This window comes from Castor canadensis, chromosome 4 (genome assembly GCF_047511655.1).
Source record: "Castor canadensis chromosome 4, mCasCan1.hap1v2, whole genome shotgun sequence".
In the NCBI taxonomy this organism is placed as follows: domain Eukaryota; kingdom Metazoa; phylum Chordata; class Mammalia; order Rodentia; family Castoridae; genus Castor; species Castor canadensis.
In genome coordinates, this window is record NC_133389.1 from 75561259 (window position 1) to 75616042 (window position 54784).

General features: G+C 44.1%; 2 protein-coding genes across 5 annotated transcripts; both read left to right on the forward strand.

Annotated features, from left to right (window-relative positions):
- The first annotated feature begins 16356 nt into the window (after positions 1 to 16356).
- Ammecr1l (AMMECR1 like) lies at positions 16357 to 36397 on the forward strand. 4 transcript variants are annotated; one of them, XM_074070454.1, is made up of 10 exons: positions 16357 to 16494; positions 17997 to 18105; positions 23309 to 23393; positions 25155 to 25599; positions 27781 to 27891; positions 28201 to 28315; positions 29362 to 29452; positions 31313 to 31409; positions 32401 to 32454; positions 33158 to 36397. In XM_074070454.1, exons 3-9 carry the CDS (start codon positions 23354 to 23356, stop codon positions 32426 to 32428), a joined length of 927 nt encoding a protein of 308 aa, XP_073926555.1. In that variant the 5' UTR covers positions 16357 to 16494; positions 17997 to 18105; positions 23309 to 23353; the 3' UTR covers positions 32429 to 32454; positions 33158 to 36397. The 4 variants fall into 4 exon arrangements, with proteins under 4 accessions (XP_073926555.1, XP_073926557.1, XP_073926554.1 ...); XM_074070456.1 differs by having other exon boundaries at positions 32379 to 32454; positions 33158 to 33216; XM_074070453.1 differs by lacking the exon at positions 32401 to 32454.
- A 7405-nt stretch (positions 36398 to 43802) lies between these two features.
- Polr2d (RNA polymerase II subunit D) lies at positions 43803 to 51155 on the forward strand. Its single transcript, XM_020168362.2, has 4 exons — positions 43803 to 43926; positions 47470 to 47650; positions 48994 to 49089; positions 50745 to 51155. The coding sequence occupies exons 1-4, from the start codon at positions 43854 to 43856 to the stop codon at positions 50821 to 50823; spliced, it is 429 nt and encodes a 142-aa protein (XP_020023951.1). The 5' UTR covers positions 43803 to 43853; the 3' UTR covers positions 50824 to 51155.
- The last annotated feature ends 3629 nt before the right edge of the window (positions 51156 to 54784 follow it).

A 54784-nucleotide genomic window follows, 5' to 3' on the forward strand; every position in this document is an offset into this window, starting at 1 on the left:
TTAAGCTGAAACTTTTTGAGAAGTTTCAGGTCTTCTATTGACTAGCAGGAGTAAGTGTCTCCAGGCTGCTCTTGAAGAATGGTCCCCTGTCACACACTTTCCCTAGAAAGATGAATCCAAATATCCATTTGTTGCACTTTTATGGCCACAGGAGTGGCTAGGATCACTAGAGAGGGACCCTTCCCTTTGGGCTAGAGATAGTTAGCTGGGTTCCTTCCTTCCAGGAATTGACCAACACCCTTCCTCCCGGTTCAATTCTGAGTTCTCTCCCTTTTGTCAGGTTGTTAGAACTTTATTTCCCAATTTCCCGATTGCTTGTTGAAATGCCCCTAGATTTATTATATATCTTAGGAGACTGCCAGTCTCAGAATCCCTCACTAAATCTTTGGAGAGGAATGGCCACCCATAGAACATTTCAAAGGAGCTTAGATGGATCTTAGCCCATGAGGTAGTTCTTTCTTTTTTCTAAGTGGTACTGGGGTTTGAATTCAGGGCCCCATGATTGCTAGGCAGGCTCTCTACTACTTGAGCTCCTCTGCCAGCCCCGTTTTATGTTGAGTATTTTCAAGAATTCTAATTCTCAGTAGAGCAATAGGTAGAAGCTGCGTCCATTTTCTGGAGGTCTCTTGACAAAACTTGGCCAAGGTACATTTGACTGACCGGCCCTTTCCATCTTACCAGAGGATTGGGGTCTCCAAGGTAAAAGGAGCTGATGTTTAATTCCCAAGGCCTGAGCAGCCTCTGGGTGGTCTAATAGACAAAGGCTAACCCATTATTGCTCTGGAGTGTCCCAGTAAGCCAAATGTAGGAATAATCTCTTTTAGAAGAGCCTTTGCTATCTCAGAGGCTTTTTCTGTCCAGGTGGGGGAAAGCCTCAATCCATCCTGGAAAGGTATCTATGAGAACTAGTAATTGCTTGTATTCTTGGCAAGGGGCCATGTGAATAAAATTTACCTGCCCATCCTCTCCCAGGTAAATACCCCTTCTTTGGATTGGGTCAACCAGTGGGGGGATCTTGGAACCAGAATTGTTGTAAGAGCACAAGGAACAGCCTCAGCAGAACTGCCTCACTGTAGATTTTATTCTGGTCCTAACAACTGATTGATTAGTCCCTGGCTTGCACCTCAGCCAGGTGGAAGTGTCATGTATGCGTGTCATCACCTTACATTGGGTTGCTTGGGACAAGATTAATTTATCATCCATGTCACCAAGCTCCATCTTCCTGTCCTCTGATCAGGACAGCCTCCTTTTCCTTGTCAGAAGAATGTCTGGGATCTTTAGGCTCCTGTGGAGGGAAGAGTGCAAAAGTGGCACTCAGACCACATCTAGAGGCCATAGACCTGCTTGGTTGTTTAGCCTCTCAATCTGCCTGGTTGTTTCACGGCGATACAAGAGTTAAAACATTCTGATGTCCCCAACAGTGGATCATTGTCACCTCCTTCAATAGGTGAATAGCCTCCAATAGCTGAAAAGGTTTTCCTTTCCATCTTTTATTGGCAATCAACTTTCTGAGAGAAGTTCCTTTTCCTTCCATATGGTTGCAAAAATATGTAGCACCAGGAAGGCAGATTTTAAAGAAATCTATGCATGCCCAAAACAGCAGGCAAGATGGGGTGAACTCTCTAATCCTATTTTTCCATCGACCCCCACTACAATTGCGGTTTGGAAGGAAGGCTTTCCCACATAGGTGGGGAGAATGGAACAAGTTGCCTTTGTGCAATAGGATATGAGTTTGCTTACCCAAGACATGGGAGGCTACCCGAGGTTCCTCATGCAAATCTTGTGAAGGGGCTGCAGAGAGCACGTTGGACCTCAGTTGCATTCAGCTTCCGCCAATGCAGAGTCTTAACCAGCTGGGCCTCTCTCTGGGAGCGGGAACAGGCAAACCTCCGGTGCCAAGAATCCTCTCCTTTCTTGGAGCAGTTGCAACAAGGGCTGGGAGGTGACTCTGGGTAATCCCTGGCAAAATAGCCCAGCTTCTTGCATTTGTAAGAGGAGGGCTTCTCAGGATTGTCATCTTTCTCTCATGAGAATGCCTTGTTGGTTGTGAGGGCATCTGCAGACATTGTGTCCATGACTTTGACCCTTCTCCTTACTCTTTCCCTTCATTCCCTCTCCCAGATTGTGGTTGTTATAGAGCAGAAAAGCAGCATCCAGGAGCTGGGTCTTATTAGTCTGAGGTCCCAGCTGTAGCTTCTGAAGTTTCCCCAGTGTCTAGGGCAGATCAGATAATAAAATGCTGACCCCAGGAGCACTGCTCCCTCTCTGGAGGAGGGATCAATTGTGGTATATTTTTAAAGGCTTCCTCCAACATGTCATAAAAATGATACAGGATCTTCTTTCTCTTCCTGAGTAATTCCTCTAACCTTATCATAATTAACGGGTTGAGTAATTCCCTATTTCTTTCCCCAGGGGATTGCCTCCACTTTGGTAGCTCTCCTTTACATCCCCTCCAATCCAACCCTGGACTGTTGCAACCCCCGTTAGGCACATTTTCAGGGGCAGTATCAGTCCCCTGCTGGTGATCTGAGGCTCCCTGGCAAAGGTTTCATTTGCTTCCCTTATGGGCAGCAGTGAGACTTTTTTCTATCGAGGTGCAACAATTGGCCAACAGGAACTGAATCTCTCTCCAGGACAAATAGATAGCCAATGTCAGGGTCTCGAGCCCATCTACAGTGTATTTTCGTCCTCAGAATTTCTCCCTAGTTTCTCTTTGCATTGTCGGTATCAGCCATGGAAAAAGGCACTAGCACCTGCCCTGGCACCTCTCGAAATGTGAGCAAGTTTTGAGACGCCACTAAATAAGGTGTTCCACTTCAAGTATGTGAGGGCTTGTGAACAGCTGGCGTACAGAGGTGGTTTGTAGTCGGGGGGGGAATGGGGACTATCCCCAGTTTTTCCCCCCAAACGACCGCCAGACATCTCTGACTCTGGGTGTGTGTTTTTGGCACTAATTTCTTGTGGCTGCCTCCAAAGGCAGAGTCCAGTCTCAGCTCCAGGCATCCAGTGAGTCTGACATCAGGTATGCTCAGTAGTGCAGGGTCAGATGTGCCAGCTGGCCCAGACAAACGAGGAACGTGAAAGTGGAAAGTCTCAGTGAAAGTGGGCAGCAGAGATGGCATTTTGGGTAGGGGAATTTACCTCCTGGCTGGCTTGCCAAAAATGTTACCAATGGGACTAGAGTTGTAGTTCAAATGGTAGAGTGCCTCCCTAGCAAGTGTGAGACACTGAGTTCAAACCCCAGTTACCCCCCCTCCTAAAAAAAGTTACTGAAGGGTGGTCTCAGAAGATCCTGGTTGACACTCTTGGGGATATACCCAAAAGACTGTGACACAAGTTACTCCAGAGGCACCTGCACACTCATGTTTATTGCGGCACTATTCACAATAGCCAAGTTATGGAAACAGCCAAGATGCCCCACCACTGACGAATGGATTAAGAAAATATGGTATCTATACACAATGGAATTTTATGCAGCGATGAAGAAGAACGAAATGTTATCATTCGCTGGTAAATGGATGGAATTGGAGAACATCATTCTGAGTGAGGTTAGCCTGGCCCAAAAGACCAAAAATCGTATGTTCTCCCTCATATGTGGACATTAGATCAAGGGCAAACACAACAATGGGATTGGACTATGAGCACATGATAAAAGCGAGAGCACACAAGGGAGGGGTGAGGATAGGTAAGACACCTAAAAAATTAGCTAGCATTTGTTGCCCTTAACGCAGAGAAACTAAAGCAGATACCTTGAAAGCAACTGAGGCCAATAGGAAAAGGGGACCAGGAACTAGAGAAAAGGTTAGATCAAAAAGAATTAACCTAGAAGGTAACACCCATGCACAGGAAATCAATGTGAGTCAATGCCCTGTATAGCTATCCTTATCTCAACCAGCAAAAACCCTTGTTCCTTCCTATTATTGCTTATACTCTCTCTACAACAAAATTAGAAATAAGGGCAAAATAATTTCTACTGGGTATTAAGGGGGTGGGGGGGAGAGGGAGGGGGCGGAGTGGGTGGTAAGGGAGGGGGTGGGGGCAGGGGGAGAAATGACCCAAGCCTTGTATGCACATATGAATAATAAAAGAAAAAAAAAAGAAGATTCTGGTTGAGAAGATCTCGGGGCCTTAGCATCTCGAACGAAGAATTGAGTGGAGACACACAGATTGCAAAGCAGAGCAGTTTTATTGAGAGTGAAACAGAGTGAAAGCTGCACCTGCAGCTCAGCATGGAGACTTGGTTTGGATGGGTATTTACACAGCAAGGGGAGGAGATCTGGGTGGTACTTAGTTGTGGCTTTTAGTGATTGCACATGTGAATTCAGTAAGGCACAATTAGGGGCCCAGTTTGGGTCCAGATGAAAATGCTACTTCAAAAAGGGTATTTTGGGATGGTTCTAGATGGAGCCAGATTACCTGTTCCCCATAAGATGATCTGTGAGGAGGCCACCAGTTCCCCATGACCTGGTTGGGGTATTTTCCCTAAATTTCCTGCCTTTGTTCCAGCTCTAGCACTGTAAGAAAAAAGAAAAGAAAAAAGATACTTAGGTCATTCTTTAATGAGACTGATAAGAAAACGGGCAACTGATGCTGCAAAAATCTCCTTGGGAGAGCCTACTTTTGTGAGAATGGAAGATGGGGTTGGGTAACAGAAACAATCCTTTCTCCAGGATGGTGGGGGTTAGGTAACACAGAATAATTTTTCTCTAACACACTCCCTCTCTGTCAGACTTTGGAAGCTCAACAACTCCTTCATTTGAAGCAGAGATGCTTTTGCTGTCCATTTGCCTTTGAATTGTTCTAGGACACTTTACAGTTTAATGAAAGCCATAATTTTAGCTGGGTGTTACACACCTGTAATCCCAGCACTGGAGAGGTCGTATCAGGAGCATGGCAAGTTTGAGGCCACCGGGTCTACATAGCAAAACCCTGACTCAAAAATTCAAAGACAGAGAGAGCGGGGAAGAATGGGGGTGGGAAAAAGGGAGAGGCGGGGAGAGAGAGAGAGAGAGAGAGAGAGAGAGAGAGAGAGAGAGAGGAGAGAGATTTTCATTGCATTGCCCAGACTGGTCTCAAACTCCAGGGCTAAAGGACCCTCCTGCCTCAGTCTCTCAAGTACCTGAGATTATACGTGTGTGTCATTGCATCTGGCTCGTAGACATAATTATAATTTATTGACTTATATAAGCGACGAGTCTGGAAGTCATCTTATCTGCAGGCGTGAATTGTTTCAGAGGCCCCAACCATGTAATCAGCCCATTTTCTTCCCAGCTCCTCTGGGTCTTATGCCACACCACCAGTGGTGCCAGGGGAAAGGTAGCTGCCACCTTTGCTCAGCAGCTTTCTTTGTCCTAAATTTGGATTACAAGGTCATGTCTAAGCTACCTCCCCACTGGGACTGAGGCTCATGTGTGCCTCTCAGTGCAGTGAGCAGAGCCCACCTGAAGCACCGGAGGGAGGGAGCAGAGCTGTGCTCTCCCCAGGCTTGGCTATGGCACTCACAGACAGAATGGCAGCCCTTTCTACTGTTTGGGATAATTCTGAGGATTTTTTTTTTTTGGCAGTAGTGGGCCTCGAACTCAGGGCCTCATGCTTACTAGGCAGGAACTCTACCACCGAGCCACTCTGCCAGCTCTTTTTGTGTTGGGTATTTTTGAGATAAGGTCTTGTGCATTATTTGCCCAGCCTGGCTTTGAACTGAGATCCTCTTGATTTCTGCCTTCTGAGTAGCTAGGATTACAGATGTAAACCATGGGCACCCAGTTTATGAGGATTTTTTTTTTTTTACAGTGAACCCAGGGTTTTGGGCCTGCTAGGCAAGCACTCTACTGCTAGCTACTCCTGCAGCATAGAATAACTTTTCTATGTCTACAGGAAAATGGAAGAATTTGGATGCAAATTGCATTGAAACTGCATGTCGATGAATTGGAGGAGGCCTAACTAACATCCTTATCATATTGTATTATGCTTGCAATCCCTGAACTAGACTCTCCAGGCTGTCCATCTTTTTCCATTTCTTTCATCAGCATTTTATAGTTTTCCTTCTGCAAATCATTCCATGTTTTGTTAGATTCACATCTGGCTTTTTTGTAACTGTTAGATATTTTTAGCTTCACATGCTACTACTGTGTAGACATGCAATTATTTTTGTTGATCTCTTGTATCTTACAGTCTTGCTGAACTCACTTATTAGTGCCAAGAGTATTTTTAGACTACCTTGAGCTATTCTACATAGATAATTGGCTTTATTTACTGCTTTCTAATCTGTATTCCTTTTATTTCCTTGTTTCTCTCTATTGCACTGGATAGAATTTCCACTATGTAGAACTGGGGGAACTGGGAACTAAACTCAGGTCTTTGCACTTTCTAAGCAAGTGCTCTACCACCTGAGCACAACCCAGCCCTTTGACTCTTTACTTTTTCAGATAGGTCTCATGCTTTTGCCTGAGCTAGCCTCAGACTGTGATCCCCTGACCTCTGCCTCCAGAATAGTTGAAATTTCAGCATGAACCATCATGTCAAGCTTGGTTTTGAGATAAGGTCTCTCTAACCTCAATTATTTTGTCTGTGCTTCCCAAGTAGCTAGGATTATAGGCTTGCACCATCACGTCTGGCTCTTTTTTTGTTTTGTTTTGTTTTTTCTGTTTTGTTTTGTTTTAGACAGGCTCTTGCTGTGACCTCAGATTTGTGATCTCCCCACCTCACTCTCCCAAGTGCTGGAATCATAGGCATGTATCACTACGCCCACCTTGCAGCATGATTTTTAAGTAATTTTCTATCAATCATTTATGAAGAATGCACTATGTTCACACCTTCAGGCTGAGAGGTAGGGGGATAGAGGTAAATGATGGCCAGTTCTGTTTGGACCAACTGTCATTCTAGAGGGAGAAACAGACAAGGAAGCAAATACTGGCCCTCCTTGGGAAGGACTGGCCCCCAAGTAGGTGGATCCAGGCTTTGGGTGCACGCACAGGGCAACTCACAGAGCCCTGCTCCCTCTGCTGTTCCTCCCTGGTGGGCTGGGCAAGGAAACTTGCAAGTAGAGTGTCTAAAACATTCCTTGGCATCTCTGTGGGAACAGCTCTTCCATACAAGCACAATGTATTACATGGCCCTGGGGATCGCAAAGCTTCATTTGAGGTCCACATGAAATAATTAAAAAAAAAAAAAAAGATAGCCAGGCATGGTGGCACATTTCTATAGTCCCAGCTACTTGGAAGGCTGAGGCCAGGAGTCTAAGGCCAACCTGGGCAAAAAAGAGAGACACTGACACAAACAAAATCATTGAATGATTAATTAATGAACATAAACAATTTTAGAAAATAGAGGAAAATTCAGTTAGCTTTTGCCCCCCCCCCCCGGGCTTTAGGGTGTTTTTGAGACCGGTCTGGCTATGCAGCTCACCCTGGTCTCAAACATGCAGACTTCTTGCCTTGACCTCCTGAGCGCGGTGTGCAGCACCATGCCTGCCACTTAGAGGGGTTTGTGTTCAATGCTCTCTCTGAGTAAGTAAAAGCTAGTGGCATGGAGCAGGGTCTCATGTGTAAATTGGACAGCTGGCAGAGGCTGATGAACCAGCCCACCATGCAGCCGAGCCTACAGGTGAGAAAGGACATGTTGATGCCTGGCCACAATGGGAAATAGTGGGTCCAGGGGCGCATCCTTACTCACACAGGCTGCCCTCCTGCCCCGGCTGAGCAGACTCTGTAGCCATCCACTCCTGGGACCTCCACAGCCCTTTCTCCCTGAACACTCCTTTCTACAATTTTGCGTAGGTCAGAAAAAAGATGGGCACCAGACTGGGACGACTGGTCCGTCCAGGTGTCAGAAGTCATGTGTGATAGTGCATGCCTGCAGTCCCAGCTACTCAGGTGAGGTGGGAGGGATCCCTCGGGTTCAGGAATTCAACACCAACCTGAGCGACACAGCAAGACCCCATGTCAGGAAAAAAAAAACCCTGTCCTCAGAAATAACAAAATATTCATGACACATATTTGTTTGCTTGTTTTTGAGGTAGGGTCTTGCTATATTTCCCAAGAAAGCCTTGAACTCTTAGGCTCAAGGAATCCTCCTACTCAGCCTCCTAAGAAGCTAGAATTATAGCACCTGCCACTGCTCCCTGCCTTGTAGTCACAAAATGTTTAGCCCTTGGAATTCACTCATTTCTTCACTCTTAGTCAAACAGCTGTGTGCTTAGTTCTATAACTCCACCGGCCTTCTTCAGTATGCCAGCCACATTGCTTTGGCAGGAAGGCCTTTATGGGTTCCATTGTGCAGAGGGGAAACCATGGGGTTCCTGAGCAAGGACTCCTGATACTATCAGGCAAACTCAGCTTCTTCTCCTTCGTCTTGGTGTCATTTCTATTGCTTTATGTGTGTTCAGTGACATCCACTCAAATGGTTATTTTTTGTTGACCCTAAGAAGCTCCCAGACTGACTGCAGTCTTCCTCTGTGAGCACCAGTGTCTGAGGTTATAGCTTGTAGCTTCTTCCCTCTGGTGCTCAGGTTGTGTGTGTGTGTGTGTGTGTGTGTGTGTGTGTGTGTGTCTGGGGATCCAATTCAGAGCCTCACACTTGCTGGCCAGTGCCCAACAATTTAGCTGTGCCCTAGCCCCTGCCTTTTGTGGTTAGGTGGAATTGTTTACTCAGCCTCTTGGTTGCCCATCATATCTGCTCATCAACATCTCCAGCTCAACAGCCAGAAAAAAAGTAGTGTTTTGTTCTCCTGTGTTTCCATCTCTAAAAAACTTAAATCACTGTCCTAAGAGAGTCCTTGGAACAGCTGTACTGCATTAACTCTTGGCCTGTGGACCACTCACCTCAGAAAGGGCTAAGAAGGGAAAGCATAACTGACCATGGCTCTTTCTTCTCCACAGATGTCACCTGAAAGCTTCAGGACCCAGAAGTCCAGCAGCTCAGAAAGCCCCAAGCTGCCAGGAAATCCAGGGACAGTGACAGCTTTCAGAATTATTGGGAGAAGGCCCAGAACTTCTAAGATTTCAACCAAGTCCAGGAAGAGGTGTTCCTGGCACATTCCCAGAGCCAAAGGAAATCTCACCTCAGTTAAACCTGGCAGTGATGGCTGGGCCCTTTTTGACCCAGGCTCGCTCAGGCATAGCCCATGGTTCTCAGTTGTTTGGCATTGTGGGACCAGGTCCAAGAATCTGTAGCTGCGTTTCTCACACACGCTCAAGCCCCTGAGGTCCTTTTAGCTTCTACCAAAGGGAGGCTCTGGGGGCAAGTAGAAGGCAAGAGGAGAGAAGTAGGGCGTCTTCCCATTTTCAGCAACAATGGCCAACTCCCCACTGTTCAGGTTCTTCAAGCATGGGCTGAAGGCACTTGTCAGAGGTCCCAGCACTTACCTGTACTGGCTGTTTCCAACAGTTGTTCATTTTGGGGCGATCTACACATCTCCTTTGTCCTTTAGATTTCTAACATCTGTCTGACTACTTTCTAGAGTCAAATGCCTTTTTACTGAAATGCCTAAGGTGTTTTTCTCCAGGATCCTAATGGACATAGCACTTGGCACCAGGACTAGGGTTTATTTCCCACCTTCTGGAACACGTGACCCCCACTCTATACTGGGGACTGAACCCAGGGTCTTGCACACACTGTCTTTTTCTAAAAGACAGAGTCTTGCTTTCTTGCCCAGGCTGGCCTTGAACTCTCAATTCTCCTGACTCAGCCTCCTGAGGAGCAACATGTGATTTTCTAGTGCATCTAATATACTTTCCATGTCTGGCTCATTGGGTTTACTCAGCAAGATGACAATGATGTAATAGATTGGTGTGCTGCTCTGCAGAAAGCCAGAAAGATTATAGTCAAGAGAAGGGTAGGTGTCTTAGACCTTGAGGTTAGATAAGCATCTCTGAAATCCCTTTCTGCAGCCTGGCTCCTGATATTAGCAGCATTCCAAACTATGGCAATTTCAGAGTGAACTGCATGCAGTGTATATAAAGAACCCTATCTGTCCTGCCTCCCATCCCAATCCCCTCACTAACCTTCTCCCCTACCCTAAGCACCCCCCCAAAAAAAATGGCATGAGGATCACAAGTTTGAGGTCAGCTTGGGCTACACAGCAAGACTGGTCCCAGAAAAAGACAAAAAAAACCCCAAATCCTTAAATCCCTAGATTCAGATAAGGTAACAGGATAGTTCTAAAGTATGTTGGACAGCCAGGTGCAGCAGTGTACACAGGAAGGTGAGGCTAGAGGATCAAGTCTGAGGCTGGCCCGTGCAAAAAAAGCACAAATTCCTACCTAAAAAAAGGACTGGGACTCAAGTAGTAGAGAGCTTGCCTAAGCAAGCATAAGGACCTGAGTTCAAACCCCAGTATGCAGAAGAAAGAAAATAAATAAATAAATGCTGGATGAACAGATTGTGGCACATTTGTTCCGTGTGTGTTAAATGTATAGCAGATAGCATAGTGCTCTATGCAGAAAAGTAAAAGAATGAACTATAGCTGATTTTTTTTTGAGACATGGACTCTTTATGTAGCCCTTCCTCAGCCTCTGACTTGCTGGAATTACAGGTGTGACCACTACACTTAGCCACAGGGATGAATTTCTTAGACATAATGTTAAGCAAAAGAAACCAGATAGAAAAGAGCACATACTGTGACTCTATTTGCCCACAGCATTTAATAACAATTAAAACTAGGCCAGACACAGTGGCTTATGACTATAATACTAGCTACTGGGGAGGCTAAGATTGGGAGGATCATAGTTCGAGGCCAGCCCAACGAAAAAGCTCACAAAGACCTTATCTCAAGCAATAAAAGCTAGTTGTGGTGGTGCACACCTGTCATCTCAGCTACACAGGAAACATAAAGAGGGTTGCAGTCCAGACTGACCAGGGTATAAATGCAAGACCTTATTTCAAAAACAGCAAAAGCAAAAATGGCTGGGGGGTATGACTCAAGTGATAGAGCACCTGCCTAGCAAGCTCAAAGCACCAAGCTCAAGCCCTAGTATTGCCAAAAACAAACAAACAAAAAACCTACAGGCTAAACTATTCTACCACAATAGAAATCAGAATAATAATTATCTTTTTTTTTTTTTCCGTAGTGCTGTGGATCAAACCAAAGGCTTTACATATGCTAGGCAGGCGCTCTTCCACTGAGCTATACCCCAGCCCATGATTTATCTCTGCAGGAGGATATCAGTAACTGAGACAAGGCACAAGGAGTCGTCCAAGCTGCTGGAAATATAATAAATCAGATGTTACATGGATGGATACCAATGTAAGACTTTCTCAAACTGTATACTTAAGATATATGAAATCTACACATGTATTTATAGCTCAACAAAAAGCAATACAAAATGTTCACTGCAGAGTAGCAAAACAAGAGAACATTTATAGAAAAAAAAAATGAACGGGAAGCTGGGCATGGTGGTACATGCCTATAATCCCAGCATTTGGGAGGCTGAGGCAGGAGGTTCTCAAGATTTAAGCCAGCCAAGCTACATAGGAGGACTCTGTCTCAAAAAAAAAATGAGACAGAAAGGCCCTTGAAAACTTCCATTACCACCTCCCTGTGGCCTTAAGGGGTGGAAAAAGGAAAAGCAGGATGGACTAGAATAAGGACAGTATGGGGATTAGGATACCACCAATCAGAACGTTGCAGGCACAGCCAACCAGAATGCTGCTTTCAGCACACCTAATTAGCATAAAGATTAAGCAATACCCTGGAAAAATGCTTAAAAAAACCTCAGACCAGGTCATTTTTCCGCAACCTCTCTTGGGACCCCTTCAACTCTGGCAGCTCTACTCTCCCACTTTACACTTTTCCATCTCAGTAAACTCTCCTGCTTTACTCACTCTTGTCTGTGAAGTTCATTCTTCAGCTTCGTGAGACAAGAAACCAGAATGCTGGCCCTCCCTCTGCTTAAACACCTATGCCAGCAAGGTTGAGTGGAGGCTCTCCCATCCTACATGACTCTCCCATTTCAAAATGAAACAAACAAAAATACATTTTTTTTTTTTTGGCAGTGTTGGGGTTTGAACTCAGGGCCTACAGCTTGCTAGGCAGTGCTCTACCACTTGAGTCACTCCACCAGCCCTGTTTTGTGCTGGGTTTTTTCAAGATACGGTTTTGAAACTATTTTCCCAGGCTGGCTTTGAACTGGATCCTCTTGATCTCTGCCTCCTTAATAGCTAGATGACAGGCATGGGCCACTGGCATCCAGCGCAAAAATACATTTTAAAAATGAATGGGGGACTTGAGCTCTTGAACTCTGTTTCATTTATTTCATTAGTAAAACTAGTAGAAGATGGGCCAGGGTTATGGCTCAAATGTAGAGTGCCTACCTAGCAAGCATGAGGCCCTGAGTTCAAACTCCAGTACTGCAAACAACAAAAAAACCCCAAGAAGTTTAGAAACTTTTTGGCATTAATCTGTGTACTCAAGTGACACCCGAAGTTTGAGAATATGTCTACTCAGAGTAATGTGATTTAACTCACCCAGAAACCAAGCACTGTGGTCTTCTTGGTGTACTTGAACTACTTCTTGTTTCCAAAACACTCAAATCACGTAAACATCTGTATTCAAAGATTTCTTTTAATCAGCTAAGTCTTGATCACCCCTTTGAAGTACCCAAGTGTACGCCATAATAGAGGACACAGGCAAGACAGGTACCACCTCTGGAGGAAGTTACAATCTCTCCAGGCCTCCTTTTGTGAAGGGCACAAGGCCATATTCAAGTCAACCTGGAAGTGGGACAGATAAAATATACATCACCCATCAGTATCACCTATGAAATTTTATTGCATTACTACTGGTTGGCACTTTCTTTAGCCCATCAATGCAGTGCTCACACGAGGTGCAAATCCAAGCCAGGCAGTGGTAATCTTAGCTACTCAGGAGGTAGAGATAGAAGATCGAGGTTCGAAACCAGCCCCAGCAAACAGTTTACGAGACCCTATCTTGAAAACACACAACACAAAAAAGGGCTGGCAGAGTGGCTCAAGCAGTAGAGTGCCTAAGTAGCAAGTGTGAGGCTGTCCAAACTCCAGTACCACCAAAATTTTTCTTAAAATGTGCAAATCCAAGAGAATGAGTATGACTGGGGTGAAAGTACTTCATACTAATCTCAATTCCTAATACAAAACTCAGCTATTGAACATTTTAACATGCTAATCCTAAACTGTTTTATTATGTATAGCATTATTTAAATCTCATAACCATCCCCATTTTACAAATGATAAGCCTAGCCACTAACATATCATTTGGTGACAGGACTGGAATTTGAACCCATGCAGTCTGATTTCACAGTGAACTCTTTTTTTTCTTTCAGTAGTACTGGGGTTTGAACACAGGGTCTCATGCTTGCTAGGCAGGTGCTCTACTACTTGAGCCACTCTCCCCTAGCCATTTTTGGCGTTCGGTAATTTCAAGATAGGGTCTTGTGAACTATTTGCCAAGGCTGGCTTCAAACATTGATCCTCCGGAGTAACTAGGATTATAGGCATGAGCCACCAGCACCTGGCCATGAACTTTCTCTCTCTCTCTCTCTTTGGTGGTACTAAGGTATGAACTCAGGGCCTCAAACTTGCTGGGCAGACATTCTTATAACTTGAAGCCACTCCACCAGCCCAACCCAAGAGAGTGCACTCTCATAATCATTGGAAACGATGGAAAGTTGTGCAGCACGGAGGCAGATAACTTGAGTGAAGATTCTGATGAGCAGCACAGTCGTCACAGCAGACTGAGGTGACATTTCAGGTTCACGAAAAGGGCTTGAGCTACCCAATTCCTCAGTAGTTCCCCTTTCCCAGCTATTTTACCCATCCGTTGTATGTATGCCTACAACATATTAGGTTCCTATCTTATACACAGGAAAAGATAAAATCAGTAAGTCGTAGCCTCTTTCACATTGATGCCAAGTACTCCCTTGTTGCTTCCTCCTGCTAACACATACTTGCATTGTTTATTTTTTAATCAGTTCAGACCATTGCTTGCTGACATGAGGTGACCTCAAACTGACTTTTTCCTGTCCTGACTTTTGCCTTTTAGCATCAGTTACAAACAGCAGCAGCCTCTGGATCCTACTTCTCAGTAAAATGCCTTTGGGCAGCTCAAAGCAGGTTTTGTTTTGTTTTAATTTGGGAGTGTTTCAAGTCCAACTTCGTTCCATTATTTACCTCCTGGCAGCTTGATAACCAGGGAGCAATAACTCCCCTGTCTGTGGGCTGTTTAATGACTGTATAGTAACCACCCTGGGAGCAATAGACTAAGGCCTCTTTCCAGATGCTGTGTTTTAAGGCTTTCAGCTGGAAAGACCTTCACTATGTGAAATTTATTTTGATTATTTTGAGTCAGGATTTGGCCTTCTTATTCAGAAAAAAAAAAAAAAAAAGGTCTCTGGCTTTCTGCCTCCTGAACTTCTGGCTCTAGGCCATATGATCATTTAATATGTAGTTTTTTTAGACAGGCAGAGGTTAGAAACTGGCAAATGTGGCCTTGACAGTGATAAGCACATCAAGTCTGTGACAGGAATTATGAAAACTGCTACGGAAATCTTTGGTTTTAATAGTCACCTTTCGTTTCATAAAGCACAGGTGTGTCTTTCTTCCTTCTCTGCCATCCTTTGCTGGGTCTGCTCCTGTCCAAAGACACTTAATACTCTTTTTGCCTTGAGCTTAGTTGCCTACCAGTAACCCACATGTAGTTATGCTAAAAGTCTGCAGCAGGAGATCTTATTATGCTTTCATACATTATGAATTCAAAAGCAGGTTTTGCTGGGAAGCTTTACTGTTAGACACGATTTGTACTTTTTTACTAGATATTTTGGTCTCTGAGGACAAACATGTTAAGGGTGCCTTGGACATCAGCAGAAAAGCAAAACAGTACACAGTTTTCTTTGTCCTGGAGTCACTTTACTTGACAAAGCAGAAACTGCTTTAAAACATGGCTTGCCTTTGCTGCAGAGCCTGGGCAAGTAAGGTTTGGAGCTGTTAGGGTAAGAAAGCAGGACAGAAATAAGACTTCATTCAATCCCCTTCTGCAATTTTTTTTTTTCGGTGCTGCAGTTTGAACTCAGGGCCTACACCTTGAGCTACTCCACCAGTCCTTTTTTTGATGGGTTTTTCTAGATAGGGTCTTCTCGTACTATTTGACCAGGTTGGCTTCGGACCACGATCCTCCTGATCTCTGCCTCCCAAGTAGCTAGGATTACAGGTGTGAGCCACCAGCACCCCGCCTGCCCGCGTCTGTAATTTTTTAAATGCTGGGGAGGGGGGGAGAGGGGAGGTATAGATCAATAGAAGACATGCTTAGCATGTTCGAGGCTGTAGGTTTAATCCTCAGCCCCCTCCCACACACACAAAGTAGAATAAGCAAAAACTGTCGCCGTAAGATCAAATGTTGTCAAAAGCAAACATCTGGAATTAAAACTATTTACTTCTAATTTTGGGGGGGGGATTTTTTTTTTTTTTTTTGCATGTTCTTTTGAGGCCCTTGCTCTGCTGATGCTGAAGAACGTGCATGGTCTGTCTATGGAATAATTCTGTGCAGTGGGTATTCCGCTGAGGTCATCGCCAGCTGGGCTTCGGCGGTGACGAGTGGCCTCCTACACGAGCTGCCCGCCATTCTCCAGGACATCAAGAGGTTGGGGAGGCCAGGTACCGGCGCTCTCCGAGGGCCTGGACCCTGGCCGGCGTCTGCTTCGTCCCTGGCTGGTCTCAGCTCCCCTTCTAGCCTGCTTCCGATGGCTGCAAGCCCGTGGGGCGAGATGACATGAGCGTGGGCGCTTGACGGGCAAAGTTGTTGGCAGCTCCGCGTTGGGTAGTTAACGTGGAGAATGGCCGGACCGCGAGGCTGGGGCTCCCTAGTCCGCAGCGCGAAGCGGCACATGCAGCAGCGCCGACGATACGGCCACCCGGCCCAGACAACAGCTCCCGGCGTGCCCTGCGCGGGCCGGCCAGGCAGCCGAGGCGGCGCAAGGGACGCTGGCCTTATCTCGGTCTTGCCCGTCTGCCCCTATTTTGCCCAACTGCCTAGAGTTCGGCCCCACAAATGCAACCTCTCAAATTCAATCTCGTAAAGTCGGCTCCAGCCAATAAAGTGCGCGGACCTAGGCCACATGACAGTAGTGGGGGGCGGTGCTCCCACGCTCCGGCATCTCTATGGTTCTCCGCGGCTCGCTAGAGGGCGTGTGGTCCACTGGAGGACTCCCTACATTCTTCCTCCATTACCTCACTGCCTCCGGTGGATGCTGGGATACCGGAGGACTCGGGTCCCGGGTCGACTCAGTCCTCCAGCCGCCCGGGGAATACCTCTAGTTCTTCCCGGCTGCCGCCGCCGCCCGGCCGCTTCCTCCTCCGCTTTCCCGCCGGCCTCCTTCGCCCCGCCCGGCCAGCGCCGCGCGTCCGGCCCGCCTGCGGGCCCGCTTCTCTCGGAGCCCCCACCCAGGCGCATGGCTCCATGAAGCAAAAGGAGAAGGCAGAGCGCGAGAAGTCCCGTCCGTCCCGGCCGCGTCTGGGCCAGGAGAAAAGGTGGGAAACTCGGACTGCGCCGCGCCCGCCCCATCCCTCGCCGCCGGGCCGGGCCTCCCTCGGTTCACCGCCGGCGGCTCCCCGGGCCTGCTCACGCCGGGGCGGGCGTGGGAACCCAGGAGTGCATCCCTGGGGTGCCGGGCAAGGGTCCCGGGGCGGCTTGGGGGAGGGGCTCCGGCCAGCGGCGAAGGAGGCGGGCGGGGCCTTGGGCCGCGCGTCCCAGCGGAGGGCCGGGGGTCGTGGAGCAGGGAGGGCAGGCAGGGCAGGCAGGACAGGGGAAGGGTGGACGGCCGCCCCTGGCCCGGGCCGCGAGACCAGGCTGTGCTCGGCTCTCTCCGCAGCCCGGCGCCTGCACTCGCTCCAGGAAGCAGCGTCGGGTCCGGGTAAAGTTTGGTGGTCTCCGGCGCCTCCTGGTGGCCCCCCACTCACGGTCCTGCCGCCCCCTCCCCCGCCCGGCGTCTGGATTCCACCCCCGCGGCTCGGCCCCAGCTGCTGTACCCGTCGCTCTGTGGTGTCCCCGCTCCCCCGGCTCCCGCACTCTCCTGCCCCTCTCACCCTTCACCTTTTCTTTTGCGTGCTTCGCCCCTCCCCGTCCTCGCCTCTCTCCACTCAAGTCTCGTCCTTCCCTTGCTTAACTCTTCACGCGCGCGCTTTCTCCTCTTCCTCTTTTTTTTTTTTTCCAACCCCACCCTGAGTCCCTCCTTCCTCATCCATCCACCCCTGGCCTCCCGTATCTAATGTCCCTCCATCCTACACTCTTGAGTTCATGCCTGTGCTTCTTGGGTGGGTTTTGCCCTTCATTTCTTGCTCTCCTCCATTCCCTGTCCTGATCTGACTCCTCTAGGTGCTAAGCTTCCTCACCCTTGTTCCTTTGGGCCTATCCTCTTTCGCTCCCCTCTCCTGGGATAGAGTGGGTGGGGCCTGGACTCCTGTTTACATCTTTGGGAATAGCGTATTCTCTAGGACTGGGGAATGAGGAGAGTTGGTAAGATTTATGAAGAGGTTTGTGCGAGACCGGGAGTAAGGATGGATGATGATACCAATGCTTATCGTCCCTCCTGGCTTAACAAGCCTGTCCTCAGGGCCCTGGCATGCTGTCTACTAACTCTTCCCTGCTATTTTTGCAGAGGATTTAGGAGTATGTTTGTAATCTGAAACCAGAGGAGAGCCTCAAAATGATCCGGCCTGACCTGAGAGCAAATTTTGACCTAAATTGGTGGTTTGGGGAAGTTTTTATATGTGTCTCATGTTCAAGTTCAGTACAACCCTTGATCTTCAGTGTCCTCCCTTAGTGATGACGCTAAGGATGAGGTGATTCGGGGCAGGGACTGCTGTTTCTGCCTCTTATTTAGTGTTGGAAATGTTTTGAAGTAAGGAGAATCCTCTTCTGTAGCTGTTTTCTTTTTCTAGAAGTTGTTCTGTTGTAACTTTTCAAAAAACCAGATCTGACCTTTGTACTGCCTGGGTTTTCTTAGTTCACCGTACCTGCATTTCCATCTTAGGTACAAGAAGAAGGAATGGAACTGGAAGGAAGAAAACCCATTCCAGAAACAAAATAGCTTCTGTCCTCTGTTGTAGCAGTTCCTCTGGCAATACAGCTTTCTGCTTTCAGTGAGTATTATGGACATTCAGAATGAAATGCTGTTGCTTTTTCTGGTTTTTAGGCTTGTGTTCGGATTTTAAGATGTAGGTGTACTTTTTTCATTTGTATTCTCTACTTTCATGAGAGGCTGGAAGAGTAGCTCAGTTGTAGAGCAATTGCAAAGCCCTGGGTTTGCGCCTCAGTACTGCAAGAAAATAAACTTCCTGTCCACTTCCGTGAGGTGGTCGTAATGCTGGTGAAGTTCTTCTACTTGCTTGTTTTAAAAATAAATATTTGAAGACAAGTTTGTTTTCCATAAATGCATTAGAGTAGCAAGGCATAGTGGAGCACACCTGTAATCTTAGCACTTGGGAGGCTGAGGCAGAGGATCTCCAGTTGGGTGCCAGCCTGGACTACATACAGAGACCCTGTCTTTGGGGGAAAAAAAAAAAAAAAATAGGGCTGGTGGAGTGGCTCAAGTGGTAGAGTGCCAGCCTAGCAAGTACCCTAGTACTTCCAAATATTCAAAACAAAAACCATTAGAGTGACCTAGTTGATGGTATGTATAGCACTGTATTTCTTTTATATTTCTAGCCTGTAAGGTCTGGCTCCCCACCCTTCCTAAGTTGCTCTATTAATTATTAGTGGTAGTGGGTTTCAAACCCAAAGCCTCATGCATGCTAGGTATACACTAAACCACTGAGCTACATCCCTAGACCTAAATTACTCACTTTTTTAAGACACCCTAAAAGATTGTCTTGATTCTTAACTAACTCAGAGGTTAATGCAATTCCTTATCGATTGTTAGTTCTCATTCATATGGTTTTAGTCTTCACGTAGTTTTAGAACATTTTGCCCTGTCTTCTTTGGTGATATTATTAAATCCTTTCACAGACTTGAAAATAGCTATAATTCTACATGCAAACTTTAAGCAAAGTTCTAGGGGGAAACTGCTCTTTGGGTTTATTAATGATAGCATGCTGATGCTGGGTATATAGCTCAGCGGTAGAGCACTTGCCTAACATGCTTGAGGCCCTTTGTTCTATCCCCAGTATGCTACCAGAAATGTTTTTTTCTACTTGTAAGAGTTTTTCAGGTGCTTTGTATCTTGTCAGAGCCCCCCAGCCCCCTGTGAGGAAGGCAGGTGACAAATACTTTCATTTTACAAATAAAACAACAGACCCAGAAAGATCTGGTACCTTGCTATAAGTCACATAGAAAGGGGAGAAGAGTCTAAAAAGTTTTAACTCCTGTATTCCAGTGTGTGTTACATATATCTGTTTTTTGCTCGGAAAATGTTCATGTATCAAGTGTTGTACATGTATATACATGACAGTTTCAAGAATATAGAAGTAATTGTTTGGGATGGTTAGCAGAATGTTTGTGGGGTTTTCATCTGTTTCCTGGAATAGTTCCATAAGTAGGCCAGAATTACAGCTCAGGTGCCATTTCAGTGCCCATAATATAATTATTAAATTGAATTTCAGCTCAACTCACAAAGGAAACAATTGCCTGTTCCCTCTAGGAAGGCTTCATTTGAGCAGACATCTGGACAGTAAATGATAACAGAAGAAACATGCAGAGACCTCCTTTCAAATCCTTTGCCTCTTTCCCACTTCCCAAATCTTTATAAGGTTTTATCTTCCAATAAACTATTTTGAGACTTGTTTTCAAAGGGTGAATCTAAAGTTTTTTCCACTTTTAGATATTTTAATCTATAGTAGTTCCTTTAGTCTTCAGTGTATATCAAGATGTGCACAACAATAGCATATTTAACAAGTTTGGTTTCTTTTTTATCTGCAAGCTTAAATGAGGGCTAGTAGAATAAAATTCTTATACGTCTCGGATAACCCCATATTTTTTCATTACGTCTTTCGGCATTTCAAAATGAAGCAGTAGGTGGTTTATTAGAAGTGATTGCTTTCCAAAGAGGAATAATGAGGTCATTGAATTAATTTTATTTATTTACTGTAGTATTGGGGTTTGAATTTAGGGCCTTGTGCTTGTCCTGCCCCCAGCCCAATAACACATTCTTTAAGATTGCAAGGTAGCTGTTAATAGAACTGTATTATGAGAGTGTTTATTTCTCTAGAAATAATAATGCTGTGTTATTTTTATAACCAACTGTACTTTTATTGGTTGGGGTACAAATAGTATTAGAACTAATAGACACTTAACTAGTTATGTGCAAAAAATACATAGTTTGTGGCAAGGCTCTTTTTTCGTACTCATTGAATAACTCACAGATAACCTTTTGTGGTGGCAGGTTCACAGAAATGTTATGACTTGCTAGGTTTGCACTCAGATTTTGCACATCAGAGTTGGGATTTGAGCCAGAGCCAGCAGTTAAGACTATGGTCCCAAAGCCTAGGCTCTGCCCTCTGCAGATGGGAACTGCTCTGGAAAGACATCAGCATACTGTATTTTCAATGGACTGAGTAGCCTTGGAAGGGACCCTTAAATGCAGTTTAGGTTGTATCATCTAGTCAAAGGCCAACTATGGCCAAGACTGACCAGTTACTGGTATGTTTTTGTTTGTTTTGTTCTTTTCTCTTCAGTGTATTTTCCTGCCTATATATGGGTATGTTTTAGGAAAGACCACAGCTTCCCAGTATAAATTGGGCCAAAAAGTGAATTTAGGTGATAATTGACCTACTTTTTATAAGTATCCATATTTTCTACCCATTTTGGCTTAATTATTAAACCATTGGTTTGGGCTGAATAATTGAGTTGGCATTGTTGATAAGAATAGGTACTTAGACTTACCTATTTAATCTGACTGTGTTATTCACTCACCCTCACATTCTGAGACACTCCATGGTCAGCTCACCATGGAGCCAAGGAGCTACAGATTGGGTGGTCTATATTTTTTTTAAAGGGCAAACTTAATACAGTAACTGGAAGATCTGTAGATAAGATTATTGGTGACAGCAGTTTTATTGTGGTCGTGCACATCATACATGGGGCACAATGGTGGGTGCTGTGAGAGGTAAAGCACAGGTACAACCCAGCCAAGCACTGCTCAGTTTCCTCACAGAGCCTGAGGAGTGATGGCCAGGTGGCCTCTGTCATGGCCCTGTCATGAATAACCTGAGTGTTATATGTCTGGTAAGGGGAAAGTGTACCCTGTTAGGAGAGGGAAGCTGAGGCCTCAGCAGCATACTGAGGAAGGGGCAGTGACTTTGAATACTGGGGGCAGACTTAGCTTTACTTGACACTTGCAAGGTTAAGAGGTCTTGGGAGGAAAAATAGTGGTCCCTAATACTACATTTTACCCAGCTTTTGTTGTTGTAAGGATATTTTTCCCATCTGGTGGAAATCAGCTTTTACTATTGTGTTCTCATTGATTATTACAAGGTGGATATCCCATAGGAAGAGGAGATCACTGCTGCTGACTCTTGATGTGACCCTGGAGTGTAACCTTGCGAGTCACCAGCCAAGGCTTTAAAGGGTCACAGTGGTGCATGCTTTAATCAAGCAAGGATTTCTATGCCTGGGTCCACTTAACTGCAGAGGAGCTACCTTCATTGTAATTTGTACTGTGGTCAGTGTGCTATCTCAGGGTTTTTATGAAGTTTGGGGATGGGTGAGAACAAATTCAGTTTTAGAAGAGGTAGACTATGTCATTTGATAGAGGGCTTTTGGGTTTTTTTTGTTTTGCAGTGTTGGGGTCTTATGCATGCTAAGCAAGTGCTATCTCATTGAGTTACACCCCGAGTACCTTTTTTTTTTTCTTGGCGGTACAGGGAGTTGAACTCAGGGCCTTGTGTTTACTAGACACTCTGTCAGCTCACTCTGAAGTGTCTTAAACTGGTATTTTCAGAATTCTCCAACTGAGCTGCTGGAGCACAGAGTGTGACTTGATCATTGTAGAGCAGTCCTAGGGGCTGAGTCTGGAGCTACTTTGTTGTAATGAGATGCCTACTTTGTTTTAGGGTTAGAAAAGTCACAGACCAAAGATTAAGTGTTTTGGGTTTTTTTTTGTTTTGTGGGACTGGAATTTTAACGCAGGGCTTCATGCTTGCTAGGCAGGCACTCTACTGTTTGAACTACACTTCAGTCCATTTTGCTCTGGTTATTTTAGAGATGGGAGTCTTGAGAACTCTTTGCCCCGGATGGCCTCTAACCTCAGTCCTCCTGATCACAACCTCCCAAGTAGCTAGGATTACAAGTGTGAGCCACTGGCACCCAGCCCAAAGAGAAAGTTTTGATAAAATGGTAGATGATAGGTGATATTGATAACAGTTAATGACTGGGATGTTTACTGTCAGCACCCCAGTTCACTTTATGTTCTTTACCTGTCGATTAGTTAACATGTTTTACGTTGGCAGATAAGTAAAATATCAGCTCTGTTAAAAGTTGCCTTCAAAATAATTCAGTAAAAGTAGAGAAGGTAGAGAGAGTAGGTGTTGCATACTAAGCATAAGTGAAAAAGAGTGACCATATATTAAACCTAGTTAAAGCCAGGAATTGGATTTAGTAGAATTGTTTGTCAAATTGTTTGCTTAGGAGCCTCCTGGAGAAATTCCTGAGTATAAAGAGCCTCAAGATTTTGGTTGGGTCTAGCCATGTGAAATCATAGTTTGAAAGGATGTGAGGGAACTGGTAAACGTAAAACAATAGGTGTTATTTGTGATCTTGTTCCACGGCAGATAAGTGAGTGTGTTACGTGTCAGTCTTCTAGACTGGAGTTCATAGGTACTTGATATGCTTTGAAATCCTCTCTTGTTCTGTTGCAGGGACTTTTACCTGTTAGTAACTATCACTTGCTTAGGAACCACTGAGTTGTTGCCACTGTATCATAACGTTGGCCTTTTTCCTACAGGTATGGTTTGGTGTAATGAGAATGATGAAAGGTTTAAAAAAAAAAACTTAATGTTTCATCCCCTTTCTTTGATCCTTTGAATTCTGGGACTCTAGAGACAGAGCCTCAAGGCTCTGTTGGCCTTGTTGAAATACCAGCTCTCTGGAGATAGTCCTACTACTTCATCTGGCATGTCTCCTAAGCCCACAGTATACAAGGTAGAGTCAAATGAGAGCATAGGCCAGTGACATCCATTGTGGACTCAAATGATGGTCAGGGGGTGGGTACTTTAGCTAAGGTGTTGGCTTTAGACTTTAGGTTTTGATTATTTTTTTCCCTGGTGCCTTTTTGTTGGCAAACTTTGTAAACTATTAGATTAGTTTTTAGTATACCCTAGAATGTAATTTGTTTTCTTATCATGTTCTTAGGAAAGGGACTGAATCCAATGACTATATTGGCAGGTCTTATCTTCCATGTGGCTTAATGAGAAGACCCAACCTTGGAATCTGACAGGTAGATTGTAGTTCAAATCCTAGTCTGCCACGTAGTGGCATCGTGGTCCCAGGCACGTTCTCTTGCTTATTAATCCTGAGGTTCTTCTTCCTCTGTAAAATGATGTAACATTTTCTGCCTTGCTGAAGATTTTGAGGATTCAGTGAAATCCTGATTGAAACCTTTGCTCTGTACAAACACTGATCTAAGCCTGAGTGCACAGCTAAATCCTGGCCATCCTTGAGTTGCCCTACTAGTGGGGAGCAGTGGAGCAAGAACCTAGATGATAGCCACACCTGTATTCTCAAGCTGTGGGAGGAAGAATGCAAGTTCAAGATCAGGCTGGGCCATATAGCCAGACACTGTCTCAAAAAAGGAAAAAAAAAATAGCTCAGATGATAAGAGCAGCTAAATGTAGTGACTGTTTTATGACCTTTACAAATGAATATTAAGTTCATTTAATTCCCCTAGCAACTCCAGGCAACAGTTACTATTGCTATCCTTATTTTGAGGAAACTGAGTCCAAGAGAGATTAAAACCAGGATTTGAACTCAAGCCATCTGGCTCTGGAGGCAGCATTTTTAACAAGACATTCTGCTCCCTCTCTTAGCAATCTAAATAAGACAATGATATCCATGCTCAGAAACAACCTAATCTCTGAGGGCAGTATTAATGTATCAAGTTCATAAGTCTTTCTCAAAAATAGGCCCCCTTTTTAAGCCAGAATTTGAAGTGTGCCAGCTATTGTTCCTTGGCTATTACAACTTTCCTCTTGCTTAGAATTGTCCTAGATGTGCATTTTGTCACAGGTTAACATATATGAACAATAGAAATAACATTTGTAAAATTTTTATATTTCATTCAACCTAAAGTGACAAATTGTGTACAAATAATTACATTGCAAATGGATATGTAATTATCTAAGGTTGTAGAATTTACAATCAAAATACTATGTTGTATAGAGCAATGCTTAAAAAACAATTATAGCGGGGTGAGGGGGGGGGTGTATTTTCCTGATTCTATTAAGGGCTGGTAACCTTTCAAGGGAAAAAAATAAATCATATATCCCTTCCTCCCCTTGACATCATGATTTGGGATACTGTGCCCCTTGGCCCATGTCATATGCTGCATTTTGTTAAGCTAGGTGTCTTTGTGTCTCTGCCTGGCTGTGACAGAGCAGAAATGGCTACCTCACAAAAGGACTTTGAAGCTTGAGTCATTCGTGTGAATAAAGGCTTCCAGTAAATTGCAGACATTTTTGGAAAGGGTCTTGAAAGAATAGAAATGTATAGAAATTGAAGTGAGTTCAAAGGGGAGCCAAAGAAAATGAGGGAGGGGTTGGAAGAAGACAGACAGATGGGAGCTTTATGTTACAGGATCCTGCCTTTTTCTGAATGACATCTGCTTTTCATCCTCATTCTTGTCCAGGGCTGAAACTGCACAGATAGATTTATGTTAGTGGTGAGGAAAATGCTCAAAGGATGTGGTTAACAAGGAAAAGCCTAAAACATTCCTCTGGAGTTCTTTAAAAAATAGTATGGCTCAATTTAGAGCCTCATTTTAGGTAGAGAAAGGAATATGAGCTGGGCGCAGTGGTTTATACCTGTAATCCCAGCATTTGGGATGCTGAAGCAGGCTGTTGTGAGTTTGAGGCCAGCCTGGGCTACATAGTGAGACCCTGTCTCAGAGAGAGAGAGGATTATAGGCATGAGCCACCAGTACCCAGCTTGTTTTCTCCTTTTAACCATTCAAATCAGTGTTTAACTGTTCTCTTTGGGTTAGGGTTCTGCAGTATTCCAGACCACGAGCACCAAATCAGGATGGGAAAAAGACGTTGTGTTCCTCCACTCGAGCCCAAGTTGGCAGCAGGCTGTTGTGGGGTCAAGAAGCCCAAGTTATCTGGAAGTGGAACACACAGTCACGGGAACCAGTCCACAACTGTCCCCTGCTCCAGTTCAGGACCTCTTCAAAACCACCAGCATGTGGACAGCAGCAGTGGACGGGAGAATGTGTCGGACTTGACCCTGGGACCTGGAAACTCTCCTATCACACGGATGAATCCCGCATCGGGAGCGCTGAGCCCTCTCCCTCGGCCCAATGGACCTGCCAACACCACTAAGAACCTGGTGGTGACTGCAGAGATGTGCTGCTACTGCTTCGATGTGCTCTACTGTCACCTCTATGGCTTCCCGCAGCCACGACTTCCTAGGTTCACCAATGACCCCTAGTGAGTAAATCAGGCACTGGGACCACGCAATGGGCACATTGGCATCTTTCAGAGGCCACTCTGTTGACAGGGCCTGTACTTAAAAAGCGATAACATCATTTGAGCAAAGGGTAATAGGAAGAGCAGGATGGGAAATCTCCAGATAGTACGTAGAACATTCAGTGGATTCAGTTGATTGAAAGTCCTGCGTGAGGAAGTACACACTTGAGTGAAAGCTGACCCGTCAGTGGATTCATTAAAGGAAGGGGGATAAGTTTGTTGTTAAAGAAATGTTCCAGAAATGGGCACTTTGTTCTTTGCTCTTCTGTTTGCTCACATGGCAATGAGTAAGTCATTTAACTTGCCCTATGGAGAAGTCACATCACACCATTGGGGACCCCGGTAGTGTTGAAAGTCCAAGTGAACTGGTAGTGTCTGAGGGTCAGGCTGGAGACGAGAGCGCTCATTCATTGGGAGCTGATGTTCTTAACAAGAGTCACCTCCATTGTGTTCATCAGCGATCCCATGATGATCCCAGAGGGCCATTGACACCCCATCAAGAAAGTCAGAATCAGTTTTCTTGCTTTTATTTCAGGGCTCCACCATTTGTCCTAGGACCTCTATAGAGATTTAGTCAGTGACATCAATAAGAAATATCTATAAAGCAGAATGTAAAGTGAAGAAGCCCTTGCCAGTGTCGTCGTCAGAATTGGAGGCAGCTCTGAGCTGGCTTTGAAGACCACAGATGCTTTTGGTGTTTTGTTTTTAAGGCAGTGCTTTTGGAGCACTCATTTATCTGAGATCATTCGCTCCTCAGCTATTGATGCCACACTGAAGCTATGCAAAACCCTGGGCAAGGAGTTGGTGGGCATAAAGAAAAAGTTCTTGCCCTGAGGAGCCTTACTGTTCAGTTGGCACATCACTCATACATACATACACACACACACACACACACACACACAAAACAACAACAACAAAAAACCAGAGAAGTTACTCTGAATGTGTGTGTCCAAGGAGAGGAAATGTGGAAAAGAATAGGTTGACTTAGGGGATCCTTGCTGTGGGTACTGTGATCAGAAAACTCCCAACTGAGCAGGTGGACATTCTGAGCCTGGATAAGATGTATTCAAGACTGTTATATTTAGGGCTTTGTATTTTCATCCCATGGGTAAGAGATCTTGTGGGGTTTTTGAGTAAATTTGGAACAGTAGCTTTGGCTGACACTGCAAGTGCATTATCAGAAGGAAATGATGGGTAGGTGGAGTGTCTTCTGAGACCAAAGATGTAGATAACTTAGAACATTTCAGTTGTCTTTGATGATACTATTTTCTTTTGTTGGTACTGGGGTTTGAACTCAGGCCCTCACACTTGTTAAGCAGGTACTTTACCACTTGAGCCATTCTCCCAACTTTAATTTGTCTTTGAGAAGTCATTAACTCAAGAGTCTTAACAGGTAAGGGTGTTAGGAGTATGGAGAGATCTCAGGAAAAGGGAAAGTCCTGATAGTCACCATCAGTCTGATATAATTTAGTGAAGCATGCCTTTGGCCTAGGAACAGAAATGGCAACTTGTGCTAATAAAACACTTTCTTGAGAAGGCATTGTTTTTCTTTTCTGAAAATCCATGAGTAGGAAATATTTGTAGTTTGCCAGGGGTGGTTAAAATTATGGGAACAGTGTGGGGCTTGCAGATGGGTGGGTGCAGAGCTATACAGGCAAGGTGTGTTGTCATGAAAAATGGAGCTAAGTAACATGGATACTCATAAAAACAGAGTAAGGACAGGAAAATATGGAGAATTAGAAGGAAGACTTGAGTATGGTGGCATGCCTATAACCCCAGCACTTGGGGGCAAAAGTAGAAAGGTCTTTTGAGTTGAAAGCCAGCCTGGGCTACATAAGAGAGACCCTGTCTCCAAAAAAAAAAAAAAAGGAAGAAAAAGGGGAAATTGAGTCCCAGGCGAGGGAGATACCATAATGAGGTTTCAAAGTAAATTAAAGTTGTTAAGGATGGAGCACAGGAAAGGCTACACTGAGAGCCTTTCTTCCTGCTGTCTTGTAAAGGTTTCCTGTGTTTTCAGAAAGGCTGAGTTCTTCAGGTAGCTGGCAATTCAGAAAATCTCCTTGGGGAATAACAGAAATGAACAGGAACATTATCCATGATTAATCTGGGGCTGGAGAATGTTTTGTGTTTTGCTTTGTTTAGTCCACTCTTTGTGACCTGGAAGACAGGGCGGGACAAGCGGCTTCGTGGCTGCATTGGGACCTTCTCAGCCATGAATCTTCATTCAGGACTCAGGGAATACACGTTAACCAGGTAATGACAAAAACATTAAAAACATACATAAATTGGCTAGAATTGGAAACAACTGCCTAACCTCATTTCTTCTAAGTAATACATTTTGAGCAGTCCCTTTTTGGTAGTCAGGAAATAGAAGGACTTTAATCTGATGAGTCACTTATCAGTTCCTACGTAAGCAGTTAATATTCATATTAGTGTTGATGGATGGTAGATGGTCTCTTGAGTATCTCAGGACTTAGACTCATAGCTATGTGGGCTCTGTGGCATGCAGTGTTGGCTTCCAACTCTGGAGCAGCCTCACTTATGTTTTCTGTCCCCCTCTAGCGCACTTAAGGACAGCCGATTTCCCCCCCTGACCCGAGAGGAGCTGCCTAAACTTTTCTGCTCTGTCTCCCTCCTTACTAACTTTGAGGATGCCAGTGATTACCTGGACTGGGAGGTGAGAACAGCTGCATTTGGAACTCTGCATCTCTCGTTGCATTTGGGTTCGGGTTAGTACATGGTAATGTATCTCCTTCATTGAGAGAGGGTCTAAGATTGAAAGCTGAGTTTGGAATCAATTGTGGGCAACATAGGTGTGACAGAAATGGTGCTGCTCTGTTAGAAATAGTAAGAAATATAATGTAAAGACTCTGCTCCCATTTCTTCCCAGTCCACTTTGTTCTACATCTTCCTCACATATCTAGCAAAAAAATAATGGGATAACCGACTGGGTACAGGGGCTTATGCCTGTAATCTCAACTATTCGGGAGACACAAAGATCAGGAGAATTGCAGTTTGAGGCTGGCCAACCCAGGTGAAAAGTTAGTGATACCCTAATAAGCCAGGCATAGTGGTGCACACTTTTATCCCAGCTATGCAGGAAATACAAACAGGAGGATTACAGTCCAGGCCAGCCCAGGCAAAAGCACAAGAGCCTATTCAAAAAATACCTACAGCAAAAAGGGGTGGGGCATGATCCTGAGTTCAAACCCCAGTGCTTCCAAAAAATAAATAATGGGATAACAAAATATTCCAGATCCTCCTTGGCAAGCCCTTGAGGAAAACATATTAGGAATCAGATATGAAGGAAGGCATGGAGGCAGAGCCTAAAGTTGCAGGCCAGCCTGGACTACATAGGCCCTGTCTTAAAAAGCAAAAGAACCAAAGGCATCAGGATAATGAACTGAGGTATTAACCTTGTGACATGTTCATTTAGAACAGGTTAAATGTAAAATGTTCAAAATTATTGGGTGAGGTGTTTAAAGAATTAATTTTTACAAGCTTCATATTCTCAGAGAGCTGGCTACACATGCATTTGACTTTTCCCTTAAACTGAGCTTTAGTTGCCCTCTATACTTGAGAGAGTTAGTCATGGGAAACAAGAAATTCTCCTTCTCCCAAATCTGGGTCAAGCAGGTCAGAGGACAGTGTCAATTTATATGTGGTGACTGGAGTCCCTTTAGAATAAGTAAATGCCATTTACTTGATTGTATTTTCCCATAGGTAGGGGTCCATGGGATTCGTATTGAATTCATCAATGAAAAAGGTGTCAAACGCACAGCCACATATTTACCTGAGGTTGCTAAGGAACAAGGTGAGTTGGACAAATGGCATTTAAGAAAACTGTACCTCTTACAGCTGTGCCAGTTAAAGGGCAAGGGAGTGCAGTGTGTCACTAAGAATGAATGTTTCTTAATACCTGTCAAATTCTTACAGGTCAAGGATAAACTCTCAGAAGAACCTAGGAGCTGGGAAGAAATAAGGAAAAACACTTCCTTGCTTGCTTGCTTGCTTGCTTAATGCATACACTTCTCAATGAATAGTTTTACTTCCTGGCCCTTTAAGCTACTGTGGTAATAGCAGCAAAATTCCAGCCATCAGCCTAACTGCATTGTAGTGTTCATATTATAAAGGCAAGCCTCCTGTTTCAGTGAGTGCTGGACTTTTGATCACGAATCATTAGACAGTGTTACACTTGGCAAAGGGCAGAACATTCTCCTACTATTTTTAATGAACTCGGTAGTTAATGAGTTCTTAAAATGGAGACATTAAAGGTAGGAAGTAGTCTGGGCAGGGTTTATCTTCAAAAGAACATCTAGAATACCCTTAAATGTTTATTTTTGCTTTCTGTGGTATGTAACCCCATTTTCTTTCTTTCTTGGAATAAGTCTCTTGAAAATACTATGTGAAACACAGTATTTGTTGGGTGTAAACCTGGAACAGAGAAAAATACCCAGTTAAGTATATTAATGAACTAATTATGTGGAAAGCAGTTGCCTTATTGGCTTCCAATGTGGTTGTGTGTAAGTTCTTTCAAAAGCAACGGGAATGGTAGAGCTCCTGCTTTGCAAGTGCAAAGCCCTGAGTTCAAAACCCCAGCCCCTCCAAAAAAAAAAAGGGAGCCACTTCTGTGTGATCATAAATCTAGTAAACTTCCATTCCAGGAACAAAAATGCTTTCTTCAGAGTGAGATGTTAATGATATCTTACATGGGCAGGTGTGGTGGCTCACGCTTATATTTGTAAGTACTCTGGAGGATCTTGGTTCAAGAGAAAAAAGTTAATGAGACCCCATCTCAATCAGTAAAACCTGGAATGATCAGAGTGGTGAGACACTCCTGTATTCCCAGCTATGCAGGAAGCATAAATAGGAGAATTGTTGTTCAGGCTGGCCTGGACGTAAATGCTAGACCTTGTTAGAAAAATACTACAGCAAAAAGGGCTGGGGGTTTGGCTCAAGTGGTAGAGCACCTGCTTGGCAAGTGCAAGGCCCTGAGTTCAAACTCCAGAAGCACAAAACATAAAGGGGGTAGGGATCTCATACAGTAATCTAGGTGGGGGGGGGGAGTTGTTTTTTCCTTTTGATGAACTTAACTTTATCTGTTAAAAATGTATAAGACTGACTCTTATACATTTTTCCATCCTTCTAAGGTAACAGTTTCCTTCCCGCTCTCAGTCCTCTAGCGTAGAGAACAGGACTTAGAGAAGTCATCAGGCTGAAGGAGGGCCACTCAAAGGAGTAAAAGCTGCAGAGGTTAACATCCACTTTGTCCTCCCTGGGCACAGTGGAGCATACCTATTATCTCAGCTACTCGGGAGGCTGAGGCAGCTCAGGGCAGCCTGATGACATAATGAGCCCACGCTTCCCACGGCGCATCCCGGGTGAACTCGGAACCATAATTATACCGGGGTAATACCCACAAGGAAGGATGCAGGAGCAGGGAACCTGCAGACAACCATCATAGCACATACTGGGCCATGTCACATCTTAGAGTCTCCACTTGACTGTGAGGCAAATGTGCGTATGTAGGGCCAGTGCTCAAGGACTCTGCTCCAGCACAGTTGGCTGCTCTGCTTCTTAAATCCCATTTGTTGACCTATACTAGCTGTATTCAAGTATGCCCCTATCTTACTTGATTGTGTGCTGATGTAAGTGTGGCCTCTGTTCTCCTTAGATTGGGATCAGATCCAAACAATAGACTCCCTGCTCAGGAAAGGTGGCTTTAAGGCTCCAATTACCAGTGAATTCAGAAAATCAATCAAACTCACCAGGTAAGCCACTGTCTCCTTGTTATTTTCATTTTAGTGGGCAGTTGGATAGAAGGTACTTTTGATGGGAAGGGAAAGAAAAAAGTTTTCTCTGCTAATGTCCCTAAGCTAAATATATATATATATATATATATATATATATGTATGTATATATGTATATATGGGTAACATTTAAGGCTGAGAAAGAAAGAAACAGCAGCAAAGGCAGAGGCTCCCCAGCAACCTGAGCTGACAGTGGGGTCAGAGCAGGAGGAGTAAGCCTGCTGAGTGAGGCAAGGATGCTAAGGTCGAAGTTAGGAGGGAAGGCTCCCAGTGTGGAGACCCAGGGTCAGTTGAGGAGCTTCTCCTGACCTCAGGGCAGTCAGAGATGGTTTTTATAAGAAGTTAAAAGGATACACCTCCCGTTTTGGGGCTAGTACTTCTGTGGGAAGACTACTTAGTTTCATAGAATTCACATGGACTTGGAGTCTGATTCCCAGCTCAACCACATTCTAGCTGTGTGACCTGGGCCAGCTATTCCACCTCTCTGAACTGTTTCCTGTCTGTAAGATGTGAGTGGTAATTCCTTCAGGTTGTTGTAGGATGTGGTAAGGTAATGTATGGAGAGTTTCCAGCCCCAGGGCCAGGCAGCATCAGAGGTGATCATAGATGTCAGTGCCCTTCCCATCCCTACTGACATTGAAAGCACTGACAGGTTAGTTTTTGTGGGCCCTCTATCGGGCCCCTCATCTGCAAAGTGCTGAATCATCTTATACTAGCTGCACAGGTCTGTTTGGAAGATTAACCCAGTGTTTTTTAAATGCTTTCGATTCCAAAAATTAAGGGGCTTGGGGGTGTAGCTCAGTGGTAGAGCACATGCTTAGCATGCATGAGGCCCTGAATACCATCCCCAGCATCAAAAAATAATTTTAAAAAAGACACTCTTCAAATACAAAGCATTATTACTATTATTATTACAATTTATTTGAACAGCCATTTCCCTGTCAAAATTCAGGAATAATCACCTTGCAGTGGAGGAGTGATTACAGTGGGAAAGAGATGGCTCTGGGTAAGGATTGTCACACCCAGCTCCTGTGGTCTGTAGTAGGCTCCATAGGTTTGTAACACCCCATGCTTCGCATCCTGACTCATGGCTCTTTCCAGAGCAAAGCCAAAGTGCTATGAATTCTGTTTTTATGACCCTGTAATATGGCATACTCATCTGGGGATTAAGACCTGTTCTATATAGCCCAAGGATCTTGTAACCTGCTTCATCAGAATTTGACCCAGAATTAGGTATCTGTGCCCCCTTTTAGTTATAATAACTCATTTGTTGGTCTTCTAAAATTGAGGTTGCATTTTTGTCAAATTTATCTTATTTTAACCTGAAAGTAGATGTGCAGTTTACACTGGGTTTTGGCGTAGCCATCTTCCAATCTGTCACCCTTAATTTGACCTTGAAATACTTCATCCAGACCCAGTAGCAGATTGCTTACGAGCAGCCTGATGATAAGCATATGTAGTGTTTAAAGGTGGGATGTGCTGAAATACATTCTCAGGGGTGAATTGTGATTGTGCTTTTTCATCTTGTTCATTTGTAATAACAGCATTGTTTTCTTGTGCTGTCTTTCATTTTCTGTAAGTAAGATTGCTCTTGGTCTTCCATTTTATTCTTTCAAAATGTGGGATAAGCTTTTGGTTTTCTCTGCTGAGTGACTCTTCAAAATGAGATATTTGAGATTCCTGATACGCTTGCCTGTTTCCTTATACAGGTACCGAAGTGAGAAAGTGACAATCAGTTATGCAGAGTATATTGCTTCTCGACAGCACTGTTTCCAGAATGGCACTCTTCATACCCCGCCCCTCTACAATCATTACTCCTGACACACGGCTGCATGACCAGTCCCACCCCCCTGTGGCCACCAATGGCTATGACATCATTGGAGCAGATGCCTCCTCTTCCTGGTCCAGTTACTTCTATTACTGCACCATTTTATGATGCTAGCTTCCGTTGCCAAGTCTGCCTCCCGCTGACTGAGGGGGGTGTGGGGTTACATTGAATGAAACAGAACTTGAGGGGCCCAAGCCTTATCTCAGCCTTTCCTCAATATGGGGTTCCATTGGATTGGGGCTTTCTCCATGACCAGTGAGAATTACTGTGTGGGTTTAGAAGACCCTTGTTTGGTGACTTGCTGTGTGTGTGGTGGCCACACTCTGGAAGCTGGAATTGATGGTGCATGAAGGTGTGCCCACACACATGCCCACGGCCTCCCCATCAAGTAGGTGTATCCCCCTGGCAGTCTGGGCAACGGAGTCCAACAAGAAACATTTTTAGGTTGTTTTAAATTCCTTTTTTTAAACTTCCAGTTTATTGCGTACCAAGAGTTGATTACAACCTACATGCTTCATAAGTGGACGCCATGTTAGGGTTGGACGTGGGCACCATGAGCCCTTCAAGGCTCCTGGACAGAGACCCACATGCAGATCGGAAGCCCTTCAGATGGCGTTGCAGATCCCATTGCTCAGTAAGCCTCGAAGGTTTTAATTGCTCACCCTACCTGAGCTGAATTTTCTGGCACTCTTCCTGCACTGAGTCTCCTGGTGTTGGACAGAGCTCTGTGGTGTAGCCTGTTGAGGAATGGAATGGAGATGCCCACAGGAGGTCCTGGTGTCATCGCTGCGAGCAGGTGTGAAAGGAGAGAACTCTTCCTCACCACCCGGCTACCTCACCCCAATTCTGGTAGCAGTGCCTATGTAGCTGGATCTTGGTTCTTCAGAAGCATAAGATGGGCAAACAGGTGTTTGGGTTGGGTTTTAGGAGGACACATTGTAACAGGAGAGAATCTAGGGTCTCAAAGCTGGCTTTGTTTTCAAGCAAACATCCTAAGAGACCTTTAAGCAACGGAGTTCCTTTTTCTAGTTTGCCTATAGAAGTGGGACAACAGTTGATATTTCAGTCCTTACTAGGACTCTAGAACAAAGCTGTGTGATTAAATAAGGTGAATCTTTATCTTGCCAACCATGCTGGGAATATTCATCAGGGCAAATTTCCAAATTGCTCATGTTTCTCTGAGTGAGTCATTGAAACTTTCATGTGATATTTTCCTTTCCCATTGTTGCTGATTTCCAAATAGCCATCAGCAAGTTTTCTGCTCTCGTCTGTTCTTCACTTGTTTGGTGGTAAAATTTATAGAGCCAGGGGACTTGGGAAATGCTCTGAAAGTACTGTCACAAAGGCACTGCTAAAGTGATTCACAGGAAGAGGTGGCCAGCTGGAAGAAAGGATCCTGAGGATGATACACTGGTTTTCCACAACATGCTTAGAGAACTGTTGAGATGGATTGGGTATCAATCCAGTGAACATATGTCTTGATTTAATTTATTTTTTAGAGTTTATGTGGTGATGGTGTGGCTTTCCAAAATGGGTAAATACTTGTCAAAAGATCTTTTGAGTTTTATTCTGCCAGGAATGGAGGAGTGGGAGCACGGGCACCATCTAAGAAGGGACACTCATGCTATTCTAGGCATTGCCTTCAAGTTCCTAGGAAGGAATAGGGTGTGTGAGAGGAGCAGCTTGTGCTGCTGGTGAGGACTTGAGATGGATGGGGGAGATGTGGGTGGGTGTCAGAGTGCCCAGGCTGTGCCCCGTCACTGCCTGGCTGGGTTCCTTTGGCCTGCCATGCACCCCTGGCAACATAGGTGAAGATGTCTCATGGCTTCCTGCTGCTGAGGATAATAAATGTGTTACAGACAGATGTGACATGACAGCAGGTACTCTCAGGTGCCATGGATTGATGTCAGGGTGGTCAGCTCTGGGCTGAGCCACCCATCTCCAGTTTGTGCAACAGTATTGACACATAGGGCTACACTTACTGTTCAAGTGTTCTATGTTAAAAGTTGTGTTTAATTTCTAAAGATTAAAAAAAGCAAAAAAAATGGTGCTAAACTTCACCCCTGAGCACGCTCAGTGAGACTGGTCATGCAAGCATTTACAGTGCCATGCTCCTCAAGCCTATTTTTCTTGTAGAGACGTTGCCCTATTTGTCTTCCCCAATGTATAGTTCGTATTTTATTTTATCAAGGGTGGGGTAGGATACCTGCCATTTAAGAAAATGAACAGAAAATTTTAAACCCAAGAAATGGGGAAAAAAAAAAAAACAGTGCACAAGAATCGGGCTGGTGAAGCCCAGCACCACACTGAAGTAGGCTCAGTGGTTTTGGAGTGAAGAAGCCTTACTCCCTGCACATTCCCTCATCCTCCCACACAAGTCCAGCCATGGAGATGATCGGGTTCCTTTTGCCTTGTCAAGGGGACTCAGGAGTCAGCCAAGGGAAACTGTTTGGCCCCGGGAAGAATGGGCACTATCGCTGTCTCTTCTGACCAGGGCCAAGTTAGGAAGCAGTCTAGAGGTGTACAGACATGGCCGCCTCAAGGAAACGCGTGGCAGGTGGCTCTCAGGAAAAATACCGGGTGGCTCATCCATGTGGCAGCTTTGCATAGGGAGGTAACAGCTCTGAACTGGAACTGAACTGCCTCCCACACGCTTGACCAAAGCAGTGATGAGGGTGGCTGATCCATGCTGAATGAGTGGTGGGTAGAGGAAAGGGATTGTTTTCTGCCCAGTGTTTCCTTTGTCCTTGGACCACTCGAGCTGAACAGTAGGTAACCACTGTTGTCAAGGAACCAGTTCAACTTTGCTGGCTTGGTTTGGAGTTTGTTTCATCCCTAGCTGTGAGTGCCTTTTGGTCTGGAAAGTTGGCTTGTCTCATCATACCCACAGCTAGGACATTCTCTCTGTAATTATGAATTGTCCTTGTTTTACATGAAGTAAAACAGAATGTCATTGATCACTAGAGTTTGTCAGTGTTGGGTTGTTTCCACTGTGAGGTTCTTAAACTTTTTTCTTCATAATATTAAAACAACTCATGTTAGGGACCCTTTCCACATGAAAGGTTTGCAGTTGAGACATTATATATATTTCACTGTTTATAATAAAAATCATCTAGACGAAGTCCTGGGTGTTAATTTTAATATTTCGCACAAGATCTGTTTTCCATGATACGTTAACATCTACAATTTCACTAACTGTTGCTGTTATTTTCTATTAAGATTTCTGAAGCCTAGGGAGCTACATGTTCTTTTGTTTATTTACATTCTTATTTCCCTGAAGCAAGAGACTCTATGGCCTTCAGTGCAAAGACTTCAGACCAATTCTTTATATTACACTTGGTTGCCTCTTGGCTATATAACTTCTGAGTGCAAATCATTGAACTCTTTAACGAAGTATTGTAGAGAATAAATCATAATGGGTAAAAACTCTTGTCTGTCTCTTTATTGTAGATAGCTAACTTGAATTGCCTGAAATAGTAGGATTTTTCAAGAGTGAAGATTCATTGTTTTCATTAGATTGCCAAATGAAGGCTTAGGGGCATGGCTCAGTTGGTAGAAAGTCTACCTAGCAGGTACAAGGCCCTGAGTTCAAACCCCAATACCACAAATAGATAATCTAAAACTGACCTTTTCGGAAAGTTACCATTGGTGTTGCTAATTAATTCAAGCAAAGATGCTGGAGTGTAGTAGTGGGGTCTAACCTGACCTGACCTAGAAAGGATACGCATTTAGAAAAAATGGAGCCGGGGCCCAGGAGGCAGAGATCAGGAGGATCCTGATTTGAAGCCAGCCCAGGGAGACCCTACCTCGAAAAAACCCATCACAAAAAAGGGCTGGTGGAGTGGCTCAAGGTGTAGACCCTGAGTTCAAGCCCCAGTACCACCAAAAAAAAAAAAAAAGGCATTCGTTTATCTAGCATGAAAACATTCACATAATGGGATTATCAATCTTTAAATTCTTACTTGAAAGGAGAGATTTTTAAAATACCTGGTTCTATCTCTAGCAATAAAGGAAATGCAAATTAAAACCACACTAAGATTCCACCTCACCCCTGTTAGAATAGCCATCATTAGCAACACCACCAACAACAGGTGTTGGCGAGGATGCGGAGAAAAAGGAACCCTCTTACACTGCTGGTGGGAATGTAAACTAGTACAACCACTCTGGAAAAAAAATTGGAGGCTACTTAAAAAGCTAAACATTGATCTACCATTTGATCCAGCAATACCACTCTTGGGGATATACCCAAAAGAGTGTGACACAGGTTGCTCCAGAGACACCTGCACACCCATGTTTATTGCAGCACTATTCACAATAGCCAAGTTATGGAAACAGCCAAGATGCCCCAGCACTGACGAATGGATTAAGAAAATGTGGTATCTATACACAATGGAATTCTATGCAGCCATGAAGAAGAATGAAATGTTATCATTCGCAGGTAAATGGATGGAATTGGAGAAAATCATTCTGAGTGAAGTTAGCCTGGCCCAAAAGACCAAAAATCGTATGTTCTCCCTCATATGCGGACATTACATCAAGGGCAAACACAACAAGGGGATTGGACTTTGAGCACATGATAAAAGCGAGAGCACACAAGGGAGGGGTGAGGATGGGTAAGACACCTAAAAAATTAGCATTTGTTGCCCTCAACGCAGAGAAACTAAAGCAGATACCTTAAAAGCAACTGAGGCCAATAGGAAAAGGGGACCAGGAACTAGAGAAAAGGTGAGATCAAAAAGAATTAACCTAGAAGGCAACACACGCACAGGAAATCAATGTGAGTCAATTCCCTGTATAGCTATCCTTATCTCAACTAGCAAAAACCCTTGTTCCTTCCTATTATTGCTTATACTCTCTCTTCAACAAAATTAGAGATAAGGGCAAAATAGTTCCTGCTGGGTATTGAGGGGGTGGGGGGGAGAGGGAGGGGGTAGAGTGGGTGGTAAGGGAGGGGGTGGGGGCAAGGGGGAGAAATGACCCAAGCCTTGTATGCACATATGAATAATAAAATAAAATAAAATACCTGGTTCTAAGGTCCTTATTTTTGGCAAAACAAACATGACCACATGCTGTCATAGTTACATGGTAATTTTGTAAATAGCAGGTAGTTAAACATTTACAGACTTTGATAATAACTTCTGTGTGTGTGAAAAGGAATTAATTTCAAGAGAAATTAATGGGCCGGGCACGTGTGGCTCACAGGTATAATCCTAGCTACTCAGGAGGCAGAGATCAGGAGGACTGTGGTTCCAAGCCAGCTCAGGCAAATAATTCATAAAACCCTATCTTAAAAAAACTCATCCCAAAAAAAGGGCTGGTGGAGTGACTCAAGGTGTAGGCCTGAGCACAGTACCAGACAAAAAATTAGTGTTCTAAGTATTATATTACTTATTAGCAGTGCCTATAGTTAAACAACATGGGATTTCTCATCAGTCATTGTATTTTGGAGGGGAAGGAATTTATGGGACAAAGTTTGCTGTTTTGGCTGTATCTCTGTTCTCTTGAAATGTGAAGTACTCCATCTGGGCAGATAGGTGGTACTAGTTATTGGAGGGGGGGTGTGGAGGCTCTAAGTTTGCCTCGAGATCAGTCTGTGGCCTTGCTTGAATGTCTGGGTTTGAAATACCATCCAGTGGCTGCTTGAGGGGCTTGACTCTGAACCAAGAGCACACAAAGAACCACAGAAGCATCCTCAGGGAAATGATGCAAGTCATGTCCCTTCCTTAACATTACATACAGGCTTTATATGCCAAGTTATATGGCAATTTGAAAACCGCATTTCAAAATAGGGGAAACAGCCGGAGAGTGATCTCAGGTGCACTCTGCCAATCACTCAAGTCCCTGCTGCCAACCAGACACGCCACCATGCACCCCAGTATGGCTGTTCATCGATTCTTATCCTGGTTTCTAATCAAAGAACTAGCAAAGGGCCCTGGCAACTGGGATCTTCATAGGCTGGTAGTCCCATAGGCCTAAGCTCTAGTCTTGGTCTTGACTCCCACTTTATGACAGGGCTTCAAAAATCCAAGGTGACATGTTAGAAATTCTTTACCCAGGTCCCAGCACACAGTACAATGGCTGGATGGCAATAATGGAGCAAGAGGTTGAGCCCTCGGCTTTCCTGGGCATGTGAAAGGACATGGTGCTTCTTGTTTGTGTCAGGGCAGGCTTCCTTAAAGCGGTGAGTGTTGAAGTAAATGGGGCATGACCTTGAGGGAGGGCTTCTCAGAGGCAGATGATAGTGTCTTGCTGGCACAGATGACAGGGTGGATAAGCCATCTCAGGAGGTCATACTGTCATAGCCCAGATAATTTTACAAGTCCTAGCATGTGTGAGATCCTGGGTTGATTCTCAGAACCTGCCCAGAAAGAAAAATAGTCCAGAAATCAGGACATCCTGAGTTTGAAGGTTTTTGTTTTTGGTGGTACTGGGGTTTGAACTTAAGATTTCATGCTTGCTAAGCAGGCACTCTACCACTTGAGCCGCTCTGCCAGCCCTTGTTTTGTGTTGGCTAGTTCTAAGATAGGGTCTCGCTAACTAGTTGCCCGGCTGGCCTCCAACTCTATACTCCTAATCTCTGTCTCCTGAGTAGCCAGGATTACAGATGTGCCCAGTGAGTTTAGAGGTTTTCATACCTGGATATTGAAGGGTTTTTGCAGAATCACACAACCACCCCCCCCCCAATCTGGCCCTTTTGCATTCATAGCTGCTTTATAACTAACTTCGTTAATAACTAGCTGGCCAGGTGCCAGTGGCTCATATCTGTAATCATACCTACTTGGGAGGCTGAGATTGGGAGGATCGAGGTTGAAGGCCAGCCCGGGCAAATAGCTCAAGACTCCATTTCCAAAATAACTGGAGCAAAAATGGACTGGAGCTTTGACTCAAGCAGTAGAGCACCTGTTTGGAAGCACAAAGCCCTGAGTTCAAACCCCAGTCCCACCAAAATAAATAACAGGAGAGGGTGACCTGTGAGTGACACTCAATCACCTGTCATCTGTTACTTCCTTTGGCTTCCTTGGTACCATCAGTCTTCTGCAGCAAGAGTCAAAGAGTTTTAGAAATTTGTGGGAAAGTAACTTAAATTGGAAGTCTGTTCATTAACTCTAAGTATGTGCAGTTGTGGCAAATACACCATTTTATTTAGAGGTAGAAAACACCTTTATTCACATGGAAACTGAGTAGCTCAACTCACTAAAAGTTGAGAAGCACTCTAAAAGTTTATAAAACCTGGAATTTTTTCTTTTGATTAAAAAACTGGTACAGTAAGCTTTTTTATTTTTTAAAATTTATTAGCATATTACTAGTTGTACCAGGAAATATATTGTGATATTTACATATGTGCTTACAATATATCTTAGTGAGATTTGCCCCCCTCCATCATTCTCCCTCTTCCTCCCACTCCCCCTTCTTAGAACAATTTTAACAGGTTTCATTTTTCTATGTTTATATATGGATTCAAAATACATCCACCATAATCACTCTCATTTACCCTTTCCTTTTGCCCTTCCATCTCCCACTAATACCAACCCCCAGAAAATAACTTTTTTACCCTCATGCCCTTCATTTCTTTTTAAAGTGTATATTGATAGTCCAAGGGGGGGTTCACCTTGGTGGTTCTTCAGGCCAGTATATACCATGCTTTAATCATGGTACTCATTCTCTATTGCCATGCTCCCCTAATATTCAACAGCTTACAGTACAGTGCATTATATTTATATGTAGATGGGTTATTTCAATATATTTTTTGGTGGTACTGGGGCTTAACTCAGTTTAGCTTGCTAAACAGCATGCTCTTCCACTTGAGCCATTCCACCAGCCTTCAATTTTTCATTCTCATAACATTTCTTTCCCTCTCCTGCCTCCTGTAGTCGCCTCAGACAGACTCACTAATATAATTTTGTTCCCTCTCTCACCGTATGTGTTACAGTAACATTAATGAAAAATGTGTAATAGCAAACATTCCATATTTGTACAATGTCTGCATAATTACCATACTTTCTTTCATTTCCCAATAATGCTATAATAAGAACAACATGTAAGGATGGTGAAATACAAATTTACCTTAATGAGTGATAATTCTATTCCTCTTAAATTCTTGATGCCTTCTATTTGACTAAATGTTTCAGGTATCTCCACTGTAACTCCTCCCCAGACCCTTCTGGGCCTCACTCACCTCCTCCAACCAGAAGTGACCTCTGCATTAATCTATTTTTTATTATGAGAATGAATTCCCTAAGGCTGGGTACTTTTATAAGTACAGAAGTTTACTATAATGGTGCACAACTGTAGTCCCAGCACTCAGAAGGCACAGGCAGAAGGTTCATGTGTTTATGGCCAACCTTGCTATATAGCAAGACCCTGCCACCAAAAAAAAAAAAGTCAGGTACCGGTGGCTCACACCTGTAATCCTAACTACTCAGGAGGGAGCGATCAGAAGGATCATAGTTCAAAGGCAGCACGGACAAATAGTTCTCGAGACCCTATCTCTCCTAGTACCGCAAAAAAAAAAAAAAAAAAAAAAACGAGCTGGGTGCCAGGAGAAAGGGAATAAAGGGAAGGAAGGGAGGGAGAGATAGAGAGAGGGAGAAAGGGAGAAAGGAAGGAAGGAGGGAAGAAAGGAAGGAAGGAAGGAAAAGAAAAAGAAAGATAGATGCCAACAGAGTGGGTCAAGCAATAACAATGCCTGTCTAGCAAGTGTGAAGTGCTGAGTTCAAACCCCAGTGCTGCCATAAAAAAGAAAGAAAGAGGTTTACTTATCTCACAGTTCTGGAGGTTGGAGGGCATGGCCCAGTGTCTGCTCAGCTCTGTTGAGGAACTCCTACACACGGCACCATATGTCATCATGGTAGGAGCATGTTCAAAAGGGAGAAATCACAGGGCAAAACAGGAAGAGAGACAGAGAGAGAAAGGGACTGGGGTCTCAGGACAACTACATTAATCCCTTCTACAGGCACATCCCCAAGGATCTAAGGACATCCCATTAGGCCTCACCTCTTTTGGGGGGCAGTGGGAGCATGCTGTCATTTGAACTCAGGGCCTCCCACTTGCTAAGCACACACTCTACCACTTGAGTCATTCCACCAGCCCTAGGCCCCATCTCTTAAAGATACCACCACTTCTCATATGGCTGTTCTGGGGACTAAACATCCAACATGAATCTTTGAGAGATACATTTAGACAATAGCAGCCTCTTTCTCTTTATTTTTCCATAGCACTTTTCTTTATTGCATTTGCCAAACCTTGCAACTATTCTTGGTCTCCATTTTTTTTTTGTGGTATTGAGGTTTGAACTCAGGGCCTACATCTAGGGACACTCCACCATCCCTCTCTATGATGGATTTTTTGAGATAGGGTCTCAAGAACTATTTCCCCAGGGCTGACTTTGAACCACGATCCTCTTGATCCCTGCCTCCTGAGTAGCCAGGATTATAGGCATAAGCCACCAGCACTCAGCTCTTGGAGTACTACTTTTTGGGACAGTTCTATGTATAACTCATGTTTTTAACCTGCAGCCTTGCACATAGTGTTTACAATGACTTCCTGGATGAAAATGTGGACAAGTCAATTGTGAAACATCACTGTATTGTTACTCTTTTCTTTTCTGTGCAACTGTGGACTTTCTTGGGGTGTGTGTGTAAAAGAAATCAGGCCCCTTCTGCTACCCAGCTGTAGCATAACCATGTGCTACTGTCCTGGACATCTGTCCTACAGTCTGATAAGCTATGCAGCAGTGCACAGTGAAACAGTAACAAGTTCTGCCAATACTATATATATATATATATATATTTTTTTTTTTTTTTTTTTTTTTTTTTTTTTGGTGGAACTGGGGTTTGAACTCAGGATTTCACACATGCCTTCAAGTAGAGCCTGGCACTTCTGTCCAGGTCAGCCTTCGACCTCCATCCATTCTCTTACCTCTGGCACTCAGGAGTGTCTGGGATTATAGGCATGTGTCACCACGCCTCGAATGTATTCATTATTTTATCCAATACATTCTTTCTATAAAATTAGATACAAAGCAATTAATTTTGTAAAAACAATTATATTTACAAATCACAAGAATACTTATTGTTGCTGGGCGTGGTGTCACGTCCGTATTGTGTGTTACAGATGAGCCTGAGCTACATAACAAGACCATGTCTCATAAAACTAAGGCCCTAAGTCGAACCCCAGTACTGCCAAAAAAAAAAAAAGAAAGACAGGAATACCACCGTATGCTTTAGGGGTCACCTACCCGGCTTTCCATCCATGACTGCCTGCTTCTAGAGTCATTTAGCGCATTCCTGAATCTCACCTAATCCTCTTCCTCCTAGAAAAGCCCATCCCAGGGCACGAGCATGGAGTAATGGAAGAGTTTCACGACACCCGCGGGCCAGGACGCCCCTCCACGGGCGCGGAACCCCATTCCCTCTCGCCTCCAGGTAGCGCGCAACCTCCCCGCATCGCTCAGGTGCCTTTCCGGCCCCGCCCCGCAGGCCCCGCCCCGCAGGCCCCGCCCCAGACCTCGCCCCTTCCGTGGCGGCAGCTCTCCGCTTCCGCTTCCGACCGTGTCGGTGGCTGAGGGCTCTGTAGCCATGGCGGCGGGCGGCATTGATCCTCGGGCGGGCGACGTAGAGGAGGATGCCTCGCAGCTCATCTTTCCCAAAGGTGGGACCCGGGACTGCTCGATTTCCACCGCCACCAGGCGGGGTCCTCGCAGGCTGGACGTTATCCGCGCCTGGCTCAAAACCGCCTGTGCACAGGTGGACCCTGTCGTGGCTTGCTCAGTGCCCGCACCGTTGACATCCTAATGGCCGCTGTCTCAGGGCGGCCTCTTGCTATCATGTTCAGAAGTTTGTTTATCTGTTAACAAACTGCAAAGTGCCGGACGTATGTGTCAAAGATAAACGCTAATTAAAATCTGTCGGAACAGATTTTAATCAGTAATACTGCGGTCTGAACCCATTCTCGATTTCTACAGAACCTCCTGGTGTTTTACAGGGGGGAGGAGAGGATAGAGGAGGGTGAGCGAGGGCCCAGGAGAGTCAGGGAGGTGAAGAATTAGCAAAGGAGAAGGAGAGGGTTGGTCCTTGTGAAACCCACATGGGACTGGTAACTGGCTAGGCTCCTGTCCTACAGAGACTGATAGGGACCCTGTGGATATTGGCTGGAATAAACAAAAATTTGTTGGCAGCTTTTTCTCAAGCACGCGCGGGTGAGGAGAGCCATTTAGAGATGCGGTGTTGTGCGATTAGAAACCATGTTAGTATTTCGATCAGATCTTTTTTTGGGGGGTGGGTTTGGGACTGGGATTTGAACTCAGGGCTTCATGCTTGCTAGTTAGGCTGGCGTTCTACCGCTTAACCTATGCCTTCAGTTCATTTTGCTCTGGTTATTTTGGAGATGCCTGGGCTGGCCTTGAACCACAATCCTCCCTATCTCAGCCTCCCATTTAGCTAGGATTACAAACGTGAACCCCTGGCACTCGGCTTCCTTCAAATTTTATGGACCAACGTTGAAGCTTAGTGGAGAAGGACCAGAAGAACTTAACTGGAGTTTGGTAAAGGAGAGACTCTTTGTCAGAGATCAGCAGTTAAAGCACACTTGGCTGTCAGGTTGTTTCTTCTCTGTAGTGGGATGTACATTATTTCTAAATTAGAAGCCAAAAGTAGCAGGAAGTTTGACATTTTAAAGTATATCTTACAATACTGAAGAATACAAAATAAATAGGGAAAATCTTAGCAGTCTTCTTAAGTCTTTCTTTTTTTGTGGTTCTGGACTTGAACTCAGAGCCTACACCTTGAGCCACTCCACCAGCCCTATTTTTATGAAGGGTTTTTTTGAGATACAGTCTTGCAAACTGTTTGCCCTTGGCTGACGTAGAACCACGATCCTCCTGATCTCTGCCTCCTGAGTAGCTAGGAATACAGGTGTGAGCTTCTGGCGCCCGGCCTCTTCTTCAGTCTTAAAAAGTGAAACTTCCTATCTTTTTCACTCACAGGAAACTAAACATTCGGTGCTTATTCTCACAAATTACCCTTATGTTTATTCAGAAGTGTGTACATAGAGGCTAGGGTGGAGCTCGGGGTTAGAGCACTTGCCTAGCAACTATGAGACTCCAACTTTGATCCCTAGCACAGAGAGAAAAAAACAAAATCTGTACACATAAACTCATGTTCCATCCCCAACCCTGAAGAAAAAAAGGAGATTATTCTACAGACATCCTACAACCAAAATTTGACCATGTGGGCCTGTTGTGGTGTGTACCTGTAATCTCAGCTACTTGGGAGTAAGATTGGGAGAATCCCAGTTTGAGGCCAGCTGAGGCAAAAAGTTAGCAAGACCCCATCTCAACAGTCATGTGCACCTCTGTAACCTAGCAAACACAAGACCCTGAGTTCAAACCCCAGTACTACCCAAAATTGACAGTGTAATCTATAAACTTGCATAACATTTTTTGTTGGTTTTTTTTTTTTTTTGCAGTACTGGGGTTTGAACTCAGGGACTTGGCACTTGCTAGGCAGGCTCCGTACCACTTGAGCCATGCTCCCAACCTCTGTCATAATGTTTTAAAGGACAAATAATTCTTTTGTTATTGGTGTTGATACTGGCGTTTGAACTCAGTGCCTCCCTCTTATTATGCAGGTGCTGTATCCCTTGAGCCATTCTCCTAGTCCTGGCCATAATTTTTTTACATTTCTGCACAAGAAAAAGCAACTTCCAGATCCCCTTGTCTAGTTCCTTTTGTTTCCTGCCAAATGCTCTGAAGGTCTCAGGTTGAAGATGAAAAAAAGGAAAAGCTGGGCTGGTGGAGTGGCTCAAGCCATAAGAGTGCTTGCCTTGCAAGCATGAGGCCCTGAGTTCAAACCTCAGTGCTACCAGAAAAAAGAAAGAAAAAAAGGAAAAGTTTTGGGTGCATCATAAGTGGTTCATGTGTTGGCTAATGGATTGGAAAAGATTTCCTGTGGTTTTTCTTGTTCAAACTCCGCTGCACTCAGGTGGAAAATAGCTTTTAAGTGCAGAGTATTTTCAGTAGCAATAAGTACCTATCAAATAAAAATACTTTTTCTACCTGACCCCCTCCCTCTCATAGTCTGCCCACATTGTGAAAGGACAGTGAAGCTCATGTCACCTGGCTCAAGGATGGGAAGGTATGCCTCTGATGCATACCTTAGTATTAGTAGTTCCCCAGTAGTAAGTTTACCTGTGTCACTTGTAAATGGCAAATGGCAAGAAATTTTGGATTTTCCTCACTGTTGCTTCCCATTCAGCATGGGATTATAAATGTGAGTTTGTGTTATCAAATGGTTCCTATTCTAGGGGAACTTGCTAGAAAGGAAAAGTTAGATAAAGTGCAGCTCTAATGCTTTAATTTTTCAGGGTTTGTTTTTTTGATTTTTTTTTTTTTTTTTGGTGGGAGTAGGGTTTGAACTGAGGACTTCACACTTGCAAAACAGATGCTCTACTGTTTGAGCCACACCTCCATAATACTTTTAAGTGTTAGGAGCATATTCTGTAAGAATTCTTCCTGGTAAATAAAAAAGGAGAAGGAAGGAAGAATGATTTTCTCAAGGGAATGATGGCCTTTTAAAAAGTGTACTCTGAGGGCTGGCAGAGTGGCTCAAGCGTTAAGAGTGCCTGCCTAGTAAGCATGAGGCCCTGAGTTCAAACCCCAGTGCTGCTGAAAAAAAAAAAGTGTTACTCTGGAAATATAGAAAAAGATTACTGTGTATTTATTATAGAAAGCCATGGGTTTCTTTATCAAATCTACTTTTAAAATTGCTTATAATAGGCACCACCTATAATCCCAGGTTTCAGGAAGTGGAAGCAGGAAGATCATCAGTTGGAGGCTAGCCTGCGCTTTGTAGTAAGAACTTGTCCCCAAAAACAAGAAAAAAATACAATGTTAGCATTATGGAGCTAAAAGGTGGTAAGTTCGTGGCATATACAGGAAAATAATTGCTGATGTGCTCTAACTTGAAGTCAGTTACTGGCCTAATTAGAAAAACGATGCGTCATTTACTAGCTTGTCCACGTCAGGTTCTTTGATGTTGGAAAATGTCTATCCCCAATGAGCTAAATATAAGTGTGTCATGAATTTTATTGCTCATGTGTGTGGTAAACAAGTGTGGTGGAAGTAAAGACAAAAGCCCCTGTAAGTATATTTTTGAAGGGCTGTTTTCAGCTGACATTGGTTCTTCTCACAAATAGAGTTTGAAACAGCAGAGACACTTCTGAATTCAGAAGTTCACATGCTTCTGGAGCATCGAAAGCAGCAGAATGAGAGTGCAGAGGACGAACAGGAACTCTCGGAGGTCTTCATGAAAACATTAACCTACATAGCCCGTTTCAGTCGTTTCAAAAACAGAGAGACCATTGCTAGTGTCCGTAGGTGAGTGCTGAAAGAAAGCTTTTATTAATCCAGACTACTGGACATCTGTAGGTATGCCACTGTCCTTGTGCCTTTCCTAAGTATTACCCAAGAAAAATGCCTTTGTCAAAAATTTAAAATTGGAGCCGGGCACCAGTGGCTCTCGCCTGTAATCCTAGCTACTCAGGAGGCAGAGATCAGGAAGATTGTAGTTCAAAGCCAGCCCAGGGAAATAATTGGAGAGACCCTGTCTCGAAAAAATACAAAACAAAAAAGGGCTGATGGAGTGGCTCAAGGTGTAAGCCCTGAGTTCAAGCCCCAGTATTGGAAAAAAAAAAAAAAAATGGAGAAAAGAAAAAAAGAAGCTGGGTGCTGGTGGCTCATGCCTGTAATCCTAGTGAGTCAGAAGGCAGAGATCAGAAAGATCGTGATTCGTAGCCAGCCTGGGAAAATAGTTCCGCGAGACCCTATCTTGAAAAGCCCTTCACGAAAATAGGGCTGGAGGGGCGGCTCCAGGTGAAGGCCCTGAGTTAAAGTCCAGTACTGAAAAAAAGAAATATGGAGCCAGGGTGGTTCACACCTATAATCCTAGCTACTCTAGAGGCAGAGATCAGGAGGATCACAGTTCAAAGCTAGCCCAGGTAAATAGTGTGTGAGACCCTATCTTGAACAGCACCTGCCTAGCAAGTGAGGCCCTGAATTCAAACCCCAGTATTGCCAAAAAACCAAGAAATTTAAAAATTGGGGGCTAGGAGTATACCTCTGTGGTAGAGCACTTGCTTAGCATGTCTAATCCCCAGCACCACCCCCCTCAGATAAAATTTATCCAATTCCCTTTGGGCACTTTTTCCTGCCTCTGCCTCTTAAAAGAACATGCAATTTACACATAGATTTGTACAAAGTAAGGTGTACTGTATTTATTTATTTTAGATAAATTTGAAAGAGTAATCTCCATGTCAGAATACCGAATACCATGGGATATCCAACTCCATGTGTTTTGACATAAACTTAACAAACGAAGCAAGGAGGAAAAGTAGGAATTGTAAACTTTTACAGTCATTGAGGTGTAGAGGATTCTCATGTTCTGTGATGGCATAGATTTTTCCACCTCCGGGGTACTGTCTTCAGTTTCCTTATCCCTGCCTTTTTTTTTTTTTTTTTTTTGTCCTAGAGTTTTCTATTCTTTGGGGGTAAGAACAGGAAGTGACTAGAAAGTGGAATCTGCAACCCCCATGACCATAATCGGAAATTGAAAAAATGCTTTTCTTTTTCTTTTCCTTGCTAGCTACATTTGGTCTTCTTTTTCCTATTGACCATTCTTTGATATTTTTTTGTTTTTGTTTTTTATTCTCCCCTACTATCAGCTTGCTTCTTCAGAAGAAGCTACATAAGTTTGAGTTGGCTTGTTTGGCCAACCTTTGCCCAGAGACTGCTGAGGAGTCAAAGGCTCTGATCCCAAGGTTAGTACCAATTGTGGTAAGCTCTGTATGTATTGGCTAAATTTCTACAAGAGTGTTGCTGTGCCTAAAAGGTGTGCATTTAATATCGGGATAGATACGGTGCCAACATAGAATAAGAATGCCTTTTTTAACAGTGTATGAGAATGATGGCTTTATTACACCTTTTTTTTTTTTTAATTTTTTTTTTCCTTTTTCTTTTATTATTCATATGTGCATACAAGGCTTGGTTCATTTCTCCCCCCGCCCCCACCCCCTCTCTTACCACCCACTCCGCCCCCTCTCTCTCCCCCCTCCCACTATCCAGCAGAAACTATTTTGCCCTTATTTCTAATTTTGTTGTAGAGAGAGTATAAGCAATAATAGGAAGGAACAAGGGTTTTTGCTGGTTGAGATAAGGATAGCTATACAGGGCATTGACTCACATTGATTTCCTGTGCATGGGTGTTACCTTCTAGGTTAATTCTTCTTGAACTAACCTTTTCTCTAGTACCTGTTCCCCTTTTCCTATTGGCCTCAGTTGCTTTTAAGGTATCTGCTTTAGTTTCTCTGCGTTGAGGGCAACAAATGCTAGCTAATTTTTTAGGTGTCTTGCCTATCCTCACCCCTCCCTTGTGTGCTCTCGCTTTTATCATGTGCTCATAGTCCAATCCCCTTGTTGTGTTTGCCCTTGATCTAATGTCCACATATGAGGGAGAACATACGATTTTTGGTCTTTTGGGCCAGGCTAACCTCACTCAGAATGATGTTCTCCAATTCCATCCATTTACCAGCAAATGATAACTTTATTACACCTTGAATGATAGCAAATGTAGAACAGGGGTCTGGTGATGTACCTCAGTTGTAGAGTTCTTGCCTAGCATGCACGAGGCCCTAGGTTTGATTCTCAGCTCCTCAAAAAAAAAAAAAAAGGAACAGTTGGGACTCATACATTATACATTGATGGTAGCAGTGAAGATTAATATAATCACTTTGGAGAGCACTTTGACATATCTAAAAAGTTAAATACGAATACTCCCCATTGTCCTACAGGCACTCATGCAAGTTTGCAAAGCAGACTTGTATCCAGTGCGTTGCTACAGTGTTACTGATAGAGGAAATGCACAGCCATGGGTCAGTCAACAAGTGAAAGGATATTGTACAATATTTATTATACAGCAGTGAAAAAAAATGAATCAACTAGAGCATCATGGAATATCAGCAGATGCCAAAATGATTTTTGAGTGAAAAAAATTACAGAATACATACAGTGTGGTATCATTTCTTATAAAGCTTAAAAAACATAAACTTTAAAAGCATAAGATGCTTATGGATACATACAGTATATGTACAGTAAGTATAAAAATATGTGTGGGAATAATAAATGCCAAATTTAGGACAGTGGTTACTTCTAGCCAGAGAAGAGAATATTGGGCTTGGCCATCATTTGTTCTTGCTGTGTTTATTAAAGAAATCTAAATCAAGTAGGGCTAACTTTAAATCTTTCATATATTTGGAACACTTTGCAATGCTTTTGTGAAGGAAAGGCAGAAGAGAACAGTTGAAATGTAAAGGTGGTAGAGCTCTGGGTAAGTGGTGCTTGGAGATGAGTGTACCTCAATGGTGAGTGTGGGAAAATTGCTGTTTGCTAAGTCACCTGTCTTCTGCTCTTCTTGCAGCCTGGAGGGGCGGTTTGAAGATGAGGAGCTGCAGCAGATTCTTGATGATATCCAGACAAAGCGCAGCTTTCAGTATTAATCTCCAGATGCCACTCTTCTCCTTGGGTCTGCCTTGCACAGAACTTCTATTGCAGAAGACAGTGGCTTCTTTTGGAGAACATAGCCCAGTTTGTTGTAGATGACCATGTAATTTTGTGGCCTTGCAGTAGCTGCTTGAGGCATGCCACTACTGGGAAGGGTGAGGCAGGGTGATGGGTGAGACATGCTGTTGACTACCTCACACTCTGGTTTGTGGACTCCATGTTATTTTTTATCTCTAATTTCATATTTTAATTTCAATGTCTTTGTAGTTTTTGAAGCTAAACGAGAACATAGAACATGTTATTGGGAAAGAGCATTTGCAAAACCAAACCAGTGTCATTGTGTGAAATTCTTAAGAAAGGGCAAGTGTACTAATGACTAAGAGAGCTTTGACATCACTGTGCCTTACTCAGGAGATAGGAAGGAAGCCCAGCATGGGAAGCAGGTACACTGGGGGATGACCTTTCCATGTTGTGGCCCTTAGCCTTGAGACAGACCTTTTTTCTTGAGCTGTCACCCAGGGTGGATTTGGATTGGCCCTGAAGCACTTGTCACTCAAATGAAGATTTTTTTTTTCTCCTCCATAGGCCAGGCTTGAAGGTCTATACAGTTTCTTGGGGCATTTAATCTATACCCTGGCTTGCTACTTAGCAACTTCCACTTCTATAGTGGAAGTGATGTGGAAGGAGGAATGTGCCCTTTCCTGAGCAACTGCTTGAGGCTAGGTAGGGGAGATGCTGATGCCTAAACAGTCTAGCTTTCTGTTTATTTTATCTATTAAGTTTTTTAGTACTGAGGTAGAACCCAGGGCCTCACGTGTATAGGCAAGTGCTCTTCCACTGAGTTATGTCTTCAGCCTAGTTCTTTCTTTCTGACACAATGGATGTGAATTCATGATCCTATAATCCTATTTAATTGGGAGTCTGAGATCGGGAGGATTGTGGTTTTAATGCCAGCCCAGCAAATAGTTTGTGAGAGATCCCATCTCCAAAATAATCAGAGCAGGGCTGGCAGAACCCTACCTAGCAAGCGTGAGGTCTTGAGTTCAAACCCAGCGCTGCCAAAAACAACAATAATAATAAAAAAACAGAACAAAATAGACTGGAGTTGTGGCTCAAGCAGTAGAAAACTTGCTTTGTAATCAGGAAGCCCTGAGTTCAAATCTTAGTCAGACCAAAAAAAAAAGGTCAAGACAGTTTTATGTCTGCCACCTTCTATTTTATGTGTGGTATTGGTGTTTCATCTCGGGACTTCGAGTCTGCTAGGCAGATGCTCTGCCACTTGAGCGACACCTCTAGCCTTTTTAACCCTGGTTATTTTGGAGATAAGGTCTTGCTTTTTGCCCAGGCAGGCCTGGACCTTGATTTTCCTATTTGAAACTCCCCACCATCACTGGAATAATGGGCATATGCCACCATGCCCAGCTTTTTTTGCTGTTGTTGAGATGGGGTCTTGCAAAAATTTTTTCCTTTGGCTGGCCTGGAACTTCTCCATTTCAGCCTTCTAAGTAGCTAGGATTAAATAGGTATGAGCTGCCAGGACACTGCTAAAGCATACGTATTTTTTTTTATAAATTCTTTCAATTTCTGAAATAACAGTTTCCAAAAAATTTCCTCAGTGTTGAGAGGAAATAATCTTTTTTTCTTGGACAACTTCATTTTTTGATCTTTACCAGTGTTCTCAATCATAAGATGTAGATAATAACACAATCTATCATGGATTTTTTTAAGAGATTGAATAAGAAATTTATGAAGAGCCTAGGGGTGTCCCATAAATATGCTCCAGTAAATGTTAGCGTTTACATTGGGCCGATGACCAAGTTCAACTTGTGTCACGGAGATTAATGCAAAAGTTTGCTAGCATGCTAACTGAATCTGTATTAGACTCTGAAACCAAATCAAATTGCTTACTCCTGGGGAACCTTTTGTTTTGTTTTGTTCTTTTGGCAGTACTGGGCTTGAATTCAGGGCCTTCACCTTGAGCCACTCCACCCAACCCTACTTTTGTGAAGGGTTTTTTGAGATTGGGTCTCACAGAACTATTTGACTAGGCTGGCTTAGAACCACGATGCTCCTGATCTCTGTCTCCTGAGTAGTTAGATTACAGGTGTGAGCCACCAGTGCCTTGCTACGGGCTTTGCGCTTGCTAGGCATGCACTCTACTACTTGATCCACACCCCGGCCCTTTTTGTTTTAGTATTTTTCAGGTACTGTTTTATGTTTTCTTGGCCCAGGGTGAACCTTAGACCGCAGTCACTTACATGGTCTCCCACATAGCTGAGATTACAGACTTGTACCACCACACCTGATTTATTTGTTGGAATGGGGTATACCTCTGCCTGCTGAGTAGTTGAGATTACATGTATGAGCTACTATACCTGACTCTGGCTGTTTTTTTCAGATAGGCAATTAAGTGTGCTAGATGAAACAGCCAATGGAACAGAAAGAACAAACAGAAGGCAGCCTGGAGTTTTGGGGGGTTTGGTGGTACTGGGGTTTGGACTTAGTGCCCACAACTCAGCCCAGCCTGGGGTTTGGACCAGGCTTGTGCTAGATGGCAAGAGGAACATGGTGCTGTCACCTAAACATCTGTCAAATATAATTAGGTACTTGTAACTGGAAACTATCAAGGTGATTAAAAGGTGCTTCAAAAAGTAAGTAGTAGACTGGTGGAGTGGCTCAAGTGGTGGTAGGGCACCTGCCTAGCAAGTGAGAGGCCCTGAGTTCAGACTCCAGTGCTTCACACAAAAGGTACACTAGGGAATTTCTTATTTAAAAAACCTCATTTTGGAGGGAGGGAGGAGGTGGCCCAAATAATGCTTACACGTGTAAGTAAATGTAAAAAAACAAAACAAAAACCCATGCTGCTGTAAAACCTGGACAGGCATTCTGCTGGGCAGCCATTCTCAGTCCTGGAGGACAGCATGTTGCTGTTCAGAGCAGTCAGCAGCAAACCCTGGAGGGGCCGGCCCGTGAAACGTTGTGAGGCTCACCGCATCGCTTGAAAGAGCAGACAAGCATCCGCAAACACTGTCACACGGCAAAAGACGCGGTGTCAAACCCTCACTTCACCACAAAGCTAGTTAACAAGAAGCAGATTCTGCTCTGTCAAGCCATTCCTGCTGCTGTAACAGAATACCTTAGGCTAGTTAGCTAGTTAGGAAGAGAGCCTTATTGAGCTCTAGTACAGTGAGGTGCTGAAGCTCAAAGAGCATGATGCAGGTTTTTGGTAAGGACCTCTGGCTGCATCTCATCATGCTGGGAATGCATGTGTGGGTTTTTAAAAATTATTGCCATGCAAGGAATTGAACCCATGCTGGACAGGCTGTCTACCACTGAGCTGTATCCCGCCCAGCCCCTTAGGTGGGTAGTTTATAAATATTTTTTCCACTTCTGGAACCTGAGAATTCCAAAATCTGTGACCTGGCACCTTGTTGCTATGCCCTCCAGCGGGAATGAGTGTTGTGTCCTCAGATGGTGGAAGGAGCTGAAGGGCCAAGCACCTGTCTCAATCCTCACGTAAGGGGCATTAATGCCTTTCTTAGGGGGGCACAGCTCTCATGATGCAATCACTTCTCAAGGCCCTATGTCAAAACAGCCACGTTGTTCAGTAAGTATCTGTGTATGACTTTTGGGGAAACATACCACAGTATATAGTCATTCTGATTTTATTAAAATTTACTAAGGCTGGGTGCTGGTGGCTCATGTCTGTAATCCTGGTTACTCAGGAGTCAAGAGACCAGGAGGACTGCAGTTCAAAGCCAGCCCAGGCAAATAGTTCACAAAAATCCCCAACAAGACAACAGGGCTGGTGGAGTGGCCCAAGGTGCAGGTCCTGAGTTCAAGCTCCAGTACTGCAAAAAAAAATTTACTAGGTTTGAGGTTTGAAAAACAACATTACTGATTGGGACTTGGGAATAAGCTTATATCAAAGCCGATGAACTGAGCACTGATGGCTCG

Bases quoted from the DNA above. Each gene is read 5' to 3' on its own strand.
- Ammecr1l (XM_074070453.1), top strand. From the start codon at position 23,354: ATGTGGCTTAATGAGAAGACCCAACCTTGGAATCTGACAG. The intron at 28,316-29,361 runs GTGAGAACAGCT...ATTTTCCCATAG, and splicing joins GTGATTACCTGGACTGGGAG to GTAGGGGTCCATGGGATTCG. The intron at 31,410-33,157 runs GTAAGCCACTGT...TTCCTTATACAG, and splicing joins AAATCAATCAAACTCACCAG to GTACCGAAGTGAGAAAGTGA.
- Polr2d (XM_020168362.2), top strand. From the start codon at position 43,854: ATGGCGGCGGGCGGCATTGATCCTCGGGCGGGCGACGTAGAGGAGGAT. The intron at 43,927-47,469 runs GTGGGACCCGGG...TCTCACAAATAG, and splicing joins GCAGCTCATCTTTCCCAAAG to AGTTTGAAACAGCAGAGACA. The intron at 47,651-48,993 runs GTGAGTGCTGAA...CCCTACTATCAG, and splicing joins ACCATTGCTAGTGTCCGTAG to CTTGCTTCTTCAGAAGAAGC.